This window comes from Sturnira hondurensis, unplaced genomic scaffold (assembly GCF_014824575.4).
Source record: "Sturnira hondurensis isolate 20B ecotype Veracruz unplaced genomic scaffold, ASM1482457v3 Scaffold0003874, whole genome shotgun sequence".
NCBI classification, from domain to species: Eukaryota; Metazoa; Chordata; class Mammalia; order Chiroptera; family Phyllostomidae; genus Sturnira; species Sturnira hondurensis.
The window spans coordinates 1,042,570-1,114,355 of record NW_028076505.1 but is presented as its reverse complement, the minus strand read 5'-3'; the positions used below and the strand labels follow the sequence as shown (position 1 = coordinate 1,114,355).

The 71,786-nt window shown below is 49.6% G+C and overlaps 1 protein-coding gene across 1 annotated transcript; it reads right to left on the bottom strand.

Moving 5' to 3' along the window:
- Positions 1-19,969: 19,969 nt before the first annotated feature.
- IGSF5 (immunoglobulin superfamily member 5) lies at positions 19,970-56,376 on the bottom strand. Its single transcript, XM_037042987.1, has 9 exons — positions 55,884-56,376; positions 52,664-52,742; positions 45,986-46,303; positions 41,381-41,674; positions 33,662-33,802; positions 30,818-30,842; positions 27,605-27,705; positions 26,094-26,167; positions 19,970-20,771 (listed from the first exon to the last, which is right to left on the bottom strand). The coding sequence occupies exons 2-9, from the start codon at positions 52,719-52,721 to the stop codon at positions 20,676-20,678; spliced, it is 1,107 nt and encodes a 368-aa protein (XP_036898882.1). The 5' UTR covers positions 52,722-52,742; positions 55,884-56,376; the 3' UTR covers positions 19,970-20,675.
- Between the last annotated feature and the right edge of the window lie 15,410 nt (positions 56,377-71,786).

Genomic DNA, 71,786 nt, shown 5'->3' with positions numbered 1-71,786 from the left:
GCATGAGCTGAGGGGGTAAAGACCAACAGGACGCAAACAAATGCAAATACACCAACCAACGCAAAGCCGGCAATCACCATCCCTTCCCAGATGCAAGCACATTAACGCTTCCACTCTTAAAACACAGTATGGAGAAAAGAGAGAGAGACACTATAAACTTAAGAAGAACAACAACCTTGACTCACCAGTATCTTGGCCCGGAGGGGAGTGAGCTCTCTTGTTTCACACTCTGCAGCCCTAAACTTTCCTCTCCTCCGAGCAGCAGACATTCATAGTGACCCCTAAATTTCTTATACATAGGGACCCTCAGCAACCAAATAACAAACGGCTTCGATCTCCAATGCCATTTCCTATTGGCTGGTAGCTGTGGGCTAAGCCACTACTGGGTCACGCGGGAAAGGGCCACCATCAGTTACTGATGTCTGCCATGGGTGCCATACGCTATATTCTTTCAGTCCTGCCCTGGGCTGCAGACATTACTCCAGGGCTGACATGAGGAAGGTCAGAGGAGCATTTTCTGGCCCTTGCCCTAGCACAATATTGGGCCAACAATGGATGCTCGAGAAAAAATTTAATTAGGTCGATTCATCTCTATTCTAGTGGTGCTTGATTGGTGAGTTCCCACTTGCCTTCTGGACCATTTTTATAGCTGAAGAGTCCGTGGAGGGTGATGGGTCTGAATGGAGACAGTGCAGGTGGCCTGTGTTCTGGTTCTTATTTATGATTGTCTGGTAGAATAACGTTCCTCTAAGTCATCCAATGCATGCAACAGAGCCCAAGACATTCCTGAGATTTAAGTTATACCCAAGAGATCCCCTGTGACACCCCCTCACAACGCACAGCCCTCCCACGCCATTCTGATCATTTATTTATCCATCTGCAAGTTCTGCAAAGACAGGGATTATTTCTAACTCATTTTTGTTTCATTAAACCCAGAACAGCGCCTGCTATATAACAGGGTCTTATTAAATGTTAACTCAATAATGGATTGAAAATCTTGCATGAAGAAATGGAAATGTTGGCTCAACAGGAACATCTGGATAGTTGACCCATGACCAACAACAGCTCGTGCTGCAGAGTAGCAGAAAAGCCGAGCCGAGACATCTCTGAGTTGGGAAGAAAAAGATAAATTCTGTTCAATGTAAGGCAGGAAAATTGTTATAACTACTCGTTGTTATACATTTTTTTCAAAAATAGCACAAAATACTGTGGTGTTTAAATGTATAAAAAGCAACTAAGAGTAAGTCAACAACAACAACAAAAACAAAGGATCCAATTTTTTAAATGAGCAAAGAATTGAATAATCAAGGTCCAGCAGAAGTAAGGCCTGCTCAAGTGTGGTTGGTAGGGTAATAATTTATCATTTTAATTTGAACATTAATTTTAATTTGGTGAGCATAATAATTTATAGTTTTAATTTGAACATCTCACCTAAAATGTCACAGGGTGTGCTTGAGTGTGATATTGTTATATTACAGAATGACATGCTTACAATTTTGTAATAAAAGATTTTGTGATAAAAAAGGTATTATTTGTGCCAGATCCTGTATATTTCTCCAAAGAAAATATACCAATAAGTGCATGGAAGACCATCAACATCACTAATCACTAGGGTTGTGAACACCGAAATCACAATGAGATACCACTGCACAGTCATTAGGATGACTATTATTTTTTTAAAAAAGAAAATAACAAGAAACAAAGTATTGCTCAGGATGTAGAGAAATTGGAACCCTTATACACTCTTAGTGAGAATGTAAAATGGTACAGCTTCTGTGGAAACCGTACAAAATTCCTCAGAATATTAAACATAGAATATAATCCAGCAAATTCTGAGTAAATACACAAGGAACTGAAAGTAGAACTTGAACACACATTTGTTTGAACACCAATGTCTACAAGAACCAAAAGGTGAAAACAACCCAAAAGTCCATTTACTGGTGAGTAGATAAACAAAGCATCGTGCATACATACGATGCAATATTTGTCAGCCTTAATTTATCAGGGAGGAAATTCTGACTGATGTTGCAACACGAACCACCTGGAAGACAACATGCCGGTGAAGCACACCAGAGACAAAAGGATGGCAGTACACAGTCCCGCATCTGTGAGCTACCTAGTGCAGCCGAAGTCGCAGAGACAGAAAGCAGAATGGTGGATGCCAGGGGCTGGGGGAGGGTGAAGTGGGGAACTAGTTTTAATGAGGAGAGAGCTTCAGTTTTGGAAAATAAAAATGCTCTGAAGAGGAATCATGGTGATGAATCAGATGCGTAACCACGTGAAGGTACTTCATGCCACTTAAAAATTATTAAGATGTTCAATTTTATGTGATGTGTATATTGCCACAATAAAGTAAAGGTATTTTCAAAAAGAAAAACCACATACCCTAGGGACTGCGCTATCCCACCTTTGTGGGACGTATCCTCCATGTCTAATCACAAACACGTGAAGTCACATGTGTGTAATGTTATCTGTGGCAGTACTGTCTTTGACAGTAAAAGTTTGGATACTGTCTAAATGGCAACGTGAGAGCACCAGCTAAATAAATTATCATTCCCGGCACACGATGGAAAATTTTGCTGCTGAAAAAAGGAATCGAGCTGCTCTCTCTATACTCATATGGAAAATTTTCCAAGATAAATAATTGAGTGAAAAAGGCAAGTGCAAAGCAGAGTGTATTGCATGCTGTGGTTTGTCTCCAAAATGGGAGGAGGTATGACCTTGAATTGCTTGGCACATGCAACACTTCCCCTGGGAGAACACAGGAAACCAGTGAACAACGTCGCCTGTGAAGGGGTGGGGGGTGGTAGAAAGGAAGGTTTTATCACACAGTCCCTGTTTAATGTTTGAGTTATGAATCATGCGAATGCATTGTCTGTTCACAGAGATTGCTAAAAAGTACTTTTTTAAAATAAAACTAGGGCATTCCAACAAAAATAAAAAGTGATTATGGGGAATTTTTACTTCTATCGATACCCTGCCATAGCGAATTACCACCACAGACTGGTCTATACAAATCAGAGATTTATGCTCTCACAGTTCCAGAAGCCACACGTCTGAAGTCAGAGTCAGCAGGGCCACACGGCCTCTGAAGGCTCTCAGAAGGCTCCTTCCTTTCTCCTCCAGCTTCCCGTGGCTGCCAGCATTCCTCGGGTTCCTGGGCCTGTGCCTACATCACTCCAATCTCTGCCTGTCTTGTCACATGGCCTTCTCCTGTGTGTTTCTATCTCTGGGTCCAAACTTCCCTTTTGATTTAGGACCCCTCCTGGCGACTGCATCTTAACTTGTTACATCTGTAAAGGCCCTGTTTCCAAATAAGGGCCCATTCACAGGTTCTGGATGGACGTGAGTGTGAGGGAACACTAGTAAACTTAACACACGGCTCTAGCCGAGGTCCCCAACCTCTGGGCTGTGGACCAGTACCAATCCAGGCCTGTAGGAACCAGGAAGCCCAAGAGGAGGTGAGCTTGAACGGGATGCACCTGAATCATCCTGAACCCATCCCCCGTACCCCATTCTGTGGAAAAAGTGTCTTTCACAAAACCAGTCCCTGGTGCCAAATAGGTTGGGGACCACTGCTCTAAAGATTGCGTTGGTATCTGAGCGTGTCTCTGTCATTACCATCTTTTCAGGCCCCATCACCAGGATTTTTCGCTCTCCCGAGAGGGCTGGAACAAAGAAGCACCCAAAGGGAACACCCAGATGACCTAGCACAGGAGCTGATACATCCCCTCTTCTGTCATTGTCGCTGTGGCCTTTTCCAATTCCAATCCTGTGACAACATTAGGCGCCAGTTTCAGGTATTCCTATTTCAACCAATGTTGGGATCATTTTAATCTTCACATTAAACTGAAGGACTCACACGAGAATGACTATCTTGCTGATAAATCTTCGAGGGCATTTGCTAAATTGTTAAATCGTGTATACGGCACTTTCAGAAACACAGATATGAGTTAGGTCCTTATGCTTATTTTTCTCCCTTAGCAAATAATAATACAGCTCTTGCTGGGGAGAAAGTAGGCTGGTTTTGCAGCCCTCATCCCCCCGTCCGTGGACTGGGATGTGATGCCTTACTCTTAGCTGTAGCAAGCAGTTAACAGGCTCACTCTTCATTGTACTCGACATCCCCTTGTTCTGTTACTGAGCTCTGCTGCTCTTGCCAAAGGTGCTCATGAGCTCACTTCCTCCCTGTCCATCTTCTTTGCTTCCCTTGACCCCTTCAGGCCCCAGCAAGCCCTGCATCATAGTGCGTATTCTGACCCCTACTGTAAGGAAGGGGAGACGGAGAAAATAGTGGCCAAAACCTAAGATCCAGAGTCAGACCACGGGGCTCAGATCTCACGTGTCACCAGCAAAGAAGGCTCGCACATGTAACTAAACCTCTCTGAGCCTCAGTTTCCCCACCAGGCAAGGAAGTTCTCTCTGAAGAGGTGACAACAAATCTGAGACCCAAGTGACATGAAGATGTATGGGGACAATGCTCAACACAGAGGATCAGCAAATCAAAGGCCCTGCGATGGAAACCAAATTTACCGATGCGGGGAAGACAGGGCAGGCCAGGGAGTCCGCAGCACCGTGTTGCCGTGTGTTTGTGTACTGAGGGGTGGGGCGAGGTGGGAGGTGACAACCAAAGCCAGAAATAGGGGTCCAAATTAGGGGAGACTGGAGGATTTTTTCTCCTTAAGTATGATGAGAAGCCACTGAATCATCTTAGTGAAGGAGTAAATATCATCTGGTTTATGTTTGTGAAGATATTTTGCTGTTTGGACTAAAGTCAGAATGAAACTAAGAAAACCAGGAAAGAAGGTCATTATCTAGATGAGACGTGATGGTGGCTTATTCCAAGGTGGGAGCCGTGGGGATGAGCTGCTGGCTGGGCCAGGGGCGGGGTGGGGGGGGTACATCGCGAAGGTAGAACTGACGGGACTTCCTCCTGCACTTAGATGTGGCCATTTAAACGGAAGGCGACAAGTCAAGGACGGTTTCTACTTTTTTTTTTCATTTTATAGTGGGGGACCATATCTGTTTGGGATTCTTTGGCTTGGGGAGGCTGGTAAGCCTTTATGGAGAGAGATCAAGGGGGCAGTTGCGTACATGAAGTTGGAGGTCAGGGACAGAGCTAGTCATGAAGATAAACTTGGAAGTCATCACCTTGCAGATGCTCTTTAAAGTCATGGGACCACAGCAGATCTCCTAAGGGGAATATGTAAACAGAGAAGGAAAGAAGGCCACAGACAAGGGGTTCTTCCACATGTGATCTGGTGAAAAACAAGTAACACAGACGGCAATTCGAGGGAGAAGGAAGGAACATGGAAGCCAGAGAAGACCGGGGTACCCGCTCCAATGCTGCCAGGAGGACCAAGGAGAGAAGCCGTGTGGCTCTCCTGGACCTTGGCAAGATGGCGGTCATCAGTGGCCTTGACATGGGCTGATTCCACTGGGGCAGAGGCCGGACTGAAGTGAGACGAGAATGGAGGAGGGGAGACCGCACATGCAAAGGGCTGCTCTTGGCAGGGAGTCTGCACACGGTAAGCTCCAGGACGTGTTATGATGTATCATTGTCCATCACAAGGCATGTGCCATGTGCAGCCCCACATGACACCTAAGTTGTAGACTGTTACTGGTAGAAATACTGAAGTCAACGTGCACTCCAAAATGCTACTTCGTCCAGGAAGAAGGTACCAGCAGAGGAATTTGGCCAGGGTGAATGAGCCATTTTTTAAAAAGGTAAATAAATGTACATTTCTATTTTAAATCACGGTAAAATATGTTTAGTGAAATCTCATGATGTAAACAAAGGAGGCTATAGATGGGTGCGTGCTGCTGCACCGTGGAGTCCTGGCGCTGGGCGGGAGGAAGTGGGCTGTGGGTGGGTGAGAGTTTTCCTGGACGTGCAGACCAGAGGAGGCACCTGCTGGAATTCTTTCCCTGGATGAAGGAGTTGTTCTGTGAATAAGCATCTTTTTAACAGCACATGCCCTGATGTCCCAGCACTTCAGCGATGTCATCAGAAATGAGAGACGTCAGAAGCCTGACTTGATGGAACGGTCACACCCACTGACCTCAGCTGCAGTCTGTGACAGCGTGGTACCAGCTCATTTTCTAAATGAGGGGAGGGGGCAATCTTCTTCCAGCCACCATGACACTCAAAAACTGCGTGGGCGCAGCAGAATCCCAGAGAGGCAAGCAAACTGCCATGGCCTCACGCACCGCTGAGCCCTGAGGCAGCAGCTGACCCGCCCCGTCAGATACTCGCCCTGTTTGACTCGCTCCTTGAACTCTGCGGCATTGGAATATGCCCAAGGTGCCAGCCAATCTAGCATCTCTGCTGTCCATAGGTCCACAGCATCCTTCACCCCGTGAATCCACTGATGTGTTTATCTGTCGGATAAAGAATCAATCACATAAAACGTTGAGAGCAGCTCCCTCCATTCCCTCTCCTAGACCCTGAGGCCTGGAGGAGACGGGTGCATCGAATCATGGACTTAGACACTGCAGCCGCATTCTGCCCTTTACTCATTCACTCAACAAAAACGTGTGGAGCCCCTGTTGTACAGGAGCTGTTGCAGCCAGCGGTGCCCAAACAGCAACATGCGAGACAAACTTTAGGGGTCCTCATGAAGCTTTTTTCTAGTGACAGAGACAGACAATAAACTAGCACAGGAACGTGTCCATACTATTCATTTCAAATGTTAATAAATACAACAAAAACTAATATAGCAGTAAAGGAAGAGAGGTGGCAGGAGGGGGGACCGGGACATTTATAAATGCAGCTGACCTGGAGCTCCCGCCCTCGGAGGGGCCATGCCAGCCTTGGCCTGCACAGAATTAAGGCACAAACCTGGTGAATTCCTAGGGGAAGAGCAAGGACAAGGGAAAGGATGCAGCAGGGACACCAGCTCTGAGGCAGGGACGGGCTTGGTGTGCTCTAGAAAGTGCGTGTCTGCTGACGGGAACAACCCAGGAGAGAAGGAAAGACTGAGGCTGCAACGAGAGCTGGGCAGGCGCCACTCCACGCGCAGTGCATCCCTCGACTGAAAGCAGGAATCTGCGCGGTTACATAGGATGGCTTCCAGCCCTCCTCCCCATTGGAAAAGGGACAATGAAACTTATCTGCAGAGATGGACAGTAGTCGACGTGGTAAAAACAGATTTTACTCAGAACGATCGCAGTAGAGGAAGAGGCCTCAGCATAAAACCAGGCTCCATTGCAGCTACAGCCTGGGCGAGTGAGAATTACAGTCAAGCAGCAGGGTGGGCTCCATGGATGGGAAGCTCCTAAGAGTGAACATTGGGGGTTGAGGATATTCTGGCTAAACTGACCTGCCAGGATCCTCGCTGAAAGCAGGCCGGGAACATCAGCCACTACCTGGGTGTGGGGGAGGGGGAAGAACATAATCAGATATTGAAGATGATCAGATGTCAAGGGTGTTGGGGTCCTTGTTAAACTGACTTAGAGGGGCTCTTGCTAAAAATAGATTGTTCAAGGAAGTACACACAGTGGTCTAGGAGAAGGTACAAGAACCTGACTACAGTTTGGCCAAGCAAAGAATTTTTCCCTGGCTGGCGGCTCAGTGGATTGAGTACCAGCCTGCAAACCAAAGGGTCACTGGTTCAATTCCCAGTCAGGGCACATGCCAGGGTTGCAGGCCAGGTCCCCAGTGGAGACCGCATAAGAGCCAACCACACATAGATGTTTCTCTCCCTCCCTTTCTCCCTCCCTTCCCTTCTCTCTAAAAGTAAATAAATAAAAAATTTAAAAAAAAAAAACAAGAAGAGAAGATTAGTGTCTCCATATTTAAACCCATGTGGGAGTATTGGACGGTCCTGGGTCTCATCCCCACACCTCATCTCCACCTTAACATTTAAACACACACTTCCAGGGAGGGAAATCTCTCTAGATGGGCTCACACTATCTAACAGCCCTTAAAGGTCCAAGGTTCGTCCTTGTAACTCAGGTCCCATGTTTTGATGTAATTTTCTCAGAAAGCTCTAACAGTGCAGACACATAGAAATATTTTCTCTGCATTTCCCCAGAGAACAAGAATGAACTGAGTGTCCAAACCTTCAATGAACAGGGGGACATGACTGGAAGACAAGCTGAGGACGGTGACAAGTCAGTGTGGTGTGAGGACTAATTGTATGTGCGGACCGGACTGGACCACAGGGAGCCCAATACTTTGTTCAACTTGATCCTGGGTGTTTCTGGGTGAGATTAACAATTGACTTGGTAGACTGAAGAAAGCACCTGCTCCACAGTGTGGGTGGGCCTCGTCTAATCCATTGATGGCCTCAATAAAATGAAAGTCTGAGCAAGAAAGAATTCTGTCTCTGCCTCCGTGTCTCAGAGCTGGGAAATCCAGGGACGTCTCTCCCCAGGAAGCCGCCCTCCCTCCCCCGCCCAGTGAATCAGCACAAAACCTACCACCTCGCTGTATTTGTCCAACTTTCCCTGCCTGGGCTGCCCCCCCTTCAGACGCCATGTCTCTTCACTCATTTATTCACCTACTTCAACATCTTTAAGAGCCCACTTTCTGAGAGCAACTTTCTTCAATTGCCTAAAAGCTGTATTCTTCTCTGGAAAATGTACTCAGGGTGTGTTGGCCACAGTTCCAACTCCACATCATCTTTGGGGGTCCCAGTCTGGACACCCTCCATCCCTTCTCACCATCTCCTCCTAAATGTGAGCGGTCCTTGAACTCCGTTTCTCCCAAAGAGCTCAATACATGGAAACAACAGCAAAATCCCCCTGCCCACACTCCCCGGAGGGACCACGAAACCACACCACCGTCCGCACCGTCTTGCTCCTCGGTAATGAGGCTAAGAGCTAGCCTTTAAACCGTTCCTTCAGAGGTTTTCACAGTTGACTCTGCATTGTTTAGTCTCGCGCCTCAGACGTCTGTTCTATATTTTAACCTTTTTGAAGATGTAAATCGCAGCTTTATATGATGTAGTGTCACATTCAGACAGACGTTACCATTTCTATCCTAACAATAAAAAGAGCCGTGAAGAGCATGTCGCTGCTTCCCTGAAGCGCGGCCCTCTAGTGCGATGCGCCATCGGTCTTTGAAGCCCAGACTTGTGCACTTTCCAGAGAATCTAAATTTTGCATTTTGCTGGTGGCAATTGCCCTGAAAATATCGGTGAGTTTAAGGCATGTCGCTGTTGTTCATTTGTAGGTCTAGTTTCTTCTACAGGCCTTTCGGAGAACCATGGGCAGATCAGTGGCAAGGAATGAATACTTGTCACTGCCCCTGGCTTCTTCATCCATTTGTTTCCTTTGAATGATGGTAACCGAGGAGCTGCTGCTGGGGCTGCTCAATGAAACACAAAGACTCCAAGTAGTCAGTCCCGGTGCCAGACACTGGATTAACCGTATCTGAGATGTCAAGTCCTCTGTCTGCTCTTCCCTTGATCTTTCTTTGGGGTCAAATAGGAAAAGGAAAAGGGACATGAAGCTCCCTGTGACAGGTGCCTCCCACACCCCAAGTTGCACCTCCACCGCCCACTGTCCACGGATGTGGTGAGACAGCAGGAGGAGGGTAGGCTCAGCCCCAGGTGACACCCCAGCTCAGGCAGCCACCGTGGGTCTTTCTCTATCTGTGCTCAGGGTCTTCTAAGCAGATGGGAGAGAGAGGGCAGGTTAATGTCCCTAGTCAGAGGGAATGGGGAAGGTTATCAGGGCTTCCACCCCCTGTCCTTCCGGTGGGCCTTTCTGGGGGGCGCCCCATACTCCTCGAGGAGTCCAGGCCTCTGCCTTGAGTCCTCATCATCACAGCAGCAAGCCCTGTGGGCTCTACGTATTACGTTGGTAATATCCATACCCTTGCGTCGGCTCCCATTCCTTCCCTGCCCCCTGGCCCCGACTCCCTAACTCCTGCTTCCTGGGATCACCATCTTTGGTAAGCAGGAGATGCCAGTGAACACGCCCTTCCCCATCCATTCTGCCATTTCTGTAGTCAGGAAGTTAGATGAGGAGGTAACTGAATTTGTGCACCAATTTTAATGCTTACTGACAATTTTGGACCACCTGAAAATTTCCCTAATTCCTCCAAAAGCCCGGACCCACACGTTGGTGGCAATGTGGCCAGTCTTTGGAGACGTACAAAGCAGATAGACCTGAGAAACAAAGATGTTTCTTTCAGACAGCACTGGCTCATGTGAAAACCCAGACGCACATCTACTGGGATATCGTCATCGTGAGCAGTGGTCAGGCTGCAAACAGCACCCTGACAACCAGAATTCCATGCAGGCAGCATCTGATTCACTGTGTTCAACAGAGCTTTGGGAAATCAATACATGCTATTGTCTGACTCTTCAGCTTTGATTAAAAAGAGCAAAATAAAAGTTCTGAAGCAAACGTGGCAGTCACAGGTCCACGGTCCTCCGGGTACTGGAGGGATCCTGGGTCCATCTCAGACAGCAGACCACCTAACAACAGCACGTCTCCCCCTCCATTCACACTTACTCTTTACGTAACTTTCACTCCCACTATTTGCTGACTCGCGTAACAGAAAAATCTTTTGTTGAAGTCTCTTTTCTGTGTTTCTGACTAACACAAGGCAAATCACAGCAACAAGTATTTAAATAACACTCCTTATGTAGTAAGAGACATAAAAACAGACTTTAGAAAAATGTCTGTGTTAAAATATTTTAGGGTTTAAGCATGAATTTCTATAATTCTAGGGTCATTTTCATGCTGTGTGTTTCCGTTAAACGAAAGAAGAGAGAGGAGTCAGAACGGAGGACTACCTTATTATTGATAAGCTTAAAGGTACAAAATCCATGATTTTGAGTTCTAGGATATCAGCGCTAAGATCTGACTTATATCATCATAAATTATTTAAGAGAGGTGCATTTGAATATCTTGCATTTAAAGATGACAGAAAAGCCCATTCAGAAGGAGTAGGCATGGAGGAGTTTATGTAAACAAGCAGATGAAGAGCAGATGACTTTGAATGTGGACAAGGACACTTCTGGACTAGCCATTCGACTTGCCTTCCCTCAGTACCCTGTACCCTGAGTCAGACCTGCCCCTTGGGGCTGCAAATCTCACTGCTGCCACCACCCCCACCAGACCCAGCAGCTCAAGGCTACTGTTTGAGTGTAGGGTCAGACATTCGGGTGGAATTTCCTGCCTTTTCTTCCTACTCCCTGCCCACCTTGGCCCCTGCAATGGAACCTGACATGGCTGCAAGCCTATACCACCAACCATGCTCTCTCCTACCCCACTCTGCCCTTTCCAGAAAGCCTAGGGCAGAGNTCAGACCTGCCCCTTGGGGGGTGCAAATCTCACTGCCACCACCACCCCCACCAGACCCAGCAGCTCAAGGCTACTGTTTGAGTGTAGGGTCAGACATTCGGGTGGAATTTCCTGCCTTTTCTTCCTACTCCCTGCCCACCTTGGCCCCTGCAATGGAACCTGACATGGCTGCAAGCCTATACCACCAACCATGCTCTCTCCTACCCCACTCTGCCCTTTCCAGAAAGCCTAGGGCAGAGGTCCCCAATGTGTAGAGTGTGCGAATGAGTGTGACTCCCCAGGGTCGCTCTGCTAAACTCACACCAGGCCTGTGGCAGCGAGTTAAAACTGGAGCTGATTTCTTGGAAACACTTTGATGGTGGAGGGGGCCTCCTCCTGCCCCACTGCAGCGCTCGGCCCTGTTTTCTCTGGGGGAGGGTCTCGCTTCCTTCGCTTTCAGGCAGTTTGATCGTCCAGGAGCTCAGCTCTCAGACTCAGGTGGGTTCAGGAAAAGCTATCAACATTGTAGCTTCTCTGGCTTTTTCTCATTAAAGTCCACGGAACGTTCTTTCCAGCTTTCTACATCCCTGGTGGAAGTGGGGCCCATGTCCAGTTTTAAGGAGCAAGATTGCTGCATGTGAATTCCGCATCAGCAAAAATGTGTTTTGCAAACAAAATCATAATCGCCACAGTGCTCTGATGTCACTGATCATCGCCCACTGTTCAAAGTATTTTCAAGAAACGTGTAAACGTCCAGTTAAGAGGACCAACAGATGGGAAGAGAAGGAGTTGATACCTAAACATGGTAATTTGGGGCCTTCTCTCTTCCTTTTGCCAAACTTCCCTTTAGAAGCCAAGTGTGACTGTGGAATGGGGAAACACGGGGACATGTGACAGCCCAAAGGACACTTGCAGACAGGTAGACTAAAGGCTCCAGCCCTTTCAAATGCAGCCCCATTGTGAAAAACAATTACAGTCACACCTTGGTACTCATCTGCTCCAGAACTCTTCACACCCTGTACTCGTCACATTTTTAGCAAAAAAAAAAAAAAGTGTTTCAGCACTCGGCACTTGCTCGGGACTCATGGCACTTGCTAGAACTTGCGTGAGTCACAACACCACATCACGAGAGAAAACCCTTCATCGTTCAGTACTCACCAGTTCCAGCACTCGTCACAAGTCCCAGAACAAATAAACGATGAGTACTGAGGTGCTCCTATATTTCTCACAACCCACTCTGCTATTCTGAAATGAATGTCATTGATAGCATGACTTACCTATATACCTAAATTTCAAGGCAAAAAAAACACCAACATAATGCCCTACAGTTGATATAAAAGAGATATAAAAGGCAAGTGATTTCCAAGATCGCAGATGCAGCACTCAGTAGGACTCCCCCAGACAGAGTGGACAGACTGTGATCAAAGCCAATCGTGTACATTCACATCCACCAGGGACACAACAGCTCTGACCCCAGGTGGACCCACGTGTCACAGGAGCGACAGAAACACGCCAAGCAGCAGGACTACTGGAGACACCCTTTTCCAAAATGGTAAACGACTATTGGTGAAGCTTCTCACCAAACCAACCTTGATCTTCTCTCGATTTTCAAGGTACCCGTGGTCATGGAACATCTGATGCGCTTTACATGCACAGCAGATACATTTTATGTCACATTAATCGTAAAATAGTTATAATGATAAACAGGTGCGGATAACAAGGTTTGCCACTTACACTTCCAGCTCAGGTGGAGGCATAGGCAGGTACACTTCGCCTCCTCACACAACCAAAAGAAGGACAATGACAAATTTAAAAACAAAAAACAACCAGAAATGCCAAAAAATCAAACTATATGGAAGTCTGACAACCAAGGAGTTAAAGAGGAAACATTCATCCAAACTGGCAGGAGGGGCGGAGACTGGTAGGAAGGGTGGAGACAGGCAGGCCAGGTAGAGAGGACTCAAGGCAAGGCGGCTGGCTGGAGGACAGGGGCAGACAAGGCAGCAACTGGTGGGGGGTGGGCCCACTTTTGCATTTGCATAAACCAGGATGAACAACTGGGGAGCGAGACAGACCACACAACCCAGGGTTCCAGCGCAGGGAAATAAAGCCTCAAAACCTCTGACTGAAAAAACCTGTGATGGTTGAGGTGGCAGGAAAAACTCTCAGCCTCACAGGAGACTTTGTTGGAAAGACTGACAGGGTCACAGAACGTACACAAAACCACCACCTGGGAGTCAGCCCCAGAAGGGCCCGATTTGCTTGTGGGTAGCAGGGGTCAGGCAGTGACTGAAAGCGGCAAAGAGCTGAGCAAGGGGAATTGTTCCCTCTCGGACCCCTCCTCCCCATACAACATCACAACACAGCGATGTAGTTGCCCTGCCCTGGAGAATACATAAGGCTCCACCCCTTACTACATAACAGGCATGCGGAGACAAAAAGTTAGGCCCAAATGAAAGAACAGAACAAAACTCCAGAAAATATACAACTAAGCAATGAAGAAATAGACAACCTATCAGATGCACAGTTCAAAGCACTGGTGATCAGGATGCTCGCAGAGTTGGATGAGTATGGTTGCAAAATGGAGGAAAAAGTGAAGGCTGTGAAAAGTGAGATAAAGGAAAATGCACAGGGAGCCAAGAGTGAAGGGAAGGAAACTGGGACTCACATCAACGGTTGGGACCAGAAGGAAGAAATAAACATTAAACCAGAACAGAATGAAGAAACAAGAATTCAAAAAATGGGAAGAGGCTCAGAAACCTCCAGGACAACTTTGAACATTCCAGACTATGAATCATAGGGGTGCCAGAAGTGGAAGAGAAAAAGCAAGAAATTGAAAACTTATTTGAAAACATAACGAATGAGAATTTCCCCAGTCAGGCATAGGAAATAGACTTCCATGAAGTCCAGGAAGCTCAGAGAGTCCCAAAGAAGTTGGACCCAAGAAGGAACACACCAAGGCACATCATAATTACATTAGCCAAGATTAAGATGGAGAGAATCCTAGAAGCAGCAAGGGATAAGGGGACAGTCACCTACAAAGGAGTNAGGAAATAGACTTCCACAAAGTCCAGGAAGCTCAGAGAGTCCCAAAGAAGTTGGACTCACGAAAGTACACACCAAGGCACATCATAATTACATTACCCGAGATTAAAGAGAAGAGAATCTTAAAAGCAGCAAGAGAAAAGGAGACAATTACCTACAAAGGAGTGTCCATAAGACTATCAGCTGATTTCTCAAAAGAACCTTACAGGCAAGAAGGGGCTGGAAAGAAGTATTCCAAGTCATGAAAGGCAAGGACCTACATCCAACATGACTTTATCCAGCAAAGCTATCATTTAGAATGACAGGCAGATGAAGTGCTTCCCAGATAAGGTCAAGTTAAAGGAGTTCATCATCATCAAGCCCTTATTACATGAAATGTTAAAGGGACTTATCTTAAAAAAAAGAAGATCAAAAATACAAACAGTAAAATGACAACAAACTTACAAATGTCAACAATGGAACATAAAAACAAAAACAAAATGAACTAAGCAAACAATTAGAACAGAAACAGAATCACAGAAATGGAAATCACATGGAGGGTTATCAGTGGGGAGGGGGAGGAGGGGAGGAATGGGTGAAAATGTACAGGGAATAAGAAGCATAAATAGTAGGTAGAAATTAGACAGGAGGAGGTTATGGATAGTATAGGAAATGTAGAAGCTGAAGAGCTTATATGTATGACCCATGGACACGAACTAAGCGGGGAATGTGGGTGGGAGGGGGTGTGCAGGGTGGAGGGAAATAAATGGGTTCCCTATGAAACTTCACTGAGGACATTGAAATTTGAATTCCATGATTCCTTTCACATCATGAAATATTCTTCTTTTGATCTTCTCCAACCACTTAGAAATGTAAACACCATTCTTATTCTGTGGGTCACACAGAGATAAGTAGCAGGCTGGGTCTGACTCAGTGTTTGCTGGTCCCTGTGACAGACACGCAACAAAAATCTCTCCCTTCCCTCGTTCTTTATACACACACACACACACACACACGCATACACACAGGCAAGTGCTCACACACACGCATAGTCACACACACTCCCCCCACAACTATGGAGACACAGAGGCTCAGGCAAAGTCCCCCCTTAGCTGCTGGGATGACACCAACGATCAAACTGACTGCATCTCACCCAATCCAGTCTGATGGGCACTTTTTGAGGGGAAAAAACAAAGTCAACTGTAATTTTTAATCTAGTTTTTGGTTTAGATGATGATTTGCTAATATTTGAGCTGCCTCAGACATTATTGGCCATGGAATTGAAGCAGAACATTACCAGTTGTTCCCAAATTGGTGCCCTGTGAAGTATCACACATGCTTCCGGTTTCTGAAAGGAAATGTAACCCATACATTCTGTGTGACATTTCCCCCGCAGACTTTACTGGAATCTTCTGAATGTTCTGCCTTGTTGGCCGGGTGCGATTATGAGGCACAGATCTCTCAGTCCCAAGCCGGTGGTTGGCCAATGATTCCCACAAACTTTCCACCAGTCTGCGGGGTCAGAATATCATCTTTCTAGAAATAACAGGACCTCCCCAACAAGAGAGGGAAGACAGTCGTGGGGTTGCTCTTGGCTCCGGGCCCAGCCCGCTGCCTCTGCTCCACGTGCAGTCCGGGGCCGGCGGAGAGGCTGCAGCGCACACTTCATGGATTTCAGGCAGCGAGCCCCACCCCCACCCCGAGGCCATAGCCCGTGGCCTGAGTCGCAGGCTGTGCGGGGTGAGAATTAAACATTTACCATCTGCAGCGAAGCTCAGCCTCCTCCGGGCGCTGCCAGGTGGTGGCTGCAGCCTGGTAACGGCTGGTCCCTGTCAGATGAGGACAGGCAGGGTGTGTGTGCGCATGTGCTGAGACTGTCTCTGCAAAGGTAAGTGCCAGAAGGGATCTGCGGGGTCGCCCTCCAGTCCCTTTGTTCTACAAATGTGTCCTTGAACACGTGCCCTATTCCACTTCAGTGCAGCCAGACTTCTTTGCTCCGACTGGTGTCCGAGGTAAAGGGGTTCCTTCTCAGGGAAAGGGAAAAGTGGACCGCTCGCTGCAAGGCACACCATCTCTCCCAGGACTCCGCAGACACATTCTTAGTTCTTTGATTTCTGTTTCCTAGGTTTTGCCAGATCCTCCTGGCTGGGTATCTTCTTCTTACTCCTCTACATCCATTTGCCACCCTCCTCCATCCAGGCGGACGACATCAGTGGGCAACCTGGAGCTCTGGCTCTGGGTGGGGGTGGTGAACGGGAGGTGGTGAACTGAGAGACCAGAGTCTCCATCCCTCCAACTCCCTCCCCGCCAGGTTTCTATGGCTTGGCTGTGTCCCTCCACCTAAGGCCCAGCAGCTATCAGGGACCCTCTCCCAGCAGGCCCAGACACTTACCTCCCCCAGCCAGTCAGCCCTGTGGATGGTAACAGCTCCCCAGGCCCATGAGTCCTGCCCCAGGCCTGCTGGACCACCATCGACCCTATCCCGTCGACCCTACTGCACCCTCCTTACTGTCCTGCCTTTGGCCTATTTCTCCATCTCTGAACTCCCCTTGTTCCTGGCTGTTGCACAGAGAGCACTCTCCCCCCTCTTTACACAGGGTGGGGCGTTCCCGAGGACATCAGGAGCACTTCAGTGGCAGATTTCATGCACTGGCGCAGGGTCTCCTGCATGCTCTGCAGCACCCATTCCCCGTTTAGGTCGTCGAACTCCTAGAAACTGGCAACCCAACTTTAACGCCCCTAGAGGTCTTTCCAAGGTCAGGACCATGTGGAGCTCTCCGATCATCTTTGACGTGTTGACAGTGCCACATAAGTCCTTGCCTAGGCAACCCATGGAAGTTCCTGGCTGTATGAGGAAGGCTCGGAATCTGACAAAGTAACCAGGTCCAAGAGCCCCAGAAGGATGGTCAGGTGTGGTCTCGCTGGCTGGGATTTTATGACATGGGGCTTTGAGGGGTGTTTGTTGAAGTAACAACAGCCTCCTCGGCCATTCATTAGCAGACAGCCACATCTACTTGTCTGAGAGACACCCTTGCTCCTGACGTTTGGCAGGATTGAGTTCTATCACCCAGTCCTCCTGGGCCCGTGTCCCCTCTCTGCATTGCAGGAGTGAGAGATGAACTTTCCCCACCAGCAAAACAGCATTTTCAGTGGCAAGCTGCCATGAGGTGTGCAGGGCACCGTACACAGAAATTGGCAAATGCACCAACATAACACCAAGAGAAAACACGAATGGCAGGTTTGTGTAAAAGAGCCCATCCTGGACACATCAAGGTCATTGTCAAGTAGCTAGCTCTAGGTCATCATGGTCCAATAGAACTGTCTGAAGCCATGACACCTGTAATCTGCACTGTCCGATATGGTAGCTGGTAGCCAATGTGGCTACTGAACACTCGATATGTGGCTTGTGCAACTGAGGAAATCAATCTCACCTTTTATTTCATTTCAATTAGTTTAAATATAAAAAGCCACAGGTACTACAGGATTGGACACAGCAGCTCCTGATAGTTGTGTCCAAAGAACTTATCTACTTCTGGTGAACTAAAAGCTGGCAGGCATCCTTCCAGAAACTTACTCCTGGAATAAGCTACTATACAACCTCTTCATTGGTGACACAGGAAAACTTTCCATAGACAGATAGACACAAAAATATTTAGGGAGTGATTCAATAAGCACATATTAAATCAAAAGCGCTTCTATGAAAATCATTCTGCATTGTGCTCCTGATCTCAAAACTTGAAGTTCAATTATAGTCTACATGCAACCTCACCGCCAACTCCTAAAATAGCCACAGAAATACAATTCTTATAGCCGGCAGATGGCAAATATTTGCTATAATTTAATATACTATCTTTCCCAATATTGACCTGTTGGATGTCAACACTCCCTGAACACCCACAGAACGTCAGACTCTGAAAAGGTTACAAAAGGCGTAAGTGGCATGATGTTTGCCTTGTCTTGGGATCTCAGCTCTGTGGTGGTTGCAGGAGAGTAAATTATTCAGTGAAGAATGTGAGGGTCACTCACTGAGCAGTTCTGCCTGAAGGGTTTCCTGAACCTTCTCATCTTTCTCCTTGACTTGAACCCATTCAAGGACACTGGTAGTGAGTAAACAATTATTGTCGCAAACAAGAGTCTCACTTAAGCAGGTGCATTGGCATTTTTTTCCGTAAAGTGGGCTCCTAGGAAAGTAAAATAATAATGGGTTTTTGAAATTTTGCATTTTAGTTCTACACCATCAACAGCCAATGCCCTCACTTCATGGTACAGTCATAGAAGAGATGACTTTTTTTCATGATCCTCCAAATCATGGTGATATTCAAACTATTTGTTAACCAGTAAGACAGAACACCAGGTAATCACAAAAGATTACCAACCAATCAGAACCGACCAATCAGACTAGACATTGTATGGGCACCAACCAATCAGAATAGATATTGTATGGATGCTGACCAATCAGAACGGGTAGAGTACCTGCCAAAGCCCAATGTGCCCCAAAGCTGTTGATTCATAGGAGAGCATGTATGGTAGGGACCCGATGTGATTTAAGATCACAAAAGTGTTTTGTAAGTCACAGTTGCATATAGACTTGTCTACCATTTAATGGACCAGCAAGCGTGATCGTTGAGTAATAAGAAACATTTTTGTGATGAATTTGCGCCTTTGACTTAATAACCAAATCTGTGGTTTGCCTGCTTTGGCGAAAGCACGGCAGGGCACAAGGCATGCTCAGGGTGGTTGCTAGTTACCAACCAGTGTGGAAATCTGCGCCAACCAGCGCAGAGCTCAGCCACGTCACAGCCCCATCTCAGGGCAAAATATACACGATGGGGTGCACAGTGACACACACTGAGAAGAGCTTCATGGAAAAAATATGTATTTGGAAAAGGCAGCAATTTCATCCTCAATAACAACATTTATGTTAACTTTAAATGAGGTAAGTGCACAACAGAGACCAACGTGAAGATGTGATTTTGTTTTTACAGACATGCCTGTTTGCTCCTTAGAAAACTCTTGATTCCTGGGGATGGGAAAAGGTGAAAGAGATTGAGTAGAACAAATTGCCAGTTACGAAAATAGTCACAAGTTTGTAAAATACAAGGTATTGTAAGACTGTAGTAACTAAGCGCCGTACCAGATGGGGACTAGACTCACGGGGGTGATCGCTTAATAAGGTATATAAATGTCTAACACTATGTCGTACACCTGAAACTAACATAGTATTGTTATGTCAACTATAACTGAAAAATAAAATAGAAGGGACTTAAGAGATACAGTCATTGAATATGATGTATGAACCCAGACTGAATCCTAAACAAAAAAACAAGTATTAAAAAAAGAACAACAATAGCTCTGGCTGGTGTAGCTCAGTAGATTGAGCATGGGCCTGCGAACCACACGATCGCGGTTTGATTCCCAGTCAGGGCACATGCCTGGGTTGCAGGCCAGTTCCCAACAGGGGACTCACGAGAGGCAACCATACACTGATGTTTCTCTCCTTCTCTTTTTCCCTTTCCCTCTAAAGATAAATAAATAAAATCTTTTAAAAAAAAAAACAAGACAATGAGAAAAGTTACAGTACTGAATCACTATTTCATATTTAAATTTTTCTTCAATTAAAAAAAAGAAAGCCCTCGATTCCTCAACACTATGATCCTGTAAACTAAGCGCATAAAAGCAAAAACTTAAGAAAAGCAGTGCAAGCTTTTGTGTTTTCTCTTTTATTTATTGAAGAAGACATTGCTCATTTCCAGTTTCATCCCGGCATTTTGTTGTGGGAGCTCCAGTCTCTACAGAGAATAATCCACATGTAAGTCATCCGAGGGCACAAGAGCAGCCAGATTAGGGGCCCATAAAAATGAACGCCTTCATGGAAACACCCAATATGAGGTATTTCTCCAGGTAGGCAGCAGTTCTGGAATTTAATATTATTTTTAACCAATGAGTTCTGATTTTCCAGGCAACTTTAGATGTCTGACATCTTAATTGTCGTCTTCTTCTTTCACTGATGACATGCAATAATGCCCACATATTACACATACATAAACATAATCTCCATGTGATGCAAGGCAATGAAAACACGTTTGAAGTCAAGGGAGGGTTCGGACTTAGCTACCATCTCTTAGACCAGTGAACAGGAGTGTGCAATGATGAGACACATTATCGTCATCAATTTGCAGCTTTTACTTAGGAACTTGATGGAAGTAACTGAAATCTTGAAATACATTCAAAGTTGAATTCTACTTTGGAAGCTGGGAGAAGCAATTCCTTCTCTGGCTGTGAAATACTCTATTCGAGGATTCCAGCGTCGCATCTTCCAGGTGACGCTGGTGGAGCTGGGACCTCAGGACAGCAGACAGCAGTGCTGACCTCGTCCTGACGCAAGTCATGGGCCACGTGCAACATCTCTCCTATACTAAAGTCACGTTCCTGACCTGTCTAGGGCCGGCCATGTACAAGGTAACCTGTGGGCGGCTTGTTGCGTCCGGCTGGTGGTGATCAGGACCCTGGGAACCAAGGGAAAAGGTTCGGTTAAATCGGTGGAGATGGCCGTACAAGGCACGCTTAAGAGGAAAGCGCCACTCGTCAGATGAGATAAAATGAGGGTGTGGAGAAGAACACGAATGTCAACAGCTGCCCTTCCTCTACCTAAGTAATTTCAGTATCACACACTCTAGGAATGTCCCAAGTTCAGGCCCTAAAGAGTGAGTGATCCAACTCCAAGAATCAATATGTGTTTAGATGAAGGCAAATTGCTGCAAAGAGGCACTGTTTTGTCTTTCAGTTTCCCAATGGAAATTCTAGCTTTTGAATGAAAACAGAAACTCTTTCTAACCTTAATAACATACATCTTCTGAAGGAGAGCGGTCAAGTCAACAGTCTCACTCCGCAAAGGCCATGCATCGGGCTCCTGTCAGGAAGACGGGAGGTCTTGGCCATTCTCCTTCTGAAGCACCATCCCATGCAACCCACTGACCCCTCCAGAGGCCCCCCGGGCTGTCTAGGAGTTCTGCCCATTAAAATACACACGACATGCTTCCCTGCCAGTCCCGAGGACACCAGCTCAGATTCCGGGGCAGCGTGGCTGCACTGAACATCCTAAATAATGCAGCGGGCCGCCATAAATGATTCACACGGCGATGGGATGGCAGTGAGTCTCAAGGACAGACCCACTCCGGCTCCTGGTCTCCATTTATTGACTCCCCCGTGGCACAGACCTGGGGAGCTGACGGGGCTCCCTCAGCCACAGGCTGCGGAGTCACACTCGTGCCTCCGAGTCCCGCTCTCACTGTCTGCCCTTTGCTTCCCCTGCGGGTTGCACAAGCGCATGGCTGTCTGCCAAATTTATCAAGGCTTTATTTACGTCGCTCTCAATAGGGGAGTGACAAACAGGGAGGACCTGATCCAGGTTCCAGATGTTCCATGTGCTCATCTCCCAAACTGACAGAACAGAGCTGCCTAGAACAACCAGAAACAGGACCCACCATGTACAGAGGCCTGGAAAGAAGCAGGTAGTGGGGTGAGGATTGTTTGTTTTAAATATTCATCAAGATGCCAAACATTTCCAAACCCCATGGATTCAGATAAAAATAAAAGGCACTTGCCTTTCTCATCCCCTGTGATTTCCAGTGAGAATTTCTAGTTGTATCCATTGGTTTTGCCCTAATGTGCTTTACGGGAGGTCACACCTGAGTTCACTATACTTCGCCAACAGAAACTCTTATCTGGGAAATAATGTCGGTGCTAGAACCACAGATTTGGTTGGAACAGAGGAGATCAGGGTAGAAAAGTCGCATGTTTTAGTATGCGTCAGCCTCGGTATTTGTCAGTTTCAAAAAATCAGTCTCTATTTTTTTTCTTCCTTCTAAACCTTCCTACAATGTCATGCGTGGCCTGGGGTCTCTGCAACCTAAAACCCTGTCTCTTTTGCTCACACTGAACGCAGCGAGTGGGATCCACTTAAAACCAGGAGGCTTGAAGGGGGCCCCAGCTCCGTAGACTCTGCCGAGACCTTCCTCCTGACACCCATCACGGCACCGCACCAGCATCGCAAATTCTTCCCTGCACTTGGCGGCAAGCTCAGTGCTTCGGGTTTGTGGAACCCCAGTCCTTCCAAAGGCACAGTTGTAAGACAACCCCCAGATCCAAGAGATGGTTTTTCCCTAGAAAGAAATCTGCAGTTGTACATGGGTTATGTTTTCATACTGGGCCACCAAGTATTTTCCTCCAAGCACATCACTCACAGGGCAGGTGGTAAAAATGCCCAATTGTTGGACCCAGAAAGTCGGAAAGAGGCTCTGCAGTTTGCATTTGAACAAGCAGCCACAGAGCCTCCCTGTACTGAGACCCATGGCCAAACCAACGCGGCACCTGGGTGAATGTGTCTGTGGGTGTGAGGTGCGCTTCCAGGTGTGGGGACCATTCTTCGGGATCCAGGTACAGGAATCACATCCCCATTTCTGCCACTTGGAGGCAGGAACAAGGACTGCTTCCTCTAAGCCTCTGATAAGCAATGTCACGGCCATGGGAGACCCCCGCCAGTGAGTGGGCTGAGAGGTGGGCTGAGCAAAGAAGGGGCCTCCACGTAGCCAGCAGGTGCCTCTTTCCATGGTACACAACCCAGCGTCACCCCACAGACCTGACCTATGCCAGCCACCGACCTTTTAGCTTCAGACCATGGTGTCTGCCTTCTGCAGACAAACCTCCACTGCTACAGATGCTGCCCCAGTGATACCGTCCCAGAGGCATCGTCCAGTCTTCCAAGGACTTTCAGCACTGAAAGCATCAAGAGATAACTAGGGGTCCAAAGAAAAGAGGTTCCCCTCAAAATCAGTCCCTTCTTGATCTTCCCCGTGGCAGCGTGGGCCTATGGCACTCTGGGCCTTCACAGAAAGGATGATCGAAGGGCAAGAGCTACGGGAAGCCCGTGCAGCAGTGAATAGGTTTCCTGCAGAATTAAAATCCCAGTCTCCTGTTTCCGTAACTGTTCAGTGGAGAATGAAGTGAATATCATGCCCGGCAACATGTGATGAGGATGGGGCCGTAGAGGCTCAGGTGCATGGACACAGGTGTGTGGAACACTGGGTAGGACAGGAAGTGGTGTTCAAGGTAAGGGGGACAGTAACCCGGAAACACTGCCTGCCCCTCAGAGCACCACGCTCAGTCCCAGCTGGCTGTGGTCACATCCTGCGGGGCTCAGCACCTGCCCCCTCCTCTACTTGTAGGGGAGTCCACACAATTCCATCAATAGCAGGGCACCCTCCACCCCGGGAGGGGTCACCCCACCCCCTCTGCTGTGTAGTTAGCACAGGCATCACACATGCCTTGGGCTGAGCAAAGGGTGATTGCTGGGTGGTGTGGAATTACAAGCTAGACAAGCTGATCTTTGGCAACAGCCCACCCTCCGTTCCAACAACCCCGCACTCCCATCTTGCTATAACCAGTGAGCCTTAGACTTAGCTTCCTGTCAGGGCCACCGCAGGTTGGTCCAAAACACAGGTGCTCAGGCTGCCTGCCCAACTCTACTGAGCCAAGGTGTCCACAGGTGGGCACGGAGGACCTGAGCCTCCCGAAAGTCACCAAGGCCAGTTGATCGCATGCAGGACTGTGATCTCTTTGGGCCAAGGGCACAGAAGGGAGCTACCATGCTCCTAGGCTAGGCCTGGCCCTTTCCTGTAAGTGCTTCATGAAAACCAGCTCGAGTTCAAGTTTTCCAAAAGGGCATCTGCACACAGTGCCTGGGCCCAAACCTCAAAGGCACCCTTTGGTTAGTGATCAAAGATGGGCCTCTTCTAGCCCTGGCTGGTGCAGCTCAGCAGATTGAACATGGGCCTGCGAACCACACAATCGCAGTTCGATTCCCAGTCAGGGCACATGCCTGGGTTGCAGACCAGTTCCCAGCAGGGGACTCACGAGAGGCAACCATACATTGATATTTCTCTCTTTCTCTTCTTCCCTTCCGCTCTAAAGATAAATAAATAAATAAAAAACCTTAAAAAAAAAAAAGATGGGCCTCTTCTGAACTGCTTGTCCTGAGGTCCCCACACTACGTAAAAAAAAACCCAGCTGGCTGAAAACCCTCTGAAAGTTTCTAGCCCAGACAAAGTCAGTCCCCCTGCCCTGCATCCTGTCTGTTCCTCAGGGACCCGGAGCCCCAGGCCGAGATGCACAGTTCCCCAGGGGCCTTATAAACACTTCATGGAACCCAGATGCGTGTGTCCCCAGCCCTCTGGGCCCAGCAGGATGGCCGCTGTTCTTTTTCCACCGATAGATTATTTAGCTGGTTCCATGTTTGAGTAGCAGAAACTTCTTAAATTTCTCTCCCTGCGTATCTTCGGAACAACACTTGAAGCCGAAGTAGCATCCACTCAGAGCCCTGAAACGTCATTCTCCAGTCCTGTTTCCAAACGCATCTAGAGTTCCCCTTTTTCCTCATCTATACTTCAAAGCGAGCCAGCTGACGGGACCCTCTTCTGAATCTCCTCCCCACCCCCTGCCCCATTCCCCACCGCAGCCAGGCCTGGGCACGTCGGCTTGTCTACTGGAAAGACACACGACAGGGAAAGGTCACCACAGAAAAGCCACGAAGTCACGACAGAGCTGGGTAGGAGGGAGCCCCTTCATCACCCCACAGTTTCTCCCACTCAGGTCCACGTGTGGGGTTGACAGGCGACATTCTTCACAGCCTGGCTGGTGGTGAGTCCCTTTCCCAGCCACCTGTTAGAGAAGAGACCAGGCCTTCGAAAGGGAACCCGTCACATCTCTGCAATCACCCCTCCCAGCACCAGACTCGATGCATCCAACGACAGCAGCATAGACAGGAAGACCTTCAGCTCAGCAGTCTCCTGACGCCCAGCTTGAGAAAGTAGCTTGAACTCAATCTGTCACGCAGGCCCACCACCCTCTCTTGTGCCACAGAGCCCTTGTATGTCATCCCGCCCGGCCACCTTGGCTGCCACCAATAGCATCCCAGAGGCCCTCCTGACACACGGCTGAACACCTGCCAGTGCGCCCCTTCCCCTGAAGGCCTGTGCGGCCCACATCACGGGCAAGATGTATGGATTGAGCTGAATCCCAGCAGCAGGGAGGACCAGTACGGCGTGGAGCTGCCCGGGAGCTCAGGTGCCCGCTCAGGCGGGGGCTGGGAAGGCCCCGTCTCTGCAGGAGGACCGCTGGCTGCCGGCACCTCCCCTGCAGGACAGAGCCAGGGGCCTGAGCCAGCTCACTGGAGGGAGCCAGCTCACCGGAGGGAGCCCGGTTCCGGGACAGTGCAATAAGAATGTGCCTCTCGGTGAGAGCTGCTTCTCTACAGGTCGGAGAATGGAACTGGCGACATGTGTTTTGCCTGATGTGATTTTGGATAAAAAGAATTGTATTTGCTGCGTATAAACTCTTAACTCATTCACATACGACAACCACACGGACTGTGTCAGAAAATCAACATACTGGGGACTCACGGGTCCTGACTGTTTTCTCTAAGTGGACTGCCCTTAGAAGGACACCACCCATCAGAATCTGCCCCACAGCCAACGGCATCTGCATGTGGGCCCTCCTGGGAACCCCAGGCTTGTGCACCCCACTGCACACCCAACACCCCTCTGCGGATGTCTAACAGGAACCTCAAGATCTACACGCCCCAGTTGAAACTTCTGGTCTTTCCCCCACAAACCCACTACAAAGGACAAGAGGTGCCCTGGCCCAGTCCCCTCCAGGGCGATCAGCTGACCAGAAGGGGAGCCAGGGCCACATTCTCCCCTCATTCATCTACCACAAGGCAAGGGTTTTCCAACGGCCAAAAAAAGTCCAAAGGGGGCAATGGCCTAACTCACCTGCTGAGCTTGCCTGCTGCTCTGCTGCTGGGGGACGCGGGTGTAGTCGGGCTCCAGAGGGAGAGAGGTGGTCTCTGCAACAGAGGAGGGACCTTGGAGTCACACACGAGGACACCAGGCTACACCATCTGAACAACCCTGATATGTAAAGAAGGGTATTGGTCCGACCCGATCGCCTCCGGAACAGAGTAATCCTTAACCACCAACAGACTGTTTTCAAAGTTGCCTCGAGGTTATGTACTTTCAGAACATAGGTTTCCTAATGAAATAATACTATGGTAACCAGACAGGAAATCAGTGCCTTTCTCAGCATGTTCGTCTCACCCAGAGACAAGAAGGACCCTCAGTGTCCACTGCTGACAGAGGGAAGTCAACCAACACGGGGCGGACGGGCACAAAAGCAGCAGGCTTGGCTCGGCCGTGATCCCGGTCAAGCTACCTGACTAAGGGCCCCAGATACGGATGAATACACACTTGCTCACAGGAAATTTTGCAAGAAGCCGAGACGGCATTATCAAAGGGAACCGTCCACACTGTGTGGACGTCTCGAGCATGTGCATCTTGCGGTGTGGGCTGTCCAGGGGAGGCAGCCATGGCAAAGGGAAAAGAATGGGCCGCTGGGAACTGTTCTAATTTTATCCACACAAAAAATTATTTTCAGGCCTCTCGGCAGAATCGATCAACTGAAAATCCTTCTGTGGAATGTGTTTGTAACAAAACTTATTAGCGCCAGGTCTCCCTCCCCCGCTCCGCTAAGGGGTCGTTTTTCTACTTTCATCAAGGACCCCAGTTCAACCCCAGCCCTGCCTCTGCCTAGTGAGTGTCCTTCCGAGAAGTGCCCCCATAAGGATGCATCCTCTCAATGAAGGACACTGAGAAGCCACAAAAAGCCTCTTTAAAACTGGGCCCTGGCTGGTGTAGCTCAGTGGATTGAGTGTGGAACTGTGAACCAGAGTATCCCGGTTCGATTCCCAGTCAGGGCACATGCCTGGGTTGTAGGCCAGTTCCCAGCAGGGGATACACAAGAGGCAACCATACATTGATATTTAAGAGAAAAAAAATAAAAAAATAAAACTGGGTTGTGTCCATCAACATCCCCCGCACCCTGTGAAGGTGAACAAGAACAGGTTTCTCTCCAAGTCCCAGTCTCACTCGGACCTAGCTGAGGGTCCGGGCGAGGTGCCCCCCATGCACTAAAATGCCTCCTCACAAACTTTAATGTTGAAGGCTTTAAAGAAAGAGGATGCATGAAAAAAAATTATTTATAAAAACACGTAAGTTTCTGCATCACTTTATTTTTTTACGTGTTAGACAAACTAGGTGGCTTTTTTGCTGTTGGTCTAATCCTGGAACATTCCCAGTTCTGGAATTTCCCCTTCTCCTAAAATCACCCAGGAGTCACCAGCCCAGCTAAGCCACCTGCCTGTGGAGGAGCTGCGGCTTGGTGAGCGCCCCACCCCCGACCCCTCCCAGCATTCCCAGGTCTTTCTCTGACCCGCCCATCCACTCACGTTTGGTCCTCTGCTCGTCCAAACTGTATCCATAGTTTTCATTTCCACTTTTTTGCTTTGGCTCAAGAGTTTCCTTATTTGCCTTCACACTTGGAGATTTCCTGGAATTAGACCATTTTTTAAACACCAAGTGTTAATGGTGATGGATCTTTCGTTCACACCACTCTGCCCAGAACATTCTCACACATTGAACTGACTGCAAGGCACAGCTTGGCTGCTGGCTTTGGGGGGCGTGAGGCTCGGGACGGACACTCGCAGCCACCCACGAGGCTGGCAGACAGCCTGCGTGCTCACACACTCCCGTGATGGGGAGAGACAGAGCGTTAGTGTGAGAGGTCCGTGGGTTCCACTCCCAAGTCAGTACTCAACTCTCTGAAGCCAGTAACGAAATGAAACAGTGATGGCAAGCTACAACCCTCAGGCCAAATCTGGCCCACCACCTGTTTTTATAAATAAAGTTTTATGGAAACACAGCCACGCCAGTCTGCTTCCATGTTGTCCACGGCTGCTTTCACGGCACAACAGCAGAGCTGGGCAGCTATGACGGAGAGCATGTGGCCCACAACACCAAAAATGCTCACCATCTGCCCTCCGTAGAAAAAGTATGTGACCTCTACAATAAGGCCACAATCCCTATAGCTTCCCAGGAACAGGAAGTGTGGCAATGGGTGGCCAAAGACATTTAAATGTTCACACTTGACCACTAAGAATTTATTACAGGGAAATAATCTAAGATGCGTGCAAAGATTGACTTGGAGGAATGTTCATTCATGAGCTCGTCGCCGTAGCAAAAACTGCAAACAACCTCGGTGCCCCACCCTAGGGGTCTAACAAAATAAATGCATCTCTACAGTGGAATCCCACGCCACCTGGAGAGAGGATCGCAGGTGGGAACGCCCACGCACCGCTGCTGGAAGAGTCACTGCTATGCCGACTCCAGAAAACAGTGTGGCAGGATCGGCTACAGCTGAACAGGGCCCACCTGACAACGCAGCCTCCACGCACTGCTGCGTGGAATACACGGTGCACACGTCACCAAGAGGCATTAGAACCTCGGCGCAGCCGAACTCATCATGGATGCTACCTGAAAACTACCCAAATGCCCACTTACATAGGATGGAAAAACAAATTGCATGTCTGCCCAAAGGTAGCATGATATAATGATAAACGATCTCCATCACCAGCAGGATGGGCCGCCTCTCAGCGGGAAGCCCGGGAAGACCCACACGGATGAGGACACACGATATGATCTCATTTCTATGAGATTTCTGAGTCTAGACTCTGAAGATGTGGGGGTAGATGTCAGAAGACCTTTGAGGAAGGAAGGCAGTGACGGGGTGGGGCCTTGGGGGTGGTCTGGGGACCTGGGAGGGCTCCTGTTCTGTGTGGGGCATTCAAGGCCCAGGCACACAGGCTCCGTCACTCCAGCCACACACCCACAATTTGTGCACTTTCCTGTACTTATGGTATGTTTCAATAAGCTACTTTATTAAGCAAAAGAAGCACAAATGTCATAGGGAAGGATTTGTTAGCAGAAATCATCCTCAGAATAATGTCAAGTGAGAAGAGTAAGCTATAAAATAACACTTGTTATGATTCAAATTTCACAAAACATCTATAGGTACGTGTGTCTGCGTTGTCCTACCTGGGTAAGTTTATGCATACCTAGATAACAGTTTCTTCTGGACAAGGGAATTATGGGTAACTTTAAAGTCATTACTCATGCCTACCTTTGTTTTTTAATTTTTCTAGAATAAACATGTGTTGATTCTATAGAAAACGATGGGGGTGGGGTCCCTGTGATGTCTGCTAGCAGCTGGCATCGCACCATGGACGGGGCCCCTGCCTCGGGCAGAACAGCCCAGTTCACATCCTGACCCGTCCACTCTGTGGGAGACTGATGCCCGGCACAACATTCAACCTCTCTGTACCTACCCCTCAGTCTCCACATCCATAAAAAAAGGCAAAACAGCCTCATAAAACCCCGGGGAGAGTTCGGGGACGCGAAACCTCCATCTACCCAGTGCAGACAGTGCCTGGCAGGCGTGTCAGGCACTCAGAACATATGAGCTACTAGCGTCCTACCATCAGCACATCCATTGCTGCCGCTGTTACTAGGACAGCGATTCTCCTCCCATTGTCCTGCCTCGCTGTCCATCACTGCTCAGTGACTGCAGTCACCTAATATCCCAGTGATTAGAAATGACCGATGCCGCACAGTCAGTAATTGTGAGCCCCAGGCTGCTGCTGCCCCGAGACAGCCGTCTAGAGAAACGCCCGACTCACGATCGGGGTCACTTTTCCTTCCTGTCCTCTTGCCCTAAGACCGGCCCCAAAAGAGGTATAATTTCAGGTTGCTGTTTTGTGGTGCCCTTAGAGAAGGGGCAGCGGCCTCTCTCACAACACTTCCCCACCCAGGGAGGGCATGGGGTCCGAGAAGGAAGGGGTAGATTCTACTACACTCGATCACCCATCTTCATCCACCACATGTAGCTTAAAGCTATCTGACAACCACAGCATTTCAAAACACATGTAATAAACTACTGATAACTAGATGTGGTTTTGTTTTAACACCCCCACAAATCCACAGCTGTCTAAAAATCCCCCCCCCTTAGTACATTTATAATTAGGTAAATATTGCAGACACACACTGGCTATTGTCCTCGACGGCTACCTTAAAAGTGCTTGCAGCTACTCCTGGACAGCCACGGGAGTGGCGGGAGGTTCCGGTCCCTCCTGCTGCCTGGCTTGTCTGCCTGGTCAGTTTCCTGCACCTTCTTCCCCCATCCTGCTGGTCTCACTGTTTCCCACCGCCCCGGAAACTCCAGCAGGACCTCTGCCAGGCTCTCAAACACCCCTGAGCCTTGACTCAAAGCAGGAGGGACAATAGTCATGGTGCATAGTGTCCTCTTGTGGAAAGAGCTGCAAATGCCAGGCACCAGGTAGAAACTCTCCATTTTCCCCAGTGAGCCAAGAACTGTGGAGGTGCCCGGTAACAGCCCGCCCGATGTGTTCCGCACGTAATGAGCCCTGCGAGCTTGTGATGGCATGGGGGTGTGTCGGAGTTGTCCCCTTTCAGTTCTTCGTCTTGAGTAGCATAACCCTAAAATCCTTCAGTTATATGGAGGGTGTGTGTGTGTGTGTGGTGATGGTGGTGTTTGCTTGTTTTTCATTTGCTTGTGTTTTCAGAAAATAGATGTGACTTAAACTCACCTTATTTCACTTTGACAACTGGATTCTGAAAAAAAAATTGCATCAGCAAAGTCAGGACATTTATTCTGAAAATAAAATCTCATCAATTTTTATAGACCTCCCCCTGGATTTTAATACACTACTGAGTATCAGTGACCCAGTAGGTATTAAGTTTCCCCACACAGAATTATCAAATGACTTCTAAGCATAAGGGAAATAGAATTCATTATTTATCATCATTAATGTAAATCCCCCCTGAGCACCTGAAATATGGTAGGTTCCTAAGAAGGACTTAGGGAATCCCGAAGGTGACCAGTGAGACGTAAAGACACCCGTTCACCCTGAAGGGGGCACTCTGCTCCCTGAGCCTGCTGTCATTCACTCAGTACTTACCTGCTACCAGCCAGCCTTGTGCTCGGTATTATCTCATTTAATCATCACAGCAGCCCAAGAGGTAGGTGTTAGTGTGCTTGTATTTTTAACAGTTATGCTTGTATTTTTAGTGTGCTTGTATTTTTAACAGGTACACTGGACACCACTATATTAGCATGTTTTTAACAGATGAGGAATTATTTGGCTTCAGCACCATATTTCTGTAATTCTAAGATACATGTTCAATGACTATGTACCAAAGATGTGCGTTCATACCACTGTGTCCACCCTCCCCTCAAAGGCTGTCATCAAATTGCTAATGTTTCCACTCAGTGGGCTCTTGGACGGGAGGGAATAGAGACCTTGACAATGAGAAGTAACAGACACACAGCCGTCCCACCCGTCCGTCTCTGAAGCCAGTGTTCCTTGCAGCCCTGGGCCCTGTCTAGGCTTTCCAGGCGCAGAGTTTGATGAGATCTAAAAAGCCGTCATTTTCCTCATTGTTTTAAGGTAATGCTCTCACCCATTTTAAGTTCTAACAATGTCTGCTGGTTCACACCCCAAAATGAACCTCAGGAGGGGTCTCATTTGAAGGAGAGAGGTTGCCTGGTCTCCCTCCGGCACAAAAGTCATGTCACTAGTGCGCTCGCCAGGACCAGCTGCAGGGGATGGGCACTCAGTCCCCCCCGACGAGCTGTGACCCCAAGGCCTGCGAGCCTGCTGGGTGGGGTCCTCGCCACCTTCCCTCGTCCCCAGATAACCAGTCAGAACACAGAATTCCCCAGGCACCAGCAAAGCAGAATGTCAGAAATACTTTTGAAAAAAACTTGACATGTAATATTTGTAAGCATGGAAACGATTGTCTTGGGGAAATCCAGAACTTGACTGGCTCCTTCACATCATATCAGGGTGAAGTGTGTGTCCACTGTGAGTGACACCCGGTGGGGGCGGGCCTTGGAAGGAGGCTCTCACAGGCCCTCGCCTGTGCCTGTCACAGAACAGCTCACTCTTATGTGGGTTTTTAATCCCAAAGTTAAGTAAAAGGTCAATTCTAGGGTGGATCACAGAAGCACTTAACATTAGTTTATGGAATTCTCACAAACCACCTGCAGGATGGTACTTACTCCTATTTTGTAAATTAGGAAGCTGAGAACCAGAGCATCGGGCTTCTGCGCCCCCTCCGGGGCCCCAGCATCCTTCTCACCAGGCCAATGTGGAAAAGACAAAAGCCTGTGAGAAGCAGAATCTAAGCACCAGAACATCCCCAACTCTGCTGTGGCAGCTAGTGTGGAAACCTGTCATCTGACAGCACTGAATAACCCTAGTCCCTCCTGAACTGCAGTGTAAGTTACCCAACAGCTTCCATTTAAATTGCCATCTATTTCACCAGAGTAATCCATCTGTGGCATGGAGGGTGACCCCCAGGTAAAAGCAAAGTCCCATCAAATCTGGGCCAACAGGGGTTCACGGTCTTTCATTTTTTGTTTCCTAGGGAATTAAGTTATATCACAGAATCAGCACCCAAATCACAAACCAGCTCGTGTGAGAGCTGAGGCTAGACCACACTCTTTGTGTGGAATATTTCACTGAGAGATATATTTTGTGTAAACTGTTTATTTAACCCAGAGCCTGGTGCACACACACACACACACACACACAGTGTGCATTCAACAACAGTTAGTGTTCATAAAAGTAAAGATGCAAGTACACTGACATCAAAATTCTGACTTTTAAGGTCAATAACTTAATTGTAGAAAATATTCAAATAGAAGTAGTTGAAGGTTTTACGAGACAAAGATAAGGATGGACATACCCTTCAGGACTCAGAAAGTCCTGCGCCATCCACACACCAAAGAAGCAACAGTTTCTGACGTCACAAACTACCAAACTCTACGGCGAGCCCACCCTAGTCAGAGCTGGAACCCCACACAGGGCCACTGTCTTCACAGATCTTGAAGGGTCTCCGAGGACCCCATGCAGAAGCAGTGGGAAATCGTTTTTATTATTTTATTTGTACTCTCCCTGTTAACAGGAGGCCCCCTTGTCTCTTTCTACCATCAACTTTCACTTCCACGGGATGACTTGGAATTCTACAAAATCGGAAACAGTCGATGTGTTTGGACGGGTGGGTGTTACACTGGAAGCAACACAGCACCTAAAAGACAGTTCACAAGAGCCTCATAGCCATGCAAAAAGCACAAAAAATCACACACACACACAGTCAGTGTCTTTGGTGATCAAGGTACCCCCTCATCACCTTCTCAGGAGTCTGAAGACCTGGCATCCTGGGGGGCAGGGGGTGTGCACGTCAGGCCCCAAAGGAAATGCTCTCTTCTTTAGGAAAGGCTGCCCCGCTCTGAGACCTGCACACACTTCCTTTCAAGGACCCCGAAAGCCAATATACTCTGGAAAGAGCTGATGAGCTCACGGACTTCAGCTGCTTGTACCAAAAGTGAAAAATACATACAAATCTAGAGGAACGAAAAAAATTACCTTTTCCCTGTTTCCTGGAGACACAGCAGCAGCAGACTATTACAATCAGAACGATGATCAGGATGAAAAGCAGTGAGAATAACACCGCGAGCAGGACGATGGCCCAGGTAGGCAACGCGGTACCTGCCTCCTCGACCCTGCCTGCAAGGTCAGAAGAGGGAAAAAGAAGCGTTTTAGGGGTGCTGGTCACTGTGTGGGCCCAGTCATCCCTGGCTCGGCCACACTACAGGCTAGACTGCGTCTTGCAGTGGTATTACGCCCATCTGGTCTGCTCCAGCTCTGGGTCGTGGGCCAACTTCCTCCCTTCGCTGTGCTTCCACATGCAATTCTTGGCAGTATCTCGCATGGCTATACTTCCTGCTGCCCGCAAATACCTTCTTAGTAACACAGCCCAAGTGCTCATCAGTCAACGGCCTTTCCGTGCCCGAAGGAAACGAGGACAAATTGAGGGAGGGTCCCTCCTGGGGGAACCTGGTGCCAAGCCTTCCCCTCCGGGCCACCCAGTCCCCACCCGTGAATGCATTTTTCACACAGTGATTGCTCTTCCCTTGGCTCTTCGGGCACCGCCTTCATCCACTCTGTCCTCTTGTTTTGTCTGGTCCTTACAGAGCTGGGGCGGGAGAAAGGCTGAGCAGGCAGGGCACCCGGGAAGTGGAAGGGGGTGAGGAGGGGAGCAGGGAGGGATGGAAAGTCAATTCGATTTGTGACAGCCATGCCTTAGCCAGGGACATCCGATGCACTGTCATGTGGCTATCTAAATTCAAGTTTAAAGTAATTAAAATTATATACAATTGGATGCTCAGAGCCTCCGATGCACTGGCCGCATTTCAAGGGATCAAGGGCCACAAATTCTGAACATGGCCTTCTTCATCGCGGAGAGTCCTGTTGGGCAGCGCCACCTAGCCACGCACCATGGGAACTGCACGGATGTTCCAAAAAGCCTGACCACTCCCCTCTACCAAACTGAACCGCCGTGAAATCAAACCGCATTTAAATTCATCTGTTGAAATGTGAATTGCTCTTCAGTGAAGGCTGCCACCCTGAGTGCCTGGGAGTATCTCAGTGTAAATGTGTTTCATTAGATGCTAGTCACTAGAAAATATTAAAACAACAGACTTCCTAGGGAAGAAGACAAGGTTTGCTTAAAAATCAACGAAGCTTCAATAGAGTGGGCCCGGGGCTCCATGTGCAGGGAGCCAGTGAGATCCGAGGGCCACCGTTTGCTTGCGTTCCCTTTGGCCTCTGACTCACTGGCCTCTAACAGTCCCTGCCCCTCCCCCAGGCTCTTCAGAGACTGGAGAGATGCGTGTGAAAGTGTCAACAACACTGAGGTGTGGTGCACTCGCTCAAGACTGAGGTTTGAAAATATTAGAAGCTTCTGCAGTACAGGAGCCAGCTGGGGGTCCACATTAAGGTCTGGCTTAAGATCCAAGAAACAGGCTTACAATTCACCCAGGACCAAGTCAACACGCTCGTTGACTCACTGAAACACTCCGCCCCTGCTACAGAAAACTATCAACAAGCCATGCTCTGTCAACCCCGTGTTGACACGATCCCCTTTGTCTCCACACCATAGCACGCACAGCCAGCCTCTTCCCCTCGGGGAGGACCTGTTTAAAGACAGGGAAGGGCCACCTCGCTGGGGTTGGTGACCGAATCAAGGAAGAGAGCAGGTGGTCATGTGACCTCACTCCTCTCTTGCCCCTTAATTCAACTGCCAGGTTCAGCCAAGGGATGTCTGCACTCCCCTAAAAGCCCCAAAGTCTCCCCCAAATGGCAACTGGCACCCACGGCTCATTCTTTCACTTCCTACTTTGTGACCATGCTCCTTTGGGGTTCAGATCTCCTTCCTGAGCTTCATGCCCAGGAGAGCCCAACACTCTACCCCCACTGCAGCGGCACCCAGAGAAAAGCGTGGTGCGTGTGCCATGCGGAGGTGTATGTGATATGGTCCCAGAGCTACACAGAAGAACCTTCCTTACTTTAATAACAATGTTTTCATTTATCACTTATGACTAATGTATGTGTACACGTATGCCTATATATCATGGATTTTTTTTAGTGGGAAACTAATTTTGTAAATGAATACGTGTACAGTGGATTGAAAGAAAAACACATAAGGGCCATATATTGATAAATCAAATATCGTGACAGTGGATGGAAAACATGGAATCTCAGCGCAATCTCGTCCTCAGTCCAACTCCTTCCTCTTGCAGACACTTGAGACAAAGGGACTCGGTGAAACAGTCAAGGGCACTCAGAACAGGAAGACCCAGGGGCCTGACGTGGGTCTTTCCTTTCGGCCACGTATCATGTCCACTGTGGAATGATCCTCCTGCTGCCGCTGCAGCCTGGTCTCACAGGAGACGGGCAGTCCAGGTGGGCACTGCCCCGGACTCATGCCTATAGTGAAAGGTGTGGGCCTGATGAGTCAGCGCTGGAGAGGCGAGTGTGCTGGGTCTGAGTAACCCGCAGGTAGTGACTAGGGAAGATTACCTCCCGGCCCAACACAGCTGGCCTCCCTCCCTACGTCCCTTCCCGAGGCTGCACACACGTCAGGGCGGCGTCACTAAGTTTGCTCTGTGACTTCAGTCTCAGCTGGGCGATTGCCCTTTTCCCATCTGTGAAGAAAGGAAAAATAGTATTTCCCAGATGCTCTCACAGGAACGCTCAAAGTTCGGAAAGGGCACACACGACTTCTCAAAACCACCTGGATGAATACTAAATGTCACTGCCAGCACATGCTAGGCACGCTCCCGCACTGACTGGAGGGGACACAGATCTCTGAATCCATCAAATCAAGGACAGTCACTCACTCTGCTGTCCCGCGTGCTAAGGCAGGGCCCGTCCTAAGCACTTTAGACAGGGGAACCCGATTACTTCTCACACCAACAACAGCCCTAGAAGGTAGGTCCGGTTATCTCAGGTTTACCGATGAGTATACCAAAGCGCAGAGAAGTTTAACTAACACACCCAAAGTCACGAAGCCAGGCAACAGGCAAGCTGGCACCTGAGTCCAGGTTGTCTGGGGTTCGGGTCTGGCTGGTTGGTAGCATCTGATGAGGCTTGGGTTGGGAGGAGGGGACTCTGAGATGTTCCAGTTCAGTGGTCCCCAATCCTGTCTGCCCAGTAGAGTAATTCGGCTTTTTTTTTTAATGCCAATTCCCAGGCTCCATACAGACAAGTTAAGTCAGAACCTCTGGGGTGGGTGTGTATGTGTTAAAGGTCCCCAGAGACAGGCAGCCAGGAGAGAGAACATCTGCCCTTTTCATCTCCTGTGTGGTTTACAAGCAAGAAAATGGAGCCCCAAGGTCAGCGACTTGCCTAGAGTCACAAAGCTAGCATCAGAGCTACAACTCGGGACTGTCACTATGGCCACGCTACTCTGTCCTCAGAACTGCCACTTCTCACAGAGCTAAGATTATCATGAGGAGTCGCTGCGTTCTACAAGGTGCTCGTGTGCCCCGCAGAGGTTGCTTTGGGCTCACATCGCACAGCCGGTCCATTACAGGAAGAGAAAACCACCCGGTGGGCAGATGGGGGCTTGACGGGGCTTTCAATCCGGTGTGTCTCTGCAGTGCTTTGAGCTTGAAGCACTTCTGGTATCGAGAAAAATTGATTATTTTAGAAAGCATTGGCATTGGCCCTTTCAATATGCTTTCCTTTAAAAAAAATGAGCGATTTATACAAGTTTTGCTTGAAAGAAGTAGACTTCCAAAACTGCCATTGGCTTTCTTCTTTCAGTGTTTTAAAGGCATCATTTGGGACATGATCGTGAATTCCTTGCATTTGTTGGAAGTGGGTGTTAGGACCGGCGTTCATCTGATTCCGGAAGGAGCCGGAACAGGCGCCGCCTCCTTCATCCCAGGCTGTCCATGAACTTGGTGTGCTTCTGGAAGCCTCCTGGTCTCCCGCTCCACCAGCAGAGGCTGTAACGAGGTCTTCAGCTACTAAAACTTCCATAAAGCACACAACACACAGCCAGCCACCACCAGCTGCTCTGGATCTTGATGAATAATTTAGAAACAAATTAGCCTTTTCCAAATGAGTCCAATAAAGTAAGACTCATTGCAAGGCACCCGCTGTGCTCTCCTCCGTGAGGCAGCCGGGACTCCAGCTGCTGTGATTAGGGCTGCTCACTTCACTGGTCCTCGTCTAAGGGGGACTCGGCTGAATTCAACCCAGTCGGGGACACCAGGGGCCCGTGCCCTTCTCCTACAAAAGAAAAACTTTGCAGGCAAGCTAATGCCCCCAAATCCATTTCCATGGGCTTTGTCAATCAGGCCTGCATTGTGGCCTTGTTCGGGCATGTGGTTTGAACAGTTGATTTCATTCCATTTGGTGCTAATGGAACTTTTTAAAATCTTTCTGTCCCAAGCCCAGGCCACACTCTATCATCCTTAAACAGCTTAACGCAGGCTGGGTTGGCTCACTGGAGAGTGGCAGGTTATAGGCTGGCACAGGGGAAAGGCCATGGGAGTTTGGAACATCTTCTTGGGCCAAGTGCTCAGAACCTAGCAGGGACATGTCCCAAGGACACCAGCCAGCTGGACGGAATTCCCACGGGCAGAATATGCCGCAGTCCGGGCATCAGAATAAATAAGGACAGGAGCAAGTTATAGCATATTGAATAACAAGGAGTCCATACTAAAACTGTTTTTTTTTTTCAAAAAAAAAGAGGACGAAAAAGAGAAGGAGGTCTTCTCTTTACAGAAGAATGCCAACTAATAAATATTAAAAGAAATGATGGAACCAGAAAAGTATTCCTATGACCATCAACCAATAATTGATTCAGGCAGGGACTTACTGAAGAATGGAGCTAGTAAGTGAAGGTGCTAGTAAGTGAAGGAGGTAAGTGAAGAATGGAGCTAGTAAGTGAATGGTGCTAGTAAGTGAAGGAGTGTTGAGACACAAGATATTCACACAGTATTCATAGATTATGGATTAATGACAAAGGTAAATGGTACCTTTACAATGAAGGAAGTCAGGGACTCACCTTAACCAAATGGGACTTGCTACTCATGGCAGAGAAAACCAGCACCATGCCCCTACGTGACCTCGCTTGTGTCTTGGCAAAAATATTTAGGCTAAATCTAGGTATGGTGGAAAAACTCAGACAAATCCGTACTGAAGAGCATCTTGCAAAAATGACTTTTTGAGAATGCTTACATCAGGAACGACAAAAAAGCTGGGTGAACCTTTGGAAATTGAAAGAAACTGAGGAAGACCTACCAGCCAAGGGCAGTAGTCTCAGGCTGGCTATTGGTTTAGGGGAGAGAGGAGCCATGAAGGACAACTGGGGAAATTCGAGTGTGGACTGTATACTGTGTAAGAACAATACACATTAAATTCCCGGCCGCCCACTGCAGCAGGGTTACGCAGAACAGCCTCATCCCTCTGAAGCACAGGCGGAGGAATTTAGGGGTGGAGTCATGCCATCTCTAGCTAACTCTCAAACAGTGCATTAAAAAATAAATAAAAGTTAAGAAAGAGAAGCAAACATAACAAAATGTTAATATTTGCTCTCTGTAGATAAAGGTACATTGATATTCCTTGCACTATTCTTGACATTTTTCTGGGGTGTTTAAGTTTCAAAATAATAAGCTGGGGAAAAAAGCAAGCTAGTTGAATTCTAGCTTCCTGTCTTTATGTAGTCTTGCTGGGGAAGAAGCTAAATTCATTTCAGTTCAATAAGCTAAAATAAGTTGACCTTGACTTAACATCAAGGAAACAGCAGCTTCTCAAAAGCCCTGAGGCACACCAGAGCCAGGTCAAAGGTCTGGCAGCCCTGGGTCCCCAGTCCGGTCCACAGCTCCTGCTGGAGCTGATGCCATGGCACCCATGGGTGGGGCGTGCTCTCTGGTTCCCTGCGCTCCGTCTTCGCCCTGACACATACTCACTCACGCTTTCATTTCTGTGGTCTGCCTGGTCCCTGGGGCATCTGAGTCAGAGACAGACACAAGGGCCTGACCTTGGGGGGTTGGGGGGCGAGCTTGTGTGGGCCTTCATGGGGGATCAACCCTGCAGGGCAAGCGCAGAACCACTCAGTGGATGACAGGTGGGCTCTGAACGGCTCTTCACAGGCTCACAGGGACCCCATCTGCTATGCGGTGGGTTGTGCCCCGAAATGCATGTGAGAGTCCTGACTTCTCACACTTCCGAGTGTGGCCTTATTTTGGAAGGGAGTATGGAAGATGCGATTTAGACAAGGTGAGCGAGGGAAGGCTGGGTGTAGCATAGGCCCTGATCTGGTATGACCAGTGTCCTCATAAAAACAAACGGGACACCTGGGCACAGAAAAGCATGCAGGGAAAATGCCACCTGAAGGTGACGACAGAGCTCAGGGTGATGCCTCTATAGGCCAAGGGACCCAAAAGGCCAGCGACCCCAAGAAGCTGGGGGTGGGGAAGGGAGCAGTGCTCCCTCCCGGACCACAAAAGGAGCCGGCCCTGCCGACACCTTGACTCCAGACGTCCAGACCCTGAAGCTGTGACACGGTCCCCTCCTCTCATTGAACCCCACTCACACTTGTTTTCGTCAGCCCTAGGACATGCCTCCAACCTCCAGGTGGCTGTTCCAAGTGCAGGGCAGGGTTGACAGGGAAGCAGATTCTGAAGACAGACTGGCCGGGTCACCGCCCACCACTTATAGCTCCAGGGACATGGGCAAGTGCCGAACGACACTGTGTCCCTGTCACCTCACCTTTACAGCAGGAAAAGCAGCATCTCCTCGGAGGGCTTCATTTAGTTAATGTCTGAGACATTTAAAACAGGGTCCCTGCTCAATAGGAGCTACGTAGTGCTGACCATTATGACCATCATTGCTGTCATCGTCATCATTACCTTGCTGCAGCTGGAGCTTCGCTCTGAATTCTGAAAGTCCTTCCAGAAAGGAGTTTTCACATGAGGACAAGCCTTGGACTTGTCCAAGAGAGAAGCTTGTCCCAGCCTCCCGGCCCCTAAGCCCCAGCCCCAGCCCCTGACTGACCTAACAAAGAACGGCACCTCTCTGGCCTCCATCTCTCCGCTCTCGTGTAAAATGAAGGTGTTCAGGTCCATCTCTAACCTCCAAGCTCCGTGTTTTCTCCTCAGCCCAGGCCAACTCCAGGCCCAGGCTAGCTGTGTGAGCCTGGCGAAGTGTGTGGTTAGTGTTTTTCCCATCCAAAGACCCTATGGCAATTGCCTTTGGGACTTAAACTTTAAATTTATGTTATTTAGTCCTGTTAAAAATCTACATAGATTTGGTACTTTTAAATACACAGATTTGTTGGGTAAAAAATGAAACCTTATAATTTCACTAAGATTGGAAGGATTCTGAGAGGACCCACGCACCCCCCTAAAATATTATGAGAGCTTTCTCCATCTTGGCCCAGAAAGGGATCACCTCTGAACACTGAATAAAAGCTAGAAAAAAAAAACATTGAATTCAAGTATTTATCTCTGAACTTGGTGCTGTTTCATGCTACTAATTGTCAAGATTCTTAATGGTTTTCACAAGTGAGAAGAAAAGGGAGAAATGCTAGCGGGTGAGATTTTCAAATCAAGTGGCATTGCAGGGCCAATAAGCAGGCACTGTAAGCAGTTTGTCCCCGTCACCATTCCAACCTGAAATCAAGATCACCGGGCGATTTTCCTGGACACGGAGCTTAGGCAACAGGACAAAGAAAAATAAGCATGCGATAATGACAGACTTTACATAAAGCAAAAAGTCTTCACTTACCCGAGGGAACCACGGTAAGATTTATTGTGAGAGAATCGCGGACTTGCAGCCCCTTCATTTTGGCCACACAAGTCAACGTCCCGTTGCCCTGAGGCGTCAGAGCCAGGACGCTCAGTGCGCTCTGAGGGTCGTCGGGCTCCAGGACAGAGTGGTAGCTGGAGTGACTCACGGGGACACCGATCTCCCAGCAAAGGTCGGGGAGCGGGGTCCAGCCCACCGCGCGGCAAGTCACGTTACAGGGTTCGTCCTCGGTGACTACAAGACTGTCACTGGGGGTGAGCAGCTCGCCCACAACTGAAGAAGAAGAAGAGAGAAACATTCTGAAGGAGCGACCTCGCCTCTCACTTCCAGGTCTGCTTTCATGTTTCCTGCAATTCGCATTGCGCGAGCGACCTCCCCAGACCCAAATCGGCCGTGTCTGTGGCGGGAAGCCCTCGTTCAGGCGGCACCTGTGTCTTTATCCATACTTCCCAGGCCCACAGAGAAAGATGGGATGGCTCACCCGAAAACACGCAATTCCAGAGAAATGAATACAAGTCAGGATCCAGGGGAATATGAATTATATGGGAAAGGGAGGGTCGCTGTGCCTGCCACGGGGGCTCCACAGCCCCTAAAGTTGCCCTGGGCTGCCCGGGGGGCCCGAACAAAAAGGGTGGTAAATCCAAATCAAATCCAATAGAATTAAAGAAATCACCCCCCTCAATCACGTATCAGAATATATTGCTCAGACAAACTGTTAAAAAGTTGTCGCCGAGGACGACTCGCACGTGCCAGTGCCCACGCCACCCACAGCCCATCTGAAAGTGCCACTGCTGGTGTCACCGAAACCACCTGCGGGCCCCACTACAGACACAGCCCCCCAGACACAGACACATGGCCACGTGCCGACTGAAACCGTCAAAGCTCCCAGCTGCCTGATACAACGGAAAGAACGCTGGACTGAGAACCAGAACCTCTGCCCACGGCCCTGGCTTCCCCACAGAGCTGGCATCCGCTCGGGCAAGTCCCTGAGAATTTCAGGCTATTTTCTCCATGGGAACGAGGTGATTTGACTAAATAAGCGGTTTGCGGTCCTCAGGTCTCCACGCCTCCTACACTCTCACAAATCACTGAGGACTCCAGGGGCCTTTCATTTATGTGGGTTATGTCTGTTGAGACTTACCATGTTTGAAATTAGAATTATTTATTTTTAGATACTCACAAAGAACAGTAATCCACTTCACATTAATATAGAGTCATATTTTTATGCAAATACCTATAGCTTAAACCAGAATTAATTAGTAAGAAGAGCAATATTGTTTTATATTTATGCAAATCTCTTTCACCTCTGGCTGGATTCTCATAGCTCCTCCTGCATCCAATCTGTTGCCCTATATTGCTTCATTTAAAGGTTATTTTAAAAAGTCTGACTTCACAGGGCTACAGAGCTGAGAGAGTACAGAGCCTTTCACAGCCTCTTCAGAGAGCCGTGGGTACCCTTCGATACCATACCAACACTTGACAAGCAGTGACTTCTCAAGGGTCAGTGTCCCTGCAGAACCTGAAACCATATAAAGAACGGTCGTTGTCTGGTAGGCCACAACTCCGTCGGTCTGTCTGGCCCTTTGAATGGCCCTTTCTACTCTATGCATCAGTCCTTTGCACACCACTGGTCCACTGAGTGACGCAGACCTCTCCAAGGTGTGGGGGAAACCACTATTTTACACGTGAGAACTGAGAGTGGGAATGGCAACTAACGTCTTAGTACTGTCCTGAAAAGTGTCACGACCTCACAGATGCCCTTGACAGGGTCAGGGGGACACCTGGGAATTCCCAGCCTAGACTGAACTGGACCCCCACTGGAGAGCTCTGCCTACCCAAGAATGTCAGCTCCTCCGATTACCCTTTGCTCAAAGAGTCTCGGGGGCAGCAAAGCACCTTCATCAATTCAAGGACCACAGTATCCGCAACAGTAGGAGGGCGCCAGATTTGTCCCTTAAGGTCAAAGAGTTTTATCCTTGCTCTTTTTTGGGTTGCTCCTTGTTTGTTGGAGAGGTTTAAGATGACGGAAACCCGGAGCAGCGCTATTGGCGCAGTTAACAACAGGAGAAATCGGCCCTCATCACACAGGAGGGTGAGAGGCTGGTGTGTGGCTCATTGGTGGATGGGGCACACGCTGCAATCTGAATGGAGCGCTATCTTTTCTGTGTGTATTGGTGACTCAGCTTTTCCCATTGGCTTTCCGGAAGGTCAGCCAGGAGAATGGCACGTTATATAAGGTGGTAGCTACAACATTTTACATGGATTTTGGGGTGACTCACTATGGAATTATGTGAGTTCTCTTTATTTTTTCCTGTTGATACTTGAAGAGAACAAAACAATCTTTGGACAATTCACTTTCAAGATATATTAGATGTTTCCTCTTTTTTCAAGATTCTTCTCCCGTGAGGGAGACACTGTTGCCCGGAGAACATTTGTTTCTCTAAGAACAAAGCAACATTTGGACCAGCAGGACCAGGGTACAATGACGGAGTTCTGTCCTGTGTTGCAGGGCCCTTCCTCGGGACCTTGGCTGGGGACGATTTTAACTCCCCAAGGTGCTTGCTTTTCTATTTCTTTTAAAACCAAAAGCTACATTAGTCATTAGCATATAAAAATACGTGTCTGAAGACACGTTACAGATTTGCCGCTTTGGGAAGAGATGCTATAAAGCCACATGGATTTACGAATTTGACACCATAAACAGCCATCACAAGCCTTGCCTTGGCCGTGGCTCCTTGATCCAGGAGGGCCCTCTTCCTCCCTCACCTCCCGCCATTGTCTCTCATCTGCAGACCTTTGAGGCACATCTCACGGGGCAACTTCTCTTTGGAGTCATCTTGGAGACTGCTGATTGTCCCATCCCCCCCCCCAACTTGAACCCGAGCTGTCTCTCCACACCCCTGCAGCCTCTGGGGGCACCGCTGTTACTCCTGCGCTGGCACAAGCCGCTGTTCAAGTGCAGTTCCAGAGGGCAGGACCGTGTCCTGTCCTACCGCTCTCTGAGGCCCCCACAAAGGCCTAATGCAGCGTGTGCTCCTACCGAGGATGCAGTAAGTAATAGCGGATGGCTGTCTGGAGATTGCAACGGGCCAGGTACTGTTCTAAAGACTGTCCGAGACCTACTCATCTGATCGCACCACAGCCCTGTAATGAGGAAACTGGGTCCTGAGCTGATGTGTCCACAGTCACGGAGTTGGTCAGCAACAAAGCTGGGACTTGAACCCAGCACTCGAGCCCCTGAGAGCTGTTAACCACTAGCCCCCCTGTGGTTCTGGAGCCTTCAGCCATCCTCCATCACTGCATCATCTGATCCTCATAGTACACCTGGGAGGCAGGGAGCGGAGTCTTGTCCCAATTTTAAGGACGAAGAAATTGAACCGATTCAGGAGTCACCAAGGTGCATACCTGATGAACACACAACCAGAACTCATATCTTTGATTCATTTTCCAGTGTTCTTTCCCTTATACCACAAATTATTACAGTAAGAATCTGGTCATGCAGGCTAGGCCAGTAATCCAGGTAGGTTCACAAAATCACTTAACATCACAAAATGTCATTAGGCCCCTAATTAAACCACATAAAGACACATAACGTAAAGATACAGTGATTTGGCTAAATTAAAATGCAAGTAGAACTAGGTAGGCATGTGTCTGTACCAAATGTTATCCAATTTGATTTGATTGCATGAATACAGACCAAACCTTTGGAAATTCCACCTGGGCAAGCAAATAAATGAACGTGAGAAAAACTTCAGAGATACAATGTGGTCTGTTCTAAAAGATGCCACTGCAGGAAGATAGCTCCGATGCATCTAGAAATGCTATATAATTGCACTTTTGAGGAATGCAAAGTAGTTAAAACTTAATAAAAGTGTTCTGAATCCTTGTAAATTATCCCTTTATTTTTTCACGATGTAACGTGATCTTCAGAACCTAAAACTTAGCTTTGAAAAAGAAAGACAAGTTACCCATTTTTATAAAACCCTTGACACCTTTCTCTGTAAGAACCACTGGGGTAGGGAAAAGTAATAAACTAAGGAGATGAAGCTGAAAAAGGAAAAAGTTACAGCACACTTCAAAGTTGATAAAGATGTCAAAGTGATGTAAGAGTCAAAAATGACGTAAGGCAAAGAAATCGAGCCAAGCCTATGAAAAGCTGGGCACAGGGCAGTGACTGTCATGTCAGCTCTCTCTAAATCACAGGCAAGTGACGGCAACTGGCCCCGGATGTCTCCTGGGATGTATTTCCGGAAAAGCAATTAGGTACTGAGATGGACGAGATGGGAAGTGACAGAAACCTGACTTTCAGAGTCCTAATCATAGACACAGAAAGAAAAGATGGAAGGAGAGAGAGAAACAGAGAGGAAAGAAGTAGAAAGAGGGTCAGCGAGGAAGGCAGGAGAGAAACACACAAACAACAAAAACACAAACACTTGTCAATTCGGAAGAATCCCAAGTGTGACACCAGCCAAAGGTGTCCCAGATGTCACCCCAAAGGACATGAACCTCGGAAGGTGCCTTCTTTTTTCTGACACTTAACCCAAGGGGCTCCGGCACCGCCCTCGGCCGTGCCCGCGTGCGTACCTTGGACAGAAAGGAAAGCGGATCCCTCACTGTCACTGCTCTGGAGGCTGCACTTGACGCGTCCAGCGTCACTGAGTTTCACGTCATGGATTATCATCTCCGAGATGAAGTTTTCGCCCTCCTCATAGCTCGCAGAGGTGAAACGGTCACTGGTGATGATGGACTCCTTGGGCGTGACACTCAGGACCACGGTGCCATTCAGAGCCCACATGATGAGCCGCCAACCCTGCGAGACGGTGCAGTTGAAGTGGGCCTCCCCACCCACCAGCGCCGTGGTGTTCCGGGGTCCTTCTATGATTTGGTTGCTGGATCCGGAAGCTGAAACACAACCCATTTGTCAAGTAAATGAATGAATCTATAGAGATCCACCGTGGCATGTAAACCTTCTGCATACAAGTTGGGGCCCCCCCCTAGTGACCACCCTGTGGTCCAGGCTCCATGTCTTACTGATCCCAACCCCAGGTCTCCCCAGGAGATCGGCAGTTTCCAGGGGATGGAAAGCCACTCCATCCCTCCATTCCATGTCCCTCCCCTTCCTGAACAGTACTTAGCATCCCAGCATCCCAGCATCTCAGCCGGATTGGTAGCGAGGAGGCGTTGCTCCCCCTCCCCTTCCTGCAGGGTGTCACCTTAAGTATCTGACCCCAGCTTGGCCCAAAGAGCCACCACTAGCCCAGGTCTGTCGCATTAGGGGAGTTTTTTGGCCTCAATCTGAAAAAAGCATGTTTCCTCCCGGTGAAATAAGGAAGACCTTCTTCCGGGGCTGGGAGGGGACAATGGAGCGCCTTGTCTTTGCAAAGAGAATGGAGATGCCCGCAAGCTGTGACCATGGCCCGTGCGTGCCCCCTGCCCCCTGAGAGCCCCCACTCAGGATGCTTAAGACAGTGTCTGTGCCTGGAGGATGTGAGGAACACAGCCAACGAGAGGCAAAACTGGGTCCTGTGTGTATAGATGTGGAGTCAGTTTTGAAGTAGCCAGAAGGCCGTACTGTCACTGGGGCCACACCCCTCCTCTTAAAGAGACAGAGAAAAGGATGAGGGGTAGAAAGATGGGGGAGTTAGAGCCCTTCGTGAGAATGCTCAAGGGATGCACTGGGCAGCCCCTGAGGAGGTCCCACCACACCTAGTGTTGGGATGAAAACTCAACACTCGGCAGGTGTCCAACCTTTTGGCATCTCTGGGCCACACTGGAGAGTTGTCTTGGGCCCCACGATAAACACGCAAACACTGACAAAAACAAAACATCTCATAGTGTTTTAAGTAAATTTACAATTTTGTGTTGGGCCACATTCATAGCCATCCTGGGCCGCAGGTGGCCCGCAGGCCGTGGGTTGGACACCCCTGCTAGAGTGTAAGGCCACAGACCCCCAGAGCAATGGTCCTGGCTCACCAGACATGTTCTCTCCACTCCTCCGTGCCCCACGCCCCACGGCTGCAAAAGAGGGACACTAGTCCTACAGTGACTTGTTTCAAGAACCCAAGAGGACGGTCCATGGGAAGCCCATCGGGTGACCCCCAGGCACCCAGTGAAAACTCACTATTACATGACCTGCAAGGGAAAATCACACCGACCTACAAGATGAGCCAAGAAAATCATAAAGTAACATTGTTCCCATTCCGCTTCCCATAACATTCTGCCCTTCGCTCACCAGGTGCCCTCCGACACCGGTTTTAACTGGGGGGACAGTTCTGACTGGCCTCCCTGTGGGTGCTCTCCGGCTCACGCGAACTCCATCATGATCCCTTAACACGGAGCGTGGTCTGCACCTGAACAACTCAAGCAATCCTTGGGTCACTAAGCACCAATTTTCTCTTCACTCTACAAGAGCAAGTTGGCAGCTGAAGTTTTCCTAGACTTTCCCACGTTGGGAATAACAATTCAAAGTATGGCAATGATAGTCTTCAAGGTCACTATTTCCATCTTTCACCACCTGTGTTTTCATGCTGAGAAAATGAAGACCAGCAACGTCCCAGGACCTGTGACCACAGTGGTGTGCTCGGACCTTCCCACTCTGAATTCCCCCTCCTTTCCACTCCTTCCCCTCTGATCTCACTCAGGGTTTGTAGCAAAACAACAGTCTGACTGACCACGCACCTGCCACATTGTGGAGCTGTGTGAACCCCACAGGTGCACCAGGCAGACTGCGGTATGTGTCGAGTGTCCCCAATAACTGCAGCAGCCCCTTTTCCTTCCAACCTTATCAGGTCCAGTGGTGAAACAGATTCTAAAAGAATTTCATTACAGCCCTAAGGTTTTCTAGGAAAAAAGCACACAGCGAGACACGCGGTAACGCTTCGCCGGAGTACCCAGAATGCACTGTGGGAATATGTCGCAGGAACAGGTGACGGCAGAGAATGAACCACTGTGCAGACAGGGTCCTGAGCCCAGCAGGACGGGGCAGGGAGGCAGCCAGGGACAAGGAGGGGCCACCAGGTCTGAAAAGGCAAAACTGAGGGACGGTCAGTTGTAACCGAGGCTGCTCCTGTGCTTGGGTAAACATGTTGATTATTCTCCAGTCTTTGCTTCACCTCTGCACACAGTGGAAAAAACATAAATGTAACTTAAATAACAACTCCGATTGTCTGAGCAAGCCGCTCAGATCTGGGATCCCTTTGGTCTGGGAGTTTATAAAAGGAAAAAGCCAGAGGAAGGGAAGTCAGAAATGGTTCCCCAGGGAAGCCAACTGGGCTCTTTCCACGAGCCCTGAACTGAACCTTCAGAAGGACAAAAGGAAAGAAACAGCCAAGTCTACACCCAGGGGGAGACAGTCGCTCTCACGCTCTACACCGTGACAGCAATGCTCTTCCCACTCCTGACTCAGGCCAGTGGGAGTTCCCTGGACAGAGCCACGGGGCCAGGTGCGGGGCTGCGGAGACGGGTGAGACCCAGGCTGGCAATTGCAGCAGAAGCAACGGATAACAATCTGAGACCACAGTCTCTTCCCTGCCTGGTGTGAAGTACATTACACAGATTATTTCAGTCCAGGCGCTGTTCACCCCACACCTGTCTTCAAACCCCCTGTGGACTGCATGCATGACCAAGGAAACACAAAGGCCGAATACCTTACTTTGCAGCTACAGCAGTGAGAAGGAGGGAGGGAGGGAGGGACCTGTAACAGAGTTTGCACTTGACCTTTAAGTTAAACAGGAGGCACCAAACCCTAAGCACCAGCATGGCCCTGACAATGCATCCTGCAGTCTTCCCTCCCACAGAGGACACGCCACCCCCCCCACCACCGGGCTCCTCCTTGTGACTCAGAAGCTGCCTTTCTGGAAATGTGTGGCCCTGTGGTCTCATTCCTCTCTCTTCTATCCTATCAGCTGGTTCTGTGTGCAGCCCTGCCCCACCCAGAACAAATATGAGAAAATCGTAGATAAGACCTTCATCGCAGTCACCTACCTCAACGCAAAGCCTCCCTTTCCCCTTTGTTCCCCCTTGCACTTTGTAGAACAAAAAGGCAAATGAGGGGCAGAGCCACGGGAAAGGTCGATGGCCCCCTCCCAGGAACCTCCCGTGGCTACCAGCCACAGTGGTCACCCAACACCGGGTCTCCCCTGGGAAGGGCTTATCCACTTGCAAGATACTTACTCACTCTGACACTCTCCATTTCCTAAATGCCCGCCTCCAGTCTGCCCGATTTTCTCTCTTGCCCCACAATCCCATTGCACGGGGCATCTTGGTACAGGGGCTGGGCTACCCCCCCAGGGTTGAAAAGTGCCCCTCCTTCTATTCTGCGCATCCTTCCGTCGGCAGAGTGAAACCATTCACACTGCAGCGGGTTCGCAGCGTCCGGGGCTCCCACCGGCCCACCACCAGTTGATCCTGAACCTAAGTCCTGCTCATTGGCAACGGCTTTTGCTCAGCACCCCAGAAAAGCAGCCAGCTGCCTCCCTGGCTGGGGGGCGTGGACCCCTCTATTCCAGTTCCTCTCACTGCACCTAAAGACCCTCACCATCTTCCATCTCTTACCTAACGTGAGAAATGAATAGAAAAGCAGATGGTTACAGGTCAGAGGGCAGAAAGGGAAGCAACATGGAGGGAAGAAGAGACCCGGTCTGTGAAGGCAGCCCTGGAGGACTAGGTGGAAGTCCCCACGCCTCCTGGGCCCCCACCGGCAGAAGGAAGCTGAGAGGTGAGGGAGGGGGTCCTGAGGTGGCTCTGAGCTTCTTGCCGAGTCCTGCTGACGATGGCAGGAGGTGCCAGCATCATTGCTGTGCCGCCACCATCACCCAAATCTGCTCTCTGTGTGGCGGTGAGAGGGGCCTTCTGAACACAGCAGTGCAATCAGGACCCCCGCTTATGCCCCACGTTCACACCCCAGACTTTGTTTAAATATTTCCGTCATTTAGGGCAAAGACCAGGTAACCTTAACATTACCACAGGCTAAAACCCCGCTTAGCCTCACATCAACTTCCTTTCACCCCAAACTCCGCCCTCTTCCTCACCAGCCCCAGGGCCTTGGCATGGGCAGTGGCCAGCCTGGCATGACAGCCTCACTCTGCAGCTCCCAGCCGAGAGGTTGTCGCGTCCTCCGGGAGCCATCCCGGACCACCAGATTTAGGTTAAATTACCTACAACAGGCTTTCAATAATTGCTTTTAGTGAAGCAATTATCACGGGGTGATTTTATGCTGATTTTTCTATCAATGAACGCCTGTTTCCCCTGTGGCTCTAAACCCCTTGCTGGCGGGGACTAAGCCAGCTCTTGCTCATCACCGCGTCCCTGTGTCTGCAACCACATGGGGCACACAGGCCCTCGGTGTATATGCACTGAGTGAGAGACAGGGCAGACCAGCTCCACATAAGCCATTACACTGGGGACCAGGTGGAGAGGAGAGGGCTGGTGGAGCGCGCTGGGCCCACGTGGGGGTAGCCCTCAGCTGCCCAAAGTCGAGTCTGCAGGTGAAGGCGTCTCTACCCCAGGAAGCATCCAAGGGGCTCACTCAGTCTTCTGCGATGGGCGCCGTCCCCCAGGGGCTCTCCAATCAGCCCACAGTCCCCTCTCTCCTGGACTCCGTCAAAGCCATCCCTGCCTCTGACACAGAGCCTCAGGGGAAGGTCTGCGAAACACTGCAGACCCACAGTTCCTCCGTTTCCCACTGAGCTTCTGGAAGATATCTCTTTGCCACTGGGGCCAAACAGCCTCGTTGGAGCCATGTCCCTAAACTCGTGTTGAGCCTGGTTTGCCAGCCACGCAAGTCCCCCAGCTCCGCACAGCAGGGACCGGTGTTCTCCTCTCCACTCCACAAACAAACGTCACCCAGCCCCCTGGTGTTTATAAACACCGCCCACCACGCACTATTGGGCAGGGGCTTTCGAAAGTCTCTGCTCCCAAATACACGTTACCACCGGAGCCTGGTGCCCACAGACTTCACGTGTAAATAACCCCAAATCAAAATGTGTAAAACAGTCCCCAATGCATGTAACGCCCTCTGATGGTCCCTACTCTAGTTCTAGTTCATTCCATTTTATTTTTTTGGTGCTGTCATGGCCAGAGTTTTAAAAGACATTATGTATCTCTGGCTGGTGTAGCTCAGTGGACTAAGTGCCAGCCTGTGAACCAAAGGGTGACCGGTTCAATTCCCAGTCAGGGCACATGCCTGGGTTGTGGGCCAGGTCCCAGTGGGGGTGGGGGGCGTAGGAAAGGCAACCGCATATTATGTTTCTCTCCCTCTCATTCTCCCTCCCTTCCCCTCTCTCTAACAATAAATGAATAACATACTTTTTTAAAAAAAGCATTATGTGGCCATTGAAAATAGAGCTCTATGTGTATAAGGTAGAAAACCAGCAGAACGTATCCCCACAGTTAGAAGTCAGAATAGTGGTCCCTTTGGGGGGGGGCGGGGAGGGCAGGAAGGAAGCCTCCACCACGTGCTCTTGCTCTTATTGGTGACACATGAAGGTGTTCGGCCTGTGAGAGCTCATTAAGCTCTGCCTGCGTGACCGTGCACTGGTCTGTCTGTAGCTTTTTCTTCAATGCAAGGCCTCAAAACCACTGCAATGGGGAGCACGGAACGACCACCCTGAGGCGGGTTACCATCTAGCCAGGAAACGAGAGAGACACACGTGAAGCCATGAAATGTAGGCAAGATGGAGTCAAAACAGAGCTCGGGGCACAAACTCCAGCCACCCACGGACCCCGAGGTCCACACACTGCCTCTCTGCACAGCAGTCTGATCGGGGTACCCCAGCCAGGGACACCCTGGAGGCCATTCCAGACGACACCCCAGGGAGAGGTCCAGAACAAGGAAGCGCTGTTGACAACCCCCCACCACCCTGTCAGTACGGAAACTGGGATTATCGCCCTGAAAACTGCAAGATCAGGACGGCTTCATGGAGGAGGCGACACCTGAGTCCGCCTTCCTCAAAGGCAGAAACAGCAGAGGGACAAGAGCAATGCTTGTGTGGAGGTACCGAGAACCAACGCCCAGGAGACGCGAACCCCAAAGAAGAGAAGTGGTGGGGTCCGCTGCACCCGAAGGACCACTCCTGGAGCCGAGTCAGTGCGGCAGGAAGGGGACCCCACCGAACAGACCCTGCTGTGGGGAGGGGACGCAGTGGCAAGTGCCTAAGGAACAACCTTCTGGCAGCCACGTGCACCAGCAGCTTCCCCTGGGCTCCCTCCCGCCCACTCCAGGGGGAAGCCCGGGACTGTGCCCCCAGGCTCCTGCCACCCTACCTGGTAGGCCAGCCATGATGACCAGTGCGGCCAGGACACCTCGCCAGCTGCCCTCCATCTCCGCATGTTCCTCCTCACCCTGGGAAAACAAAGCAGGCAGGTAGCCGTCTCTCACTGACGAGCGTTTACCACGCAGAGCTCTGCGGGGCCCCGACCAGCCCCTGTATGACCGAGCAGGGCTGAGTCAGGGCTGGTCAGTGTGGTGAGAGGCACTGGCCTCACCTGGGGACTGGTTAGAAAATCGAATGCTTGTGCCCACAGGACCAGAGACTCCAGAGGTGAGCCCAGCAACCTGTCCACACCAGGTTCAACTCTGGCACGTGCTCAAGTCTGAGAATCACTGTATCACATGACCTCCCCCCCAACCCCATGTATAAATTATGGGAGCCCATGGTGCACCAGTACCGCTGCTTTCCTGGCCACGGCGGAGCCACCTGGGCTCCCAGCTCCTCACTGCAATCCCAGCGCCTTAGTCACTGAGAAGAGAAAAGCCCGGCGCACGACAGCTGCACAGGACCAAGAGCGAATGCAGGCAAGGAACTGAAGAGGTGGGTCACAAGGCTACTGGAAGGCGGCAGGGGGACGTGTGTGAGGGGTGTGTGTGGGCAGGGGTTGGGTACCTCCTCAAGTGGGGAGGCCAGAGGAAGGCTCCCAGGAGGTGTCCTCCGAATGGTGAAGGAGGGGAGGTGACACAGCGTGGACACCTGGACAGAAGAGCTGCCCAGGCAGAGAAGCAGCAGGTGCAAAGGCCCCAGGGTGGCGTCTCCATGCGCACATTTGTGGAACTGCAGCAAGGGCTCGGGGGTGGGCAGAGTGGGGGGTAGTGGAAGCGGGAGAAGTCAGAGGTCAAGGGTAGGCAGAGTGAGGTCTTACCAGGCCCCAGCAGCACGCCAAGGTCCTGTTGTGTATGCCTCTCAGCCCTCCCTTTCAACCCCTTTGCTCTTCGGCGCCCTCTGGCTCATCCTCCAACCCTCTGTCTTTTCTCTTTATTGTTCCCTTCTCCGAAGACAGGCCTTTCCAAGGCCGTCGCCACACTGCTTGGTCTCACTGAAGCGTTTAGGGCAAAATCACCCACCGAACGTATCATGAACTATCTACAAAAAAAAAAAACCCTGCTTCCTAACCTCAGGAAATGGTCTCTGAAATGTTCTTCAACCACCACCATGTGGTACCTGGTAACCAAGGTGGCTTCGCCTTCATCTCTGGCATCACCCAGGTGGCACAGCTGTGCTGGGGAGCCACACGTCCCTCCAGAACATGGGGCTCAGGGTTCCATCAGAGCCCCGTGGCAGGATTTTTACACTGTGCTGACACCCCCATCCAGGGCTCCGGTTCCTTACAGGCCAAAGGAGACAGACCCGGGGCAGAAGCACAAGACCTGAACCAGGCACCAAGAAACACCTGCCTCACGGAAGTGTGCAAAACACGCCTCCCGCAAGGTGCCGAGTCGGACAGAGTGGCAGCGTGACAGAGCGCAACAATGCTCGGGCCCCGACCACCCCTTGCCTGCCAGTGTGTGACTGGGCAGTCACGGCCCCTGAGGGGGACCCTGGGTTTCCCGCTGCTCGGTTTTCTGATGTCTCTGGAAGGCAGAAGTCAGCGTGCATTTGCTAAACCCTAACTGCTCGTGTCCAAGGGCAAGGGCCAGAGCATCCATGCCGGACCACCACCCTGCTGCGGAGCCCCACCCCTCGCTGTAAGCCGAACTAGACTCGGCAGCAAGGAGCACAGCCGCTGCCGTGGCCGAACTGAAGTCACGGCCTTCCGAGACCCGTTCGAGATCCCCAATCAAATCATTCGCCAAGTTACAAGTTTCAGTGAACACCACTCAGCACGTCAATCACCACCAATCAGCCAGAATGCTAGACCCCAACAGAGGGAGAGAGAGAAACTGAGCCATGGAGTCGTATTCCACCGAAAGCAATAAATGAGCAGTATGGACCCAATGCTGCGGAAATCTGGGCAATAGCTACCGGTCAGGAGGAAACACTTGGAGTCTCTGATAAGCAGGGTGAGTCAGGACGCAGACTAAGAACTGATGACAACTTGGTAAACACTCCCTCTGCCACCATCCGCACACACCGCTCCTGCCTGTTCTTTGTAGAAGATTCCACTTCTATCCACGGGGCAGAACCCAGGGCCGGTGGGGTAGGGTCGGGCCGGGAGGTACGGACCTAGATCTGCAAGGGGCCGGGGTCAGAAGTGCATGCGTGGAAGGAACTGTCATGAAGCTGATTCCAAGTTTGAGCTGAGGTCACACAGGCCACTTCGATGACATGGGGACCTGTGCCAGGTCATTTGCAAGTTTCTGTCTCTGTGGCATCGTTTGGTGGGTCCCTGAATTTTAACTTCTCGTTCATTTCAATGTGGAAGACTTGATTTGCCAACTTTTAGTTGAAAGACCCCTGTCTCCTTTTTAAAACCTTAAATCTTATTAAATTATATTACATTAAATAAATAGGATTTAACCCTCAATTCCTTAATGCCTTGAGCACACCAAAACACTCGGGGGGGTCTGGACCCACCAAGCTAGTCGTCTCAGGAAGAAAACCGCCGAATCTGATCATCTCGCTTAACGACCCCAGGCACAAACGCTCATTTCTGGGTTCTCGGAAACAGCTTGAAACCAGGAACCTCAAGCCCAAAGAGAAAGACCTGCTTTGTGTGGTGTGTGAGAACTGACTGGCTTGCTGCAAACCGCCATGCCTTCGAGAAGGCACGGGCGCCCCTCCTCTCCCAGCACCCAGCTCCATGCGCCCCCCACTGGGAGGGGTGTTGGCACTGCCTGTCATACTCAGGGCAGCCTTAGAACTTCCAGAAACCTCCGGGGGGTCCCCTCTGCACAGCCCTTCTCATCGGGCACCCAGTCAAACGCCCTTAAAGGGTTGTCTGACGAGCCACACGAGTCACGGTAATTTTCCAGCATTTGTCCCCTGACCTCCCAAATTCCAGCCCGGGCTCAGCTTTCAGCGCATCCCCGAGAACAGCTCACTGTGAAAGGGACACTCGCTCGATCGGAAATCGTCTCAGATTCCCACTCGCTCAGAGGCGCCTCTCTTTTAATTTTTAACTTCGGACAAGTTGGGAATCAGAATGCGTGGTGATCCTCTGACACTTTCCCCAGGAGGACGGCTGAGCGCCCGCTCCCTGGAGGAGACCCGGGGGCTGTGGGGAGACCCCCTGCGGGCCTGGGACAACACCTGTCCCCAAGCTGTCTTACCTCTGGCAGGTAGGTCTTCTCTTCGGGGCTTCAGGGAAGAGTCTCAGTTTCCAGGAGGCTTCTTGGCCTCCGTCCTCACTCCACACAAACACGAGAATAAATTTAATCCGGCCACCAGAGAATCCTGACCCGACCTCGGCAGTGAACAGGAAGTCCCTAATGAAATGGTCTGTCACGTCATAGGCCGGGCTCTAAACACAGAGGTGGCCTCTGCCAGCCACAGGCGCTCGCTCCCTGCAGGTGCGCGCTGCCCCGCATATTTCCTGTTAATCATTAGCCAGCCCCAAACAGCAGCCCAGGAAGTCCGGCCGGGGCCTGGGAATGCCAAGGCCGTGGGGCCAGGACCGACCTCCAGCTCAGCTTCCAGTCCCTGTCCCTCCTCCAGGCCTTTCTCTGGTCCTGTGGAGCCAAGACTGTCTGGGCCCAGCCGTTGTCTCCTACCAGCTGGACGCTGGCAGGCCTGCTCAGCCCTGCTCCCTCTGGCCCCTGGCACAGGCCCAGGGGCTGGTGAAGCCGGTTCCTTCTCCCTGCCAGGGACTTCCACATCCGCCAGAACAGGTTCTTTGTGAAAGAAGAAGAGAGGGTCCTTGGGGTGACGCGCTCTGGAACGTGGCCACCTGAGGGGTGAGTCAGAGTTTCCCGGGGAGCTTGTGCACAGGACTGTGAAGAGGTTTTCTGTGCCCCCCACCTCGTGCCCCACTCCCAGCCCCCCAGCAGTAAACAAAGGAACTTGGCTTTTTCAAGGGCTTTGACAATTTCTGGGGGAAAACCCATCACCCCAAATCCTAATGCGCAGCCCTGTGTTGAACAGAGTGCGCGCTCTCCCTCTCTCTCTCTTTGAACTTTCCTCTTACATGTTTTTTTTTTTTCATATCTGGCTTGTATCCCCCATTACATTGTAATCCTGCCCAGAGACTCAGGACCAAGGGCACCTGTGGAGAATAGGCAACAGCAGAAATAAGCATCATGTATTCAGAGTAAGACCCTAAAGTAAATCAACGGGGGGATGCCACCCTCCCCATCAGAGGGCATCAGAACACGTCACTCCAGGAGTCACTTTGGCATAAAGATTAGTTTAGGCTGAAGACACCTGAGATTCAACAGATGAAAAGGGAAAAAAAAAACCCTCAGAGCTTTCCTTTTCTGACTTACAGCAGCAATTTGGGGAATTAAGACAGCCATTAGACCTTCTCCGTGGTGGACTCGCCCCGAGAAGGGAATACACGAACAACACCTGCTACAAAGCCCTTCTCCAGGGGACTTTATCATCCTGAAGGTAGAAAGACCATTTGCACCTACGTACGAGGGGGGATCCGAAACAACCCAGAAGTATCTTCTGGAGGATGAGCCTTCATAGCACAGGCTTCCCTCGCCAGGTGTATGTTCTAAGAACCCATCTGGATCAGTGTACCACCTGGTGTTGTTGTGAGAGGCTGCATTCAGCTTCAGTGAATTTTCTTTTGAAGACTCAACCCATTCGCCCATTTCATAGTGGGTGATTTACAAGGGCACCTGCTCATACTGCACTGAGTGTTCAGCAGTTTTTGACCCAAAACAGCATGATTCCTCAGCTCCAACCTCCTAGTCACCTGATCTCACCCTGATAAAAAAAGTCCTCAAAGGGAAATATTTTGCCAATGTGGAAAAGATGAAACAAAAAACAGCAGAAGCACTAAAAGGCATCAACATTAATGAGTTCAAAATCTGTTTTGAGCAATGGAAAAATACATCTTGATAGGTGTATTCCATCAAATAGAGAGTACTTTGAAGGTGACTGAAGTTTAAACATGTAAGAATAAATACACAACTTATAAATAAATTCTTGTTTGGGGGGGACACCCCTTTGTAGGCAAACATTCCACTAACTTCCTTATGTCCCGCCTATTCTCCTACACATCTGTTCATCTTTCTTAAAGAAACCTGTTTGTTCATCACATAAAAAGCCTGTTCTCCCCTTTGTCTTGACCATACTAAATTAGCTATGTAAACCTTTCACTGCTTAACAAGCCAGTTACTTCTTTTGCTGGCTCCTGTATGGATGCAAAATAAAGCTTCTTCTCCTGTCAACCTGACCTCTGGCAGTTTAACTCACAGGCCCCAGCCACTGACCATAGGGGTGGTCAGGAAAAGATTTTCCCTTCCCTATAAAGCCCTGTGCTAGGAGCTGATCAGAAAAACAGTGAGCAAAGCTGACACTTAGGCAGTCGATGGATCAGCCCCATAGTCTTACAAACCCACACGGAGTCATAGCGCCTTACTCATGGGTCCCTCAAGGCCTCGCGTAATTCAAGACGCAAATAACTCTGGAATAATGAGCTACGAGGATGAAAATCTCAGGCCAGGATCATTCATTTCTGCCCTGCTGTGCTTTTTCGATTTTCTCAGCTTCAGTCTTCAGGTTCAGACCATGGTCAGCCCTGGGAGACAATGGGGCTGCCCTGCAGGGTCCGGTGTCACAGCTGATTTGCCCCCGAGATTCCCAGCCCCCGTCCTCACCTCAGCACTGCAACCAAAGTGTGTTGTCAGAGCTTCCAGAAATTTTCATTGTATAACAACGAGTGCCTTAGGGAGAAAAACATTTTTTTCCTCTACTCTCCTTGGTTTTGTGTCTCGGGCCCTGAACATTGAACTGACAAACGACAAATTAACAAGAGTTTCCGAACAGGTGCAGCAGTCATTTCCACATGGGAGAATCAGTGAGGCGTAACTCTAAGGGGTGGTTAGAACTTGGGCTTATATAGTCAGTATCTTAAGACAGTACATCTGTAGAGAAGTGACAAGACAAAGGAAAAGAAGTGTAGGCTTTGGGGGTTGGGGGTGGCGAACCGTGGGACGGTGAGTAGGGGGGGCACCGATGGGAGAGGCGGGGGTTTGGAAAGGTCTGTTGTGTGGATGCTGCCTGAGTCTCTGGTGATTAAGTTTCTTTCGCCCGGGACAAAAGAGGGGAAGACAGGGAGTCCGTTTGGTGTCTGCTGTTCCTCAATTGTCTTCTACTTCAGATTAACCTCAGGCCAAAGTGGCTGTTTTGGAGGAGGGCACCTTCTGACCCCCTTCGAGTGGCCTGACAACAATATACATAGAGTGATAATAACCACTCGCAGAAGTTCTGTAGCAAGTACAGGGTCTCCCTTCCCCCCACCCCCGACCAATGCTGGGTCTGGGGGACAGATGTCCACCACTTCCTGAGATGCCATCCCAGGGCAACAGTGGAAATGCTATTTATAAGTCATAGGAAATGCAGCTCTGAAACTGTACCTTCCTGGCGGATTTTTTTTCTCATTTGGGAGATGTGCATTATTTCAAAGTTTGAGCATAAAGAGAGATTTGACTAATATTTTTAGCCTAAGCTATTTTAAAATCACAAAGTTCAAGTTTAAATGAAACATATTCAACCTGTAGTTTAGGTTGTGGCAAAGGCTCTGCAGGAAGCTGTGAGGAAGGGGTGGAGTGGGGACAAATCCCCTGAGGAACTGGGTTTGAGCTCAGATGGGGGGTGGGCATGTCAGGAGGGTAGAGCAAGGAAGGACCCTGTCCTGGGGCAGAGGGGGCAATGTGCCTCGAGGCAGCCCCTGGCATCTCAGGTGGCAGGAGCCTGGTGCACCTGAGGAGGCTGAAAGTGGCCTGTGGGACATGAATGCAGAGGGAGTAGGCGAGGCTGGCCTTAGATGAGCCCAGAGGGCAGGCAGGGTCCAGACCAAGGGTCCAGACCAAGAGGTTTTTGTCTTCAGATATGAAAGGGAGTGTGCAGGGAAAGTGGTTAATAACTTTGAAACAGGCAGAGAAGAGTGTGGGGTTATCTGACTTCACAGGACCTGAGCTATGGCAAACTCTGAGTTTGTGATGGTTAATATTGTGTTGTTGACCTGACTGGGCCACAGGATCCCCAAATATGTGGCTAGACACTATTTCTGGGTGTGTCTGTGAGGCTGTTTCTGAAAAAAATAGCACTTGCAGGAGTAGACTGAGCAACACAGCTTGCCCTACCCAGTGTGGGTGGGTCTCCCCTAATCTGTTGAGGCCTTGAGTAGAATGGGAAGGTCGCAGGAAGGGTGAATTCTCCCGACCGCACGGGGCATCTGTCTTCTCCTGCCTCTGAACATCGATGCTCCTGGTTCTCCAGGCTTTGCACTCCGGCTAGACCCTACCCCACCAGCCCTTCAGTTCCCCGAGCTTCAGACTTGAACTAGAGCTGCACCAGCAGCTCTCCTGGGCCTTCACCTTGCGGAAGGCAGATCACGGGACGGTTCAGCCTCCATAGTCGTGTGGGCCGATTTCTCACAATAATACATGTCTCCTGTTGGTTCTGTTTCTCTGGAGAACCCCGAAGCTGTAAGAAACTTACAGTAACACAAATGACACTGGTACTGATGGAAATGCACATGGACTTCATCTGGTGGCCACGCAGCTGATTTTCGCCCTGCAGATACTGACCAGTGAGCGTTTGGAAAGCTTCCGTGTTCACGAGGACACAGGTACATGTGTTCAGTGAAATCTCCACGGAGTCCGTCGTACCATCTGGCTGCACCCTCATTAGCTAAAGAGTTCGATGAAATCCTGAGCATGTGTTTCTGTTAGATCTGTATGAGAGCCAGGACTTTTAATTTGTAACAGGGCCCCTTTGAGAAGTGTGAGCATACAAGTGACATGACCTCCACAGAATATTTAGAAAATATTAAAAATAATACATAGAATCATATAAAAGTGTCCACATTTAGCTGTTTTTTTTTCTTTTTTCTCACAGAAACAGCAGTTATATATAAGGCTCAATCTAATATAAAGATGCAGCTAAAACCTACCTATAATTTCAATGTCACCCATCAATGGGCATTATGAGTTTTAATGAACAAGTTCCAATATTTTCCTTATCATAAAAGTGATACATATTCACCATGGGGAAATTAGAAGTTGCAGGTAATCCAAAAGGGAGGAAAATTTAAAGCAGATTGCTCAGAAGAGCGCCACGTGGGGGCAGTCACTGTTGACAGCACGGCGTGTGGCTGCTGAGAAACGTCCATGTTGCACCTGCTGTTTAGTGACCAGATTTTATCCACTTCACATTCTAACCTCTGCTCCTCCAGTAAATGCACTATTTTCAACTACTAGCCATAATTCCCTCCACAGCAGGCAGCACCACCTACCTAAGCAGGTCCCTGCTGTTGGCCTTCCGGTCGTTTGCAATTTGTCCCAGCGTCCACAGTGGTGAGCAGCTGTCACAGTGGGATCCGGGAAGACACGCCCACTCCCTTAGGATTGGTCCTGGAAGATGCAGTTGCCCCATGGAGGCACCAAAAGATCAGTGATGGGAGGGGAGGGGAGACAGACAAGGGAGAGGATTTGGAGCAGTGAACAGGCTCTGGGTGATACTGTACCATGGGATGTATGTTATTGCAGATGTGCCAAAACCCATAGAATGTGCATCAGGAGTGAACCCGAGTGCAGGCTATGGACCCCATGTCAGTGCGCGCTCCTCAACAGTAACAGATGCACGCTCTGGTGGGGGTGTTGATCGGGGGGTGCTGTGCAAGGGGGCACAGGTGGGTATGGAAACTCCATGTACCTTCTGGCTAATTCTTCCAGGAACCCAAAACTGCTCTAAAAAAAAAGCATTTTTGAAATGCCATTGCTGGGCCAGAAGACATGCCCAGTGTAAGACGTCTGAAATGCCCTGGTCGTCTCTCCAAGATGACCACGCTGCCTCCAGCAGCCTGTGCTAAAAGCAATCAGTGACACCAGCTTTTTAAGTTTTAACAATGCGAATGGCAAAAACATTGAAAATTCATTGTCATCTTATTTTTTAATTTATTTATTTTAATTGTTATTCAAGTACAGTTTTCTACCTTTTACTCCCATCCCAGCCCATCCCCCCCAGCACTCCCCACCTCCCTCCCATTTCCACCCCCCTTAGTTTTTGTCCATGTGTCCTTTATACTTGTTCCTGTAAACCCTCCCCCTTTTCCCCTGAAATTACCTCCTCTCCCCCCTCCGGTCACTGTCAGCCTGTTTTCTATTTCAGTGTCTTTGGTTATCTTTCGCTTGCTTTACACCAAAATAAATTCAAGGTAGATAAAAGGATTAAATATAAGCCATGACACCATTAAAGTCCTAGAGGAGAACATTGGCAGGAAAATCTCAGATATTTCACAGAGCAACATTTATACTGATATGTCCCCTAGAGCAAGGGACATAAAGAAAAAAATAAAGAAATGTGATCTCATCAAAATAAAAAGCTTCTGCATGGCTAAAGAAAACAGTTTTAAAATAAAAAAAGAGGACCAATTGCATGGGAAAACATATTTACCAAGATACCTCAGACAAGGGTTTAATCTCCAAAATATACAATGAACTTGCACAACTCCACTCTAAGAAGACGAGCAACCCAATTAAAAAGTGATCAAAGGACTTGAACAGACACTTCTCCAAGGAGGACATAGAGAGAATCCAGAGACATATGCTCAATATCGCTAGCTATCAGAGAGTTGCAAATTAAAACCACAATGAGATACCACTTTACACCAGTCAGAATGGCCATTATAAACAAAGCAACAAACAACAAGGGTTGGAGAGGTTGTGGGGAAAAGGGGACCCTGGGTCACGGTTGATGGGATTGCAGACTGGTGGAACCAGTATGGAAAACTGTATGGCATTTTCTAAGAAAACTAAAAATGGATCTGCCTTTTGACCCAGCAATTCCACTGCTAGGATTATACCCTAAGAACCCTGAAACACCAATCCAGAAGAAGCCTATGCACCCCAATGTTCATAGCAGCACAATTTACAATCACCAAGTGTTGGAAGCAACCTAGGTGCCCATCAGTAAATGAATGGATCAAAAAAACTATGGTACATTTATACAATAAAATTCTATGCAGCAGAAAGAAAGAAGGAGCTCCTACCCTTTGCAACAGCATGGATGGAACTGGAAAGCATAATGCTGAGTGAAATAAGCCAGGCAGTGAAAGACAAATACCACATGAGCTCACCTTTAACAGGAACCTAAGCAACAAAACAAACAAGCAAGCAAGATATAACCAAAACACTGAAATAGAGAACAGGCTGTCATTGTCATTTTAATCACAAAAGGAATGTGTTGTCAAAGTAAACGATGTGAAAAATTCAGGGAAAAAACACACAGAAGTCCTTAAGTGGAGACCAGAGTCTCACCAGACAGGGAGACCCACCACGGAGCGCCAAGAAGCCTTTCAACCCTTTGTGGTCTGTGTGTGAGTCTGTGCGTACATGAATGTGTGTGTGTCATGCATGATTTTTAACTTTTTGTTGAAGTATTATGTGTAATTTTATATACAATTTTTTAATTTTTCATTTCATCCACTATACTGGATTAAATAGTTCTCCCTCAACCACCCTCCCTCCAAGAATTTATGTCCACTCAGAACCTCAGAATGTTACTTATTTGGAAATAAGCTCTCGGTCCTTGGTTCCACTAAGGTGAGGTCATACCGGGGTGCAGAAAGCTGTACATACAGTAAGACTGGTGTCCTTATGAAAAGAGAAATTTGGACAGAGACATGTACAGAGAGAGGGAAGACTACATGAAGACAGAGCGAGAGGACACCGTGTGCTGTGAGAGGTGGGGACTGGAGCCATGCAGCCACCAGCCAAGGATGCCAAGGAGAGCTGGTAGCCACTGGAGGCTGGAAGAGATCGGGAAAGGAGGACCCTCGCCCGAGCCTCCAGAGTCAGCGGGCCCTGTGACACCTTGAGTTCAGATGTCTGGCCTCCAGAGCTGGGAGTGAATACACGTGTGTTCTTTTAAGGCACCTAATTGGTGGAGTTTTGTAGCAATAGACCCAGGAAACTAACACACTCAATTAACCAAACGACTTAAATGTCTTTCCCTAATTCTAAGTAGCTAAAAAGTATTGTTTTGTGGCTATGCCATTGGTTATTTATAAGAATTCTTTATTATTAAACATTAAGTTGTATCTATATTTTAGCTGCTAGAAACCTGTTAGTTGAGCAAACAATATGCTTTTGCATATTATGTGATAAAATAAAACGGCCATATGATGTTATACCCTTTCTCATTTAACACTCTATTTTAAGCATTGTTCCATATCATTAAAACCCACTCATGAACACTGTTTAATGGCTTCATAACAACATGCCGAATTATGATATGTAACATAATATCATTATAAGAGCATTGCAATGACTGTAGAATAGCCACACGGTTCAATATTATGCCATTTCCAGCTTTTCCGGTCTGCAGACAACACTGCAATAGATGTGTTTATGTACAGAGAGGGCCGGGGAGTTTTTATTTTGCACTTAGCACTAAAGCTGACACTGAGCTCTTTATTAGAATCATACGTCATAGCATTACGCACTTTAAAATTATTGGTAGCGTTGACTCAGTTTCCAGAACTATGCCAATTTCTGACCCCACAGGGGGTCAGGGTCTGAGCTGACTGACCCTCACCAGCCCTGCACGTGACCGTGTTTGTGAGCGGGGTCTCACTGGGGCCTGCAGCTGCTAACCCCTCTTCAAGCAGGACTGTGCAAAGCGCCCTCTGTCCACTGCACCCCTCGGTTCACAGAGTCCCTAGTGGGGAAGTCAACTGGAGTGCTGTGTCCTTAAGGCTGCAAGGGCCATTTCTCCCTCTGGGGTAGGAATGCCTTTAATGGCTTTGACACCTTTAGTGTCACCTACATCACTAGAGATGTAATTAGCAACTCTGGCTCCGGGCAAACAGCAGAAAGTCTGCACTCTATGTTAAACCATCCCCAAACGTGATACCTTCAAATAAGAATGATCAGGTATTTTGCAGATGGCCTGTCCTGTGTCACACAGTGTCAGCTGAGACAGTTCAGCTGGGGCTGGAGGACCCACCTCCAAGGGGGCTTCTTCACCAGGCAGGAAGGCTGGCCCTGAGCCGTGGTTGCTCCGAGGTCTTCGCTCCTCCCCACACGGGTCCCTCCCTGGGGTTGCTCAGGCTTCCTCACAGCATGGCTCTGTGGTTCCAAGTGCAGCTGTTCTGTCAGACAGAAGATGGAAGCCCCTAGTCTTTGAAAGCCTGGACTTCCAAACTGGCCTAAGAAACTACCACCAACTTAATGGCTGAAGGCAATGCCCATTAATTACCTCACAGCTCTGTAGGTCAGAAATCCAGGCAGCTTCGACTGGGTTCTCTGCTAAAAGGAAGGTGTCCACTAGGCCTGAGTCCTCATCTGGAGGCTCTAGAACAAATCCACTGCCAAGTTCATTCACTTGGTGAGCTCAGTTCATGGTGGTTGTAGGACGGAGGTCACCACTTCTTTGCTGGCTGTCAGCTGAGCGCCTCTCTCAGCTTTGGAAGGTCACCCACACTCCTTGGCCATGGCCCCTCCATCGCCCACACTAGCAATGATGCACTGAACCCCCCTCTGCTCCCAACCTCAGACTCCCCTTCGTGCTGCTCCCTGGAGGGCACCTCCTGTTGTGAAAGTCGAGAACCAAATGATGTCACTCAGTGGGACATAAAACTGAAAGCACCAAATGAACAAACGGGACAAAAAAATAAAAACCCATAGACACAGACAACAGTATGGTGGTCCCCGAGGGAAGGGGGGAGGGGGGGTAAAGGGTGAAGAGGGCCAACTATAAGGTGACGGAAGGAGATTTGACTTTGGGTGGTAAACACACAATACAGTATTCAGACGATGTATTATGGATTCTACACTTGAAACCTGTATGCTTTTATTAACCAAAATTACCCCAATAAATTTCACTTGTTGAAATGTTCAAAAAATAAAGAAATAAAAGGCTCCCGGGATTAGATGAGGCTCACTTGGACAGTCTCCCCTTTGCCCTGTAATCTAAGGGGAGCCCCCCACACTCAGAGTGCTGGGGGGTGGTGAGGATGTGGGTCACTGGTGGTCATTGGAGAATTCTTCTCGCGGCCATTCCCACTGTGTGCGCTTGGCCGAGCCATCCAGATTCAGGGCTCAGGGCCTTGGACTCCTCAGTGGAAAAATACCCTAGAACTTGGGGTCATGTTTTAAAACCAGCCCCTCCTCAGGTCAGGGCAGCTGCAAGGACAGGGTGTGAGGAGTGGCAGGAGGTGGCCTGTACCCACAGAGGCAGGAGGTGGCCTGTGTCCACAGAGGCAGGAGGTGGCCTGTACCCACAGAGACAGGCCTCACAAGCAGGCTCCCCGTCCCAGGCCTCGGGACACAGGGGCCAGCTGTCCTCCCGGTGACAGCAGGCCTGGAGAGGACAGTCTGGTTTCGTCCCTGGGCAAAGAGCGGAGTTTGCTAGCAGGTGACAGTGCTTAAAACACCAAAGTTTTTAAGAGCAGTCATTAAATGCGGGGGCTTTCCGTTGGGGCCCTGGCCAGCCCCAGGGGCTGCTCACTTAATGACTGTCCTGTCCACACACCAGTTCAGGTCCCACACCAACGGCTGGACTGAAAGTGAAATAAAGGGGCCCTTGCGAGTGAACCTAGATTTTAAAAGACAATTTTTTAATGAATTCCAAAGCATAAGAAGATATAAATTGCCTTTGGAACATCATCTAATTTCTTCGGTTCTATTTTTACCACAGAATTCTCATTTTAGGCCTGTCAAAACAGCTCAGCACACCACAGGTGTGCGAGGCTGAGCAGTGGCGGTGGTGCCCTTTTATGGTGGTGAGTGCTTGCAGGCCTGGGAGCTCTCGGCAGCGCGGGGGAAGGAAACACCGCCCCCCCATGCAGCAAAGCAAACGCCCCCAATGCTGGTGCTGGCTCCCGAAGTGGGATCTTGCTTGCTTCTTAGGGTGGGAGTTCCATTTCCTTGGACTTCATATATGAACATCCATCAGGCAGACCACTGTGGGTTGAATGGTATCTCCCAAAAAAGGCATGCTGAAGTCCACACCTGCATCGCTCCGGACCCACCTGCTTCGCTCCGGTCCCTGAAAAGGCGGCGGTCCCACCCCCGTTCGCGGGCCCCCCATCTCTCGTGACCCCACTCTGCAGCATTCACCTGGTGTGTCTCCTTCAAAGCTGAAGTCGGGGTCAGTGGATTTTTGGGGGTTTTGTAATACACCACGGAGATCTGTATTTCGAGTCCTGAACTGGCTTCTTACTACTCTCACTTCCCCACCCCTTATTTAAGTGTGTATCTTGCGTCTCCTTCTGGCCAGAACCTGTTGGCCGATGATGCTGCCATGTCGACACCCCATTACTGGACCCTCTCATTTCCTGGGCCACGCTGGCTATTTCTACCCACTCGTGAAGCTTTGCCTTTGGGGTCTCCCCCTTCCAAATTCAGAAGCCACAATGTGTTTGTCTTTCTACTCCCAACAAGGCTCGACACAGGGCCGCACACAAAGGGGGCTCCGTGGGTAGCTGCTGGTGCACCCCCCTATCCATTTTGCCATATTCTATGGCCACGGAATCCTACCCTTTCTCTGGTCACCAGTAAGACCGCATCTCCCAGACAGCCCCCTTGAAGCCAAGCGTGGCCGTGTGCCTGCACCGCAGGCCACGAAGCACGCATGGGTCCTGCCCTTAAAGAGGAGTTTGTCCCCCTCTCCCTGTCCCCCTTCCTGCTGGCTGGAGAGGGGTGGGAACAAGCCACCATAAACCACACCCAGAGGGGGCATAGCAAGGAGAAAGACACAAGGGAGCTGGGCTCTAGAAGCTTCTCTAAAGAGGAGTACCCCACTCGAGGCTCTGGTGGAGAGAAATTCCTACTTTGTGTCAGGCCCTGTTTAAGCAGATGCAGCTAAGCATGTCCTTGGATGACAAGTGGGTGAATAGATGGATGAGAGAGGGAATAGATAGGTAGATGATAGATAGATAGACATATAGATGATAGATGATAGATAGATAGACATATAGATGATTGATAGATCAATAGATCTCTATAGCGGCCAAACCCATGCACGAACATATTTGGATACACAGACAAAGGCCAGATACCATTAGGAAAAGTCAACACTTAAACTGGGCAAAGTGTTGGCCCTAGGGAGTCAAGAAGAATGTGGATTCGGGGTCACAAATGGTGCAAGTTACTTGACCTCTACTGACTCAGTTTCCCTCCTGTACAGTAGGGACACTAATATCGACCACACAGGGTTACACTGGATTAAACTTGATGTGTGTGAAGGGCCAGCACCTAACAGTGGCCAGTAAATGACATCATCCCAACGAAACACTTCACAGAAGAAGAGTTCATGCAGAAGTCCGAGTCTCACTTAGACACTGGTGTCCCCTCCTCACACAGCACAGTGCCTGCTTAGCCCAGGTGTTTAAAGAAGACTCCAAAAAATAAAAAGAATCAGTGAGCAAGGAGTTTAATTGGAAGGTGATGCCAAGGAGAAGGAAGAAGAAACCAAAAACTTGTTGTGTGTCCTTAGGTAAGTGACTTCCCCTCTCTGAACTCTTAGTATCTCCTGCCTCCCGGTGGTATTCACGCTGTTGTGTGATGTCCTCCTTTTGATGCAAAGTGGGGCTTACACGTAGCATGTAACAGATTTCAGGAAAAGTGATGTCACTGTTGTAATTACACAAGGTGCTGAGTCCCCCTCCACAAGCAGACACCATTGATGCAGCCAGCAACACGCAGGAGAGGGCCGAGGGCCGGGGACTGAGGCCCAGGCCTACTCAGCTGCAGGAGCTGGATCCTGCCAGCAACCGGGTGAGCTGGGAAGTAGAGCCCGCCCCCCTCAAGCCCTCAGATGAGACCCCAGTCTGCACTGACACTTTGATTGCCATCCTGCGGGGACCCTGAACAGAGGACCCAGCAAGCTGCGATCAGACTCCTTTCTACCACGGCAACCAGGGCATAATGAACACGAGCTCCAGTAAGCCACGTTGCAGTCATTTGTTACACAGCGACTGCACACAAATACACTTCCCACAGGTGAAATGATACTCGCTCACCTATGGAGAAAAAAGGGTGAGAATCCTGTCTCCTCACACAGCTTCAGGAGGACTCTGAGAAACTGCGCATAAACACGGGGAGCTCAGGAGCGCTCATTTACATCACCGGTGCTTCTGGTGACGCGGACGATTCACGCCGTGGACACGTACTGAGCTCTGGCAGCAGGGTGCACAGCCGCAGTCTCGCTGCTGTGGGCAGCTCCTGTTCGAACACGGAAAACAGACTGCCAGTTAAAAAAAAGAGAGACGGAGAGAGAGAAACATATGTTGGGTGGGAAGACAACAAGGGGAGGCCCAAAGTGGTAACAACACAGGAAACTGCTTTAGTTAAGGTGGTTTTATCAGGTGTGGCAGCCAGGATGGGCTAGGCTCTGTCCTGGTAACAAACAACCCCGAAAGCTTGGTGGCTCGTCCCGGCCCTTGCTTCCATCCCACTCACCTCACCTGGGCGGTGGGGGGTTGCCTACCTTGCTCACTCCATCACCAGCTTGATGGAAGCTTCGCCTTCAAACGGCTGCCTGGGGTCAGAAAGGCGCGTAAGCACTGCTGGCTCGCTCACACTCACACACACACACACACACACACACACACACACACAACACCCTTTAACTGGGCACAAATACGTGTCTGCTTCCACTTCACCATCCAGTCCAACCACCTGGCAGCGCCTCCTGTCAAAGGAAGTTCACCTGCTTGGAAGGAGGGAAACTGCACCTGCGGGAAGGGCGCTGCTGGCCTCGAGCGGGATCAGCGGTTGTCATGGTTTCTGCACGGTTGTCTTCTCGGCTCTCCTGCCCTGGCTGAAGCTCTAATGAGGCGCCTTCCCTCTCTTTCCTCTACACTTGCCCTTGGCGGCTTCTCTGCCAGCCTCCTTCTCCACTCGCAGACTTCTCTACACGCATCCCTCTACAACTAGGCACTTTACAGGTGGGGTGCAGCCTGTCCCCTGTTCTTGTGCACAAAGCTCTCCTGGGACAACACCGTGCTCAGGAGCTCCCACCGCTGTGACAGCCGCTCAGCCCAGCCACAGCGAGCCGTGGGCCACAAAGCTGGAGGTGCTCACCCCGACCCTTTGCAGAGAAAGCTTTTCTGGCTCGTGAGCAATGCAGTTCAGACTTTTTAAAATGTGTGGTCCTTCGTTCATTTTATTCCCTTTCTAAGGAAATAATCAGGAATGTGCATGGGGTTTACACAAGAGAATGCACAGTCAGACAGTGTTCGTGAGAGATGACAGGTGAAGAAGTTGATGAAGAAATCGGTGATAAATAGATACATAGACAGATACATCATTGGTAGTTGGGCAGATTTTAGATAGAACTATGACAGATAGATAGACAATAGGTAGATAGATTTTAAACAGAGGAAGAGAGAGAGAGATCAGATGATAGGGAGATAGAGTTTCATGTGCCAGCTTGGATGGATTACAGTCCCTAATTATTCAATTAAACACTAACCCGGGTGTTGCTGAGAAGGCATTGCATAGCTATGATTAACGTCTATAATCAATTAGACCTTTTAAAAGTTTCCGTTTGTTCTTATTTGTATGTTCCAAGATTGCCATGTTGCACACTGCTCTGCGGTCTGCGAAAGCAAGGCGACTATTCCAAAAACCCAAGTTCCGTCCAGCTCTCCAGAAACATCCACGCACCCCCAGAGAGACTCCACACCCCTCTGAGTGCTAACGCGTCAGCCAAGTCAGCAGGGGAGACCGTTAAGCCACCCTGGCCGGCTCGCTGTTGGTTTGCTTGTCCACTTTCCCACGTCACTCTGGTGCCCTCTGGGCCCTCGAGACACTTGCCAGGATCTCGGAACCCCAGTGTCCCTGCTTGCCCACGTGCTGTGACCGTGGGAGAGAAGGACGTTGTTCGCAGCTCATGCCGCCTCCTTAGCGCTGGGACCCGACATTGTCGGAGACCAGAGAGGGCCACATGCGGAAGGGCACCATGTTTTTTAAGCATTAGTTATTTAAACCACAGATTAAAACCTCATGGACTTAGATTCTTTCTTTCATTTGAAATTGATGATACTATCAAATGTGTGATTATCTGAAACTCTTCTGAATCAAAGTAGCAATGCAAATAAGACACTGGGGCTTATTTGTCCAGAGTATAATCTTTACAGGACTTGACTCAGTTACTACGAGGCGAACCCCCATGACCTACAGCAGGAAGTAAAAGACTGCATTCACAGTGCACACGATGTACCTGAAAGAAAACTGAGTTACTGAATTAAACACTTTCGCGAACGGAGTTTCCACACTCACAGGAGCCTTCCCTGAGATTCGTCCGGGTTTGGGGCTGTCACCGGCAGAAGGCCCAGTGTGGGGGCTGGTTCTACAGCCTTGTTACCAGCCCTGCAGCTGTGAGAGGGGGATGTTCTTACACGCCTTCCACGGAGACTGAACCAAGGTGAGCATTTCACCTCGTTGCCCGTGGTCATCCGCTGGTAGGCTGCAGGTTTGCCTCCAACCCTGACTCCAGAGTCCCCCACGTTTCTCCCAGTGTACTGCACTGACTTCTAACCAGAATACTCACGATCACATCGTGACACAGAATAAACGAAACCTTCCTCGGAAGGAGTCAGGAGGCCAGAAGGAGGGGCTCCCACAGGGGCCTGAGCTAGAGCCATGGACTTCTAGAACGTGTGCTCAGAGACATCGCCCGGTCCACAGCCGCTTTCTTATGAAACCTACCCTTCAGCCCACAGACAAGGGCCCTGGCAGCCACTGTGATACTTGGGGGCCCGTCCCTCCGCCCACAGCAGCAGCTGGCAGCAGAGACACCTGAATGACGTGGATGGTCAGAGCCCACCCCCTGGGAACTTAGAATTGAAACCCAAGGCAGGGTTAGTCTCTGGGGGCCACCTGAGGAGGAGACGGAACCTGGGAGCTGAGAGGGTCCTCATAGGAGGAGGGAGGAGCACGACAAGGGGGAAGAAGGCCAGAGAGAGAAGCACGCAGAGCAACACCCAGAAGCAGGGACCCTGTGGTCTCCACAGCACCCGGGCCCCAGGCGTGGCTTCCTGCCCACCTCCC

Excerpts from the sequence above, each read along its gene's own strand:
- IGSF5 (XM_037042987.1), bottom strand. The coding sequence starts at position 52,721 with ATGGAGGGCAGCTGGCGAGGTGTCCTGGCCGCACTGGTCATCATGGCT. Across the intron at positions 46,304-52,663 it reads CATCATGGCTGGCCTACCAG|CTTCCGGATCCAGCAACCAA; the intron begins GTAGGGTGGCAG and ends GTTGTGTTTCAG. Across the intron at positions 41,675-45,985 it reads CGCTTTCCTTTCTGTCCAAG|TTGTGGGCGAGCTGCTCACC; the intron begins GTACGCACGCGG and ends CTTCTTCTTCAG.